At 49.8% G+C, this 54324-nt stretch overlaps 1 protein-coding gene and 1 long non-coding RNA gene across 2 annotated transcripts; both read left to right on the top strand.

Moving 5' to 3' along the window:
• The first annotated feature begins 17463 nt into the window (after positions 1 to 17463).
• Positions 17464 to 18809, top strand: LOC140458799 (uncharacterized). The gene is made up of 3 exons (XR_011953701.1): positions 17464 to 17566; positions 18421 to 18564; positions 18758 to 18809. It is a non-coding gene; the product is annotated as an uncharacterized lncRNA (long non-coding RNA).
• Positions 18810 to 21162: 2353 nt separating this feature from the next.
• Positions 21163 to 51985, top strand: LOC140458720 (uncharacterized). The gene is made up of 17 exons (XM_072553383.1): positions 21163 to 21262; positions 24307 to 24504; positions 26605 to 27213; positions 27325 to 27807; positions 31120 to 31512; positions 31552 to 31877; positions 31989 to 32421; positions 32533 to 32733; positions 32773 to 32946; positions 33415 to 34644; positions 39511 to 39591; positions 39826 to 39951; positions 40210 to 40599; positions 40687 to 41127; positions 41479 to 42153; positions 45346 to 48351; positions 51120 to 51985. The coding sequence occupies exons 1-17, from the start codon at positions 21163 to 21165 to the stop codon at positions 51296 to 51298; spliced, it is 9045 nt and encodes a 3014-aa protein (XP_072409484.1). The 3' UTR covers positions 51299 to 51985.
• The last annotated feature ends 2339 nt before the right edge of the window (positions 51986 to 54324 follow it).

The raw sequence follows: 54324 nt of genomic DNA, 5'->3' as shown, positions 1-54324 counted from the left end.
AAGCCAGGAAGGTGAGTGGCTTGAAGGGAACTTGTAATTTTTCACCACATCTACTGTAATTGAGTTAATATATTAATCTGAGGTAATTGTTGTGAGTTAGCAGACATGCACGGTGGCTCAGTGGTTAGCACTGCTGCCTCACAATGTCAGAGATCCGGCTTCAATTACACCCTCAGGTGACTGTCTGTAAGGAAGTTGCACATTCTAGCCATGTATGTGTGAATGGTGAATTGGGCGTGCAAAATTGCCCATAGTGTCCAGGGATGTGTAAATGAGCTGCATTATTCGGGGGAAATGCAACAGGGTAGGTGCCTGCTTCGACACTGTACAGTTTCTATGTTAAGCGAACGTCATTACTATGACTCCGATAACGAAAAAGGTCTCCCTTTCTTTATTTTTCATCCAGTTAACTCCGTGGCAATTGTGATCCTGATTCGAGGCAATTGTGGGCTCTCCAAATGCGTCACTCGCTATTTGTTGGCAATGACTTTTGCAGATCTGCTTCTTGTCATCCTTAATATCTTACTGGACCGAGTTAATGTTCTGCATTTCCCCGTTACTTTCTTATCCATCACTCCTGTCTGTGCGTTGAGAACCGTTCTGTTTCTTGCAGCTCTGGACGGTTCAGTTTGGTTCACAGTTGCTTTCACATTTGATCGGTTTGTACTGATCTGTTGCCAGAAACTAAGCGCAAGATATTGTCACGAGAGAACTGCTTTTGTCGTTATCGCAACGGTGAGTGCGGTGGGTTGTTTGCGGTCAATTACTTGGTATTTTGTATTTGTTCCTGCAATTATTATTGACAATGTGCCGTGGTTTTGCATGACAGTACCAGACTACTATACATCGTTATTTTGGAAAGTGTATGTATGGATAGACACCACATTTATACCTTTGCTCCCAATTGCATTGATTTTGATATTTAATGCTCTGACTGTTAGGCACGTTATAGCAGCCAATCGCGTCCGCTCACGGCTCCAGATCCATGCAAATGGAGGGAATAATACTGATCCAGAGGTGGTAAACCGGAGAAAATCCATCATCTTGCTCTTTGCGTTGTCCGCTAATTTCATATTGTTCTGGATGACACATGTCATACGCCGTTTCAGCTTTCAAGAGGTAAATTATAATTATGAAGACAAGACTTTAAATACTCCAACGTTTGTCTTCCAAGAAATTGGATTCATGTTACGGCTTCTAAATTCATGCACCAACACGTGCATTTACGCTCTAACACAGACTAAATTCAGAGAGGACTTAATCAATGGAATCAAATATCCATTTACTCGACTTGTTAAGGTCTGCAATCAGAATACACATTTGACCACTCTTTGAAAATGTATTTTCAGCCACAAAACAGGATGTCCACTTTGGAACAGCTTGTGGAACTTCCCCTGGTGGCATCAACTGAGAGGAATTCTATGTCGTAGTAGAGTCATAGAGTCATAGAGGTGTACAGCACGGAAACAGACCCTTCGGTCCAACCCGTCCATGCCGGCTAGATATCCCAACCCAATCTAGTCCCACCTGCCAGCACTCGGCCCGTATCCCTCCAAACCCTTCCTATTCATATACCCATCCAAATGCCTCTTAAATGTTGCAATTGTACCAGCCTCCACAACTTCCTCATTCCACACCCTCTGTGTAAAAACGTTGCCCCTTAGGTCTCTTTTATATCTCTCCCCTCTCACCCTAAATCTATGCCCCCTAGTTCTGGACTCCCCCACCCCAGGGAAAAGACCCTGTCTATTTACCCAATCCATGCCCCTCATGATTTTATAAACCTCTATAAGGTCACCCCTCAGCCTCCGATGCTCCAGGCAAAACAGCCCCAGCCTGTTCAGCCTCTCCTTGTAGCTCAAACCCTCCAACCCTGGCAACATCCTTGTAAATCTTTTCTGAACCCTTTCGAGTTTCACAACACCTTTCCGATAGGAAGGAGACCAGAATTGCACGCAATATTCCAACAGTGGCCTAACCAATGTCCTGTACAGCCGCAACATGACCTCCCAACTCCTGTTTATAACATTTCTCTCCATATCAGGAATTAGCCAAGAAAAACAATCTCTGAATTACCTCCAAAGAAATCACAACTTTCCTGAAATAAGGGGACCGAAACTGCCCATAGTGCTCCAGACGGGATCTCAGCAGCACCTTTCACAGTTACAGGATGATTTCCATGTTCTTATACTCCAAGCTTCTGAAAGTAAGGGCCAATATTCTGTTCACCTTCCTGCACGCTGTGTGCTAGCTTTCTGTCTGCCTCCTGTCCTTGAGGCTGCTTCGCTATTTCCGCACTGGAACAGAATGAACACAGGAAAATTGTTGCTGTAGGATTGTGTGTTGTAAAAAGCCTCGATACAATTCTTTTCTGTTGAGATTCTCCAACAGCAACAGGTTTCAACTCATTTAGAGAACAAGAGACAAGTCTTCGAGTATTCACAGTGATTGTGACCAGGCTGGTGCTTTCATTGGAGATTAATCCTTTTGCCCAGACAATGCAGCTTTCCCTCACACTGAGATTGGACAGAGGGAAGTAATTCATGGAAGGAAGAGAAAAGAACTGAAGACGCTGGACCAAGAGAAGCAAGTCGTGCAAACCAGTGGGGAGGGAATTGGAGATTAAATTTCACTTTGAACAGGGATCACATTTGATGAGGAACATGAACTCAGCTTCTCCCTGCACAGCTCCTGCCTGAGAACCTCTGTGCTGCCAGCATTTTCCAGTTCTACACTCAATCTTGAGCATTCCCAATATTTTCGTGTTAATTGAACAGTCAGCATTTGTGTGAATGTAAACTACATAATGGAATTCGAATTTTCTCCCTATCAGTCTGATGGCCGCACTCTCTGCAATGTGGTTTTCAGTCGTTTGGAAAGGACACTGAAACCAGCAAGATTAGCTTTGTCAGTCCAATGTTCACTTTGTTTAATGCCCGGTGCATTAATAACCAACTCCACCAATCAGTGATCAGGGACAGACACATCCAGCTTGGACAGTCTGGGTGAGACCAGCAGTGGTGGTCCATACCTCTGAGCTAGGAGACTCGAGGACAAGTTCTCCAAAGGTGTATAATAATGTTGGGAAGAAAATATCTACAAAAACTAATGGACAGTCTTTGAACCATTGTAGTAGGGACCAACTGACACCATCCCAATAAACCCTGAACAAACAGAACAGCTGAACTGTAACCTCCAGCTGATCCAACAATTCACGAGTTCCACAATTCAAAGCAACACATCCTTTGGTCAGTCAATGCTTACACTCAGTGAGTAACAGCTAGTGTACCTCACCTGAGAGCTGAGACTGCCCCCTGCTCTGTACGTTCCTAGCTCTGAGCTGTGCAGAATGGGTTTTTTTTTCTTACATTGATTAAAGTAAATTTGGATTTCACTTTAAACATTTTATGAACTCATTTGTTAAACTTGTCAGTATTCTGTATGTCTGTGTGCTTCATCAACACTTAGCAGCAGAGGGAGGTCAGGGTGTGTGTGAGAGAGACTGTGTGTGTGTGCCTGTGTGTGAGTGTATGTGTGTCTGTGTGCATGTATGTGTTTGTGTGTGCCTCTGTGTGAATGTATGTGTGTGAGTATATGTGTGTGTCTGTGTGTGAGTGTATGTGTGTCTGTGTGTATTTGTGTGTGTACGTATGTGTGTGTGTTTCTGTGTCTGTGCATCTGTGTGTGTATCTGCGCGTGTCTGTTTGTGTATCTGTGTGTGTATCTCTGTATGTGTGTGTGTATCTGTGTGTGCGTCTGTGTGTGTATCTGTGTGTGTGTATCTGTGTGTGTGTGTCTGTGCGTGTATCCGTGTATTGCATCTGTGTGTGTGTGTCTGTGCGTGTATCCGTGTGTTGCATCTGTGTGTGTGTCTGTTGGTGTGTCGATGTGTGTGTGCGTGTCTGTCTGTGTAAGTGTGTATCTGTGTGTGTGTCTGCATGTGTGTATCTGTGTTTGTGCCTCTGTGTGTATCTGTATGTGTGTGTATCTGTGTGTATGTGCGTGTGTGTATGTATCTGTGTGTGTTGTATCTGTGTGTGTGTCTGTGTGCGTATCTGTGTATGTGTGTATAACTGTGTGCGTGAGTGCATGTGTCTGTGTGTGTATCTGTGTGTGTGTGTCTGTGTATAGCTGTGTGTGTGTCTGTGTGTAGCTGTGTGTGGGTGTGTGTATCTGTGTATGTGGGTATGAGTGTTTATATTTGTGTGTGTGGGTGTAAATCTGCGTGTGTGTGTCTATCTGTGTGTGTGTATCTCTCTGTTTATGTGCGTGTGTGACTCTGTGCGTGTGTATGTGTGTATCTGTGTGTAAATGTGTGACTGTCTGTGTGTGTGTGTAGCTGTGAGTTTGGGTCGGTGTGTCTGTATCTGTGTTTGTGTGTAGCTGTGTGTGTGGGTGTGTATATCCGTGTGTGTATCTGTGTGACTGTGTGTGTGTACCTCTGTGTTTGTGTATCTGTGTGTGTGTTGTATCTGTGTGTGTGTAACTGTGTGCGTGAGTATGTGTGTATATCTGTGTGTTTGTGTGTAGCTGTGTGTGTATCTGTGTGTGTGAATGTGTATCTGTGTGTGTGGGTGTGTGTGTCTGTGGGTGTGTGTGTATGTAAATCTGTGTGTGGATCTGTGTGTGTGTCTGTGTGTGTGTATCTGTGTTTGTGTGTGGGTGTGTGTGTGTGTATGTATCTGTGGATATGTGTGAGTGTGTGTGTGTGGGTGTGTCAGTGTGTGCGTGCGTGTGTGTGTATCTGTGTGTGTGTGCGTGTCCGTGTGTGTGTCAATGTGTGCGTATCTGTGTGTGCGTCTGTGTGTGTGTATCTGAGTGTGTGCGTGTGTGTATCTGTGCGTGTGTGTGCATCTGTGTGTGTGTATCTGTGTGCGTCTGTGTGTGTGCGTGTGTGTGTGAGATATTTAGAATCCCAAGTGAAGGTGGATCATTCTGTGACTGCGTGAGTGACTGATATTTACAGAGTCCAGCAGAAGGATATTGCTGGCATTTTAACTTCAAAAATATCCTTTATTCAATAAAAACATTGTGTATGTACACCGTCACAAACACAGCTCGATTCTGTACGGCATCACCTCAAAGGAACAAACAAGCATTGGAGTTTGTCTCCCTCCAAACAAATCAAAGCCATCTCTTACTTGAATAAGACAATATTTCCATCTTTTGAAACCTGGGGAAGATTCAATGACTGAACGGACCCTCATTTAACCGAGGGAGAAGGAGCTCAGGCACTGGTCAATCCTCACTTTGCTTTTGCAGCAGCTGTCCCTGGGCTTTAATGGGTCCTGCAGCACATAGTCATGGCCCTTGGGATGTGACCGTCCACAACACTCAGTTGGGGTCAGCTGCTTTTTTCTGGACGACCAACAGGTTTGAAGCAGACTAAAGAGCATCTCCCAGCGAGTTGATGGCCCTCCAGGAGCAGGCACCAGGCATTGTTGGTCTCGGTTCGCATCCCGCACAGAGCACAGATTCCCACGTCACCGAGCTGCTCGCGACGAACATCAACACAAACCACAAACCACTGCATCTTCCTCCAGATTCCCTTCACAAAGGCACAGTCCAGCAGGAGTTGTGTGGCAGTCTGTACCCGTGCCCCCCCCCCAGTCCCTACAGCCATTTCAAGGACAGCGTGCAATTGTACAGTCCAACTGGACGTGCATTAAGGCTCTCACAGGTAGGGCCCTTCTCACCAACAGCCAGCTGATGTTATGGTGTTGGTGAGAACGTTCTGCTGGTGGGACATTCTGCTAAATGATTTTGACCGTCTGCTCAGTGAACCACCCGACATGATCCACCCTGTCCCTTCCCTGCAGGGTCTCGAGGACGTTGTGTGCTGATCAGGTTGTGATGGACTGGTGGGTAAAGGGGTTTCTCTTTGCAAATTTCTCCAGGAGGGACAGGTGATGAGGAACAGTCCAACCTCTTTGAGCGTTCCTCCACAATGTGTCCAGTCCCATCCTTCACAACCCCAGGGGACAGGTCAAACCTCAGTACACAGCGACACTTGGTGTTTCTGTACCAAAAATCGAGGTACAGCTTGATGCATTTACAGACAAAGATGGCCGTCAGGATGAGAGTAACATCCTGGGTGGTCTCCTTGCCTTATCCAGAACTTTGGACATAGTGGACCAGCAGACAGGGTACATCTTTGACCTCCAGATGAAGAAGCAGAGATTTCCAGTGACTGAAACAGCACAGATCCTGGGATGGGTCAGACCCACGCCATGTCCAACAGAGAGAGACAGTGCCTCACACCCGATCCCTAACTCTTTACCCACAGCGGAAAGGGAGCAGTGCTCTCAAAGCTCAGTTCCTGCCTCACCTTGGCAATACGCCCCTGTTCATGGCTTCGCTTTGGCCTTGATTTGCCTTTCCTCCCAAGGTCAGTTTGACCCCGATGCAGATACCCATGAGTCTGTGCAGTCACAGCACTTCCAAGCAGAAAACAGAAAATCCATCCATGTGCAGGAAGGCTTTGACCTGGTGGCTCCCACTGTCCGGAATAGTTACACTCCCTGAGGCTCCCATCCTTCCCAATGGAGCAGCAAAAGGTTCCGTACCAATTCCAAACGAGGCTAGAGAGAGAGTGGGCAGCACTGTCTGACTCCAGAGCTGATCGGGAAACTTCCTGATTCCCACCCATTGATTGAGACTGAGCGAACGATGCTGGGGTAGAGCAGTCGGATCCAATTGCCCGATTCCCGCCCCGAAGCTGATTTTGGAGAGCACGTCCCTGGTGTGGATCTGCGAGACCTTATCAAAAGCCTTCTGCTGGTACAGGCTGATGAGGCAGGCACAGAGCCTCCCTTGTCCTACAGGTCGGCGATTCTATCCCTGAAGTGAACAAGGCTCTCTGAGATTGTCCTGCCCAGTACAGCATGTACCTGGTCGGGGTGATTCACCAGTCTCTGACAGACCTGACCCAGTCGGTGATGACTAGGGGCAGGATTTTGCAGTCTGCATTCAGCAGTGAAGTTGGTCACAGGACAGTCCGCTTCACCACAAACTGCTGTTCAATCACCTCTGGGGGTTTAGAGACTCACACACACACCACCTGTTGGAAGGTGCCTTTTACTCAATAAGGTTTAAGAAGTAGCAATTGACACATCCCACGTCAGATGGAAGATGAGCCAGAACAGTCAAGGATGTTGTGTGCTGTCAGAGGGGAATCAGGGATCTCGATCTTGTGGAGGAATCATCCTGCTCCCTCGTCTTTCTGAAATAAACATTCAACAAGTTCGACACTGACCTGTCGGCCAGTACTAAACATCAAATGGTCATCAATGCACAGGTATTCCAATGACCCAGGTAAAGTTCTGAACACTGGAGATCAGACCCACCAGAGCTGTCCAGGGTGGTCACAATCTAAGGAATTGCAAAGGGAATATGGAGACAAACATGGAGGACATTGTCAAAGATTGGGATCAATGATTGAATTTCCTTCCTGGGGAATATCAAAATGACCTGGAAGAGTTATTGTGATCACATGGGGAGAGCTGTGGAACTAAGCTGGGAAGTATGACCTGAATTATGCCTGATCTGGGAATAGGAGATGCTGTTCTGATTAAGCAACATCCATCGAGGCCTAACCCTCTAACGTTGGCCCAGGTTCAAAAGGAGAGTGAACACATGTGCCAATACGATATACCTGAAGAGAGTTACAGTGACGAGAGCTCACCAATAGTAATGGGGCCAAAGTCGGACAGGACCCAATAATTATGTGTGAACCATCACAAAGTTAATTCAGTTACAAAGACTGTTGCACTTCCGATTCTGCATTTGAGAGATTGACCCCCTGTTAGTGCGGCATTCCCTTGATCCTGACGCTCAATCATTGAGGCACTCCCTCAGCACTGACTTTCCCACAGTGTGGCTCTCCCTCAGTACTGACCCTCTGACAGTGCGGCACTCCCTCTGCACTGACCCTCTGACAGTGTGGCACTCCCTCAGCACTGACCCTCTGACAGTGCGGCACTCTCTCAGCACTGACTGTCCCACAGAGCAGCACTCCCTCAGCACTGACCGTCCCACAGTGCAGCACTCCCTCAGTACTGACCCTCCGACAGTGCGGCACTCCCTCAGTACTGACCCTCCGACAGTGCGGCACTCCCTCAGTACTGACCCTCCGACAGTGTGGCACTCCCTCTGCACTGACCCTTGGATAGAGCCTCAGATTTGGGATGTTTCTTTAACAGCTGTGAAGTCCCTTTTGTAACAGATTCAAATTCATTTCAGTGAAATTTCCAATTCTGCATCTTCCTCGCCAGGAGATGTCAGTGTAACCATTCCCTGTGACCCTGATAGATACAGCCATCCCCAGAACCCTCTCCAATGTAAACAGGAACTACATGACCTTTCCAACAAACATCGCTCTCAATGATGTGACTGGGACATGTCTGGTGTGGGATTTGGCTGCTCCGGGATGGTTGATTGTCCAAGGAGAGGTGGTTACATTGCCTCTTGCTGGAGTGATTTCGCTGCTCGTTGGATGCTGCCTGAACTGCTGTGCTCTTCCAGCACCACTAATCCAGTATTTGGTTTTCAGCATCTGCAGTCATTGTTTTTACCTTTTTATCTTGCCGGAGTGTTGTCAGGGCCCATAGTCTTCCCAGTGTCCAGTACCTCCACCCGTTTCTAGATTTTTAGTCACAGAGTCATCGAGATGGACAGCACCCTTTGGTCCAACTCGTCCATGCCGACCAGGTAACCCAACCTCATCTCGTCCCATCTGCCAGCACTTGGCCCATAGCCCTCTGAACCCTTCTTATTCAGGAAGCCATCCAGATGTTTTTTAAATGGTCATTGTAGCAGCCTCCCCCACTTCCTCTGGCAGCTCATTCCATACACACACCACTTTTTCCCTGGAGAACAGGAGGCTGCGGGGTGACCTTCTGCAGGTTTGGAAGGGCAGAGAGAAAGTGAACAGGCAAGGTCTTTATTTCCCAGGGTGTAGGGTTTTCAAAAACAAGTGGGCATATTTTTAATGTGACAGGGGAAAGATTTAAAAGGGACCTGAGGAACAATATTCTTCACTGCAAGATGTCTTTGTTGTGAGCTCTGTTCGGAGCCCTCTCCCATTGTTCCTGTAGCTGTCTAACCTCCCTTTCCAGCTGACCCCAGACAGCTCTGCCTTCATTCCTTTCCTCAATCACTGGGTCAGGGGGTCGCTGCCCATTTATTGCCTGTCCCTAATTGCCCAGGGGGCAGTTGAGCGTTAACAGCATCTCTGTGCGTCTGGAGTCATGTGTAGGCCCAGACCAGGTAAGGAGGGCAATTTCCGTCCTGACAGGACCTTACTGAACCAGATGGGTTTCCCTGACGATCGATTCATGGTCATCGTAGACTCTTATTCCTGATTTTTATTGAATTCAAATTCCACCATCGGCCATGATGGGATTTGAACCCGGGTCCCCGGATAATGATCTCTGTTACAGTCCAACAATAATACCACAAGGCTGCTGCCCCTCCTCCCCAACTCCTCTGTCCTCCCAAACTAAATGCCAAATTCTACCACGTTATGATCACTATTTCCGACAGCTTCTTTTAGCATCATAGAATCCTGACAGTGTGGAAACAGGCCCTTCGGCCCAATGTCATCTGATAAACCTTCCCCATTATTGCCTGGTCCCTGGGCTGGATCCACAACACATTCAGAGAATCCATACAGTGTGGGAGCAGGCCATTCGGTCCATCAAGTCCACATCGACCCTCTGCACAGAATCTTGCCCAGACCCACCCCACCCTCTCCTATCCCTGTAACCCTGCCTTTCCCATGGCCAATCCACCCTAAACTGCACAGCTGTGGGAGGAAACCAGAGCTCCCGGAGGAAACCCACGCAGACACGGGGAGAATGTGCAAACTCCACACAGACAGTCACCCCAAGGGTGGAATCGAACCCGGGTTCCTGGTGCTGGGAGGCAGCTGTGCTCACCACTGAGCCACACATAATTGGTGTGGATTGATAATTATTCGAGACATTTTGTTCCAGATACAATTGATCCAGAGGGAAAGCTGGAATTTTCTTACTGCCCCCCGACCCTAAGAAAAGTCCATGGAAGGCGGTGGCCAGTGTGAGGTTGATGGGATGACAGAATGTGAGCTTTGAGCTAACCCTTTCTCAGCACTGGGCCATTCAACAATTGGGTTTTATTTCTTCCCTGATCTGTGCCTATCTTTGTCAGAGGAGTCAAAAGTCCAATGTTTGTGAGTGAGAGAATAAGATTCCATTTGTGGGTTGGGTTGGCTGGATTCGGATCAATTTATTTGTTCCGTCTCTCAGAAAATCCCTCAGGAAAGGCTCGAGGGCGTTTTACCTGGGACTGAAATGTGACTTGACCGTTTTGGTGAGAGGGCGGTTGGTGTTGCGTGGTTGTGGTTGTGTTTATTTTGTTCAGAACAGGTCTCCTTCACACACCCCCCGTCCCCACCCAGGACTCCGTCACTCACGGAGGGTTGAGGTCCTTGAGGATAAGAGGATGGAAGTCTTACTGCAGCAGGAGAAGGTGCTGGGGAGACCACATCGAGTCAGAGAGATGTACAGCACCGAAACAGGCGCTTCGGCCCATCCATGCTGGCCAGTTAGCAGAACCTAATCTAGTCCCATTTGCCAGCACTTGGCCCATATCCCACTAAACCCGTCCCATTCATACACCCATCCAGATGCCTTTTAAATGCTGTCATTGTACCAGCCTCCACCACTCCCTCTGACAGCTCATTCCATACACACACCACCCTGGGCGTGAAAAAGTTGCCCTTTTGACCTAATTCAGCTCATGTATCTCACGGTGTGAGAGACATGGCAGTGTCAGACAGGGAGATTGGTTGATTGTGCAGGAATGGGGGCTGGCCATTGGACAGACACAGTAAGATGGGGGAATGTACTCCCCACAAGAGGTATGCCCTATCGAACAGCAACACTCTCATCGAAATGGAAAACACTGTCTCGGTTTGCAACTGACCCAAACCCTAACCCTAAACCTAACTCTAACACTAACACTAACCCTAACCCTAAACCTAACTCTAACACTAACCCTAAACGTAACCCTAACACTAACCCCAACCCTAAACCTAACACTAACCCTATCCCTAACACTAAACCTAACCCTAACACTAACAGTAACCCTAACCCTATACCTATCCCTAACCCTAACTGTAACACTAACCCTAAAACTAACCCTATCACTAACACTCACCCTAAACCTAACCCTAACACTAACAGTAACCCTAACCCTATACCTATCCTAACCCTAACACTAACCCTAACCTGAACCTTAACTCTCACCTTAACTCTAGCCCAAACCCAAACCCTAAGTTTAACCCAAACCATGCCCCTATCCTGAACCCTAACCCGAACACCGAACTCTAACCCTAACCTGAACTCTCACCCTAAAACAAACCCTGACATTAACCCAAACTGTAACCTAAACCTGAACCCTAACAATTGGCCAAACCCTAACCTAAACCCAAACTTTAATCCTAATTTAAACCTGAAACCTATCCCTCACCCTAACAATAACTCTATCCCGAACCCAAAATCTAAAATTAACACAAACCGTAATCCGAAATCTAACCACAAATTCTAACACTAACTCGAACACTAACACTAAGGCTATCCCAAATCCTAACTCTGAGCCTAATCCTGTCCCTAAACAGAACCCTAACCCTAAATCCTAACCATAACCCAAACCCTATCCCTAAACAGAACCCTAACCCTAAATCCTAATCCTAACCCAAACCCTATCCCTAAACAGAACCCTAATCCTGAACCCAAACCTTAACCCTATCCCAAAACAGAACCCTAACCCTAAACAGAACTCTAACTCTAACACTGAACCCTAACCCAAACCCTAACCCTAACCCTAACCCTAACCTAAACCCTATCCCTAAACAGAACTCTAACTCTAACGCTGAACCCTAACCCAAACCCTAAACAGAACGCTAACCGTAACGCTGAACCCTAACCCTAACCCAAACCCTATCACTGAACAGAACCCTAATCCAAACCCTAAACAGAATGCTAAACCTAACCCAATCCCTAAACAGAACGCTAACCCAAACCCAATCCCTAAACAGAACCCTAACCCAAACCCTAAACAGAACGCCAACCCTAAACCAAACCCAATCCCTAAACAGAACCCTAACCCAAACCCGGAAAGAACGCTAACCCTAACGCTGAACCCTAACCCTAAACAGAACTCAAACCCTAACGCTGAACCCTAACCCTGAACCCTAAACCTAAACAGAACTCTAACCCTAATGCTGAACCCTAACCCTAACACTGAACCCTAACCCTAAACAGAACTCTAACCCTAAACAGAACACTAACCCTAACGCTGAACCCTAACCCAAACCCTATCCCTAAACAGAACCCTAACCCAAACCCTAAACAGACTGCTAACCCTTACCCTGAACCCTAACACTGAACCCTAACCCTAAACAGAAATCTAACGCTGAACCCTGACCCTAACACTGAACCCTAACCCTAAACAGAAATCTAACGCTGAACCCTAACCCAAAACAGAACCCTAACCCTGACCCAAACCCTATCACTGAACTGAACACTTACCCTAATCTTGACCCTAACCCTAACGCTGAACTCTAATCCTAACCCAAACCCTAAACAGAATGCTAACCCTAACGCTGAACCCTAACCCAAACCCTATCCCTAAACAGAACTCTAACCCTAACCCTAAACTCTAATCCAAACTCAAACCCTAATCTTATCCCTAACCGTAACTCGAACCTGAACCCTAACCCTAACGTGAACCCTAACATTAACTCTAACCCTAAATCTAACACTAATTTTAACCCCAAACTTAACCATAAATCTATCCCTAAGCTTAAATGTAATCCTAACCCAAACCCTAAAACTAACCTTATCCCTAATGCTGAGCCTAACCCCAACACTAACCCTAAACTTAACCCTATTCCTTACCTTAACCCAAAATGTAATCCGTTCCCTCTCCCTCACCCAAAACCTAACCCTATTCCAAACCCTAACCCGAAACCTGAACTGAAACCTAACCCTAATGTTTACCCTAAACCGAACCCTAAACCTGAGGAACAACATTTTCACACAGAGGATGGTACGTGTATGGAATGAACTGCCAGAGGAAGTGGGTGGAAGCTGGTACAATTACAGCATTTAATAGGCATCTGGATGGGTATATGAATAGGCACATGGGCCAGGTGCTGGCAGGTGGGACTGGGTCAGTTTCGGATATCTGGGCAGGATGGATGTGTTGGACCCAAGGATCTGTTTACCTGCTGTATGATTCTGTGGTGTCATGACAATAAATATTAATGATATAAGGTCATAAATATAAAGTGTGAAACAAAGGGTGTGGTCTGTGCCATAACCTTCAGTTAATAAACTTGTATTAATAAACAAAGACGTGCTGTTGAGCAGAGACTGAAAACAATTAGCCAGCTCTTGGACTGGAGGGAGTCGAGGTCACACTTTCAAAACTGCTTGGACACCTGCTTGAGAAAGTGGATGCTTTATCACCACAGAAGACAAGGGTTGCCCTGCTGAAGAATTGAAGGAGTTAATCGCAGGAAAACTGTGTGTTCCAACTGCCAGGTAAGGCCAAAGGTAACAAGGAATAGAGCCGTTCCTGTTGAAGAGGAAGCCAGCTGCAGTCTCAAGGGCTGAGGAGCGGTGGATGGAGTTTCATTCAGATCAAAGTGAGGGGCTGCATTTTGGAAAGGCAAATCAGGGCAGGGCTTCGAGACTTAACGGGGGGACCCTGGGAGTGCTCCTGAGCAAGGGCACCTTGGAGTTCAGGTTCATAACTCCTTGAAAGTGGAGTCACAGGTAGAGAGGATAGCGAAGAAGGCACTTGGTATGCTGTCCTTTATTGGTCAGTGTGTTGAGTACAGGAGTTGGGAGGTCAGGTTGTGGCTGTACAGGACATTGGTTAGGCCACTTTTAAAACATTGTGTGCAATTCTGGTCTCCCTGCTGGAGGAAGGATATTGTTAAACTCGAATGGGTTCAGTAAACATTTAAGGGACGCTACCGGGACTGGAGGGTTTGCGCGACAGGGAGAGGCTGAATAAGCTGGGGTATACTGTACCCTGGAGTTTCAGAGGCTGAGGGGGTGACCTGACAGAGGTTTGTAATATCATAAAAAAGACAGACGTTGCTGGAAAATCTCAGTTCTGAGGAAGGCTCCCTTAATCCAAAATGTTCATTCGGATTTCTCTCCACAGGCACTGTCAGACCTGCTGAGCTTTTCCAGCAATTTCTGTTTTCATTTCTGATCTCCTGTACCTGCGGTTCTTTCAGTTTATCAAGTCGTGAGGGGCATGGATAGAGTGAATAGACAAGGTCTTTTTCCTTGGAGTGGGGGAGTCCAGAGTTCGAGGGCATTGGTTTGAGGAGGGAAGGGGAAAGATTTAAAAGTGACTAAAGGGGCACCTTACTCACACAGAGGGTAGTCCGTGTATGGAATGAGCTGCCAGAGGAAGTGGTGGAGGCTGGTACAATTACAGCATTTAAAAGGCATCTGGATAGGTATATGAACAGGAAGGATTTAGGGGGATATGGGCCAAATGCTGGCAAAAGGGAGTAGATTGGGATATCTGGTCATCATGGACGGGTTAGACCGAAGGGTCAGTTTCCATGCTGTATGACTTCATGACGCCAGGAGGATGATCAACATTTTGGATGAAAGGGACTTTAAGGATCATCAACATATAACCTCAAAGGCCCGAAGGATGTTATCTTGTGCGAGAATCGAACACCTTTAGCAGGACTCCGGAGATCAGCTTGGCATCAGGATGGAACGCTGGAGCCTTCCAAAGACGGATCACCATTGGTGGGATTGTTGCCTCGTTCCACCCTTAATCAGGCCATAGTCAGGTCGGGTTGTGAGGTTTAACTCACTTTGTTGACGGGCTGATTTGGGTTGCTGCATGCAAGAAGGATAAAATCATTCTTTCAGCCTTTGATTGTCCCTGAGGTTTCTCAGTAAGGAATTGAATGAATGTGGAGGGATTTCCCCAAGACAGGTGAGGCCTTGTTAACTCAGTGAGTGTTTCAACATCGAATCAGAAAGCACAAAAGAGCTCTCTTGGCCCATTGGCCGGTTAGGATCCGGAAAGTTCCAGCTGGAAATATGGGAGAGGCGGGTACGATGGAAGAGGGCCATTGGATCGTTAGGGGGGGAATGAACATAACACAACGTTCAAAGCTGTGGGGAGAAAGCAGGAGGTTGGCACGAGGTAGTGGCACTAGGTGTAACGGGCTGGTACAGGCAGGGAAGGCCGAATGGCCTCCTTCTGTGGTGAACCATGTCCCTGGTGCTGTGTGAGTGGGTCAGCCCTGTGCCCTGTACAGGGTGCTCTCCCCCAGCCCCTGAGGTATTTGTAAGGCACGTTCCCACCCTGTTCCTGGGAAAGCTGCAGCAGGGTCACAGGGAATCCATGAGCTGTCGATCCTTTCCCTTGTGGTCAGGCAGGAATGGTCACAGAGTTTCTAAAGCATAAGGTACACTGTCTGTCCCTGACCCGACACGGCACAGACTGTGGGAGGGGAATGGGGTGGGGTAAAGCCTGTACTGTGTGGCTGCTGGCAGAGGGCTCGGTCCAACATCTCTGATGGTGTTTTCTGATTTCAGAACAGAAAGAGAGCAGTTTGTGAACACAGACACAGCTCACCATCATCCCAGACACACCGACTCTGCAGGGGAAAACATGAAGGTGTTCTTCAGCATTGTCCTGGTCTGTGCTGGGATCACAGCAGGTAAGGAATGATCTGTTTGTGTCACTGATCGGGTTGGGTGATCCTGACGCTATCATTGATGTCCCACTCTCTGGGATTGCCCCTCAAGGTGCTGAGTTACAGTCAGACAGCACAGGAACAGACCCAACCCGTCCAATCCGAACATATTCCCAAATCGAGCTCATCCCACTTGCCTACGTTTGACCCTATCCCTCCAAACATTTCTTATTCACTGACTTGTCCAAATGTCTTTAAAACAGAGTAACTGTGTCCACACTCACTACTTCCTCTGGAAGGTCATGGCACACACAAACCACACTCTGTGGATAAAACTTACCCCTCATTCTTTTTAAATCTTTCTCCTCTCACATTAAAAATATCCATTGTAGTCTTGAAATCCCCCACACGAGGGAAAAAAACCACCTGCCTTTCACCTTATCTGAACCCCTCATGACTTTATAAACGTCGATAAGGTCACCCATCAACCTCCTACGCTCCAGTGAATAAACTCCCAGCCCATCCAGCCTCTCCTTATAACTCAAACCCACTATTCCAAGGAACATCCTGGGAAATCTCTTCAGGACCCTCTCAGTTTAATTATATTCTTCCGATAACAGGGAGAACAGAACAGGCCACAGTATTCCAGACGAAGTCTCACGAATGTCCTTTAATATCCCACTCTCCACCTCACTCTCCACATCCTTTAATATCCCACCAAGTCTAATCCCACACTCCCCATACCCTTTAATACCCCACCCAGTCTAATCCCACTCTCCCCCTCACTCCCCACACCCTTTAATATCCCACCCAGTCTCATCCCACTCACCCCCTCATTCCCCACTCCCTTTAATATCCCACCCAGTCTAATCCCACTCTCCCCCTCACTCCCCATTCCCTTTAATATCCCACCCAGTCGAATCCCACTCTCCCCCTCACTCCCCACAGAGTTTAATATCACACTCAGTATTATCCCACTCTCCCTCTCACTCCCCACACCCTTTAATACCCCACCCAGTCTAATCCCACTCTCCCTCTCACTCCCCACACCGTTTAATATCACACTCAGTCTTATCCCACTCTCCCCCTCACTCCTCACACCCATTAATATCCCACCCAGTTGAATCCCACTCTCCCCCTCATTCCCCACACCATTTAATATCCCACCCAGTTTAATCCAACTCTCCCTCCTCACTCCCCACACCCATTAATATCCCACCCAGTCTAATCCCACTCTCCCTCCTCACTCCCCACACCGTTTAATATCACACTCAGTCTAATCCAACTCTCCCCCTCACTCCCCACACCATTTAATATCCCACCCAGTCTAATCCCACTCTCCCCCTCATTCCCCACACCCTTTAATATCCCACCCAGTCTAATCCCACTCTCCCTCCTCACTCCCCACACCGTTTAATATCCCACCCAGTCTAATCCCACTCTCCCCCTCATTCCCCACACCATTTAATATCCCACCCAGTCTAATCCAACTCTCCCCTCACTCCCCACACCCATTAATATTCCACCCAGTCTAATCTCACTCTCCCTCTTCACTCCCCACACCCATTAATATCCCTCGCAGTGTGAGTGAAATGTTTGAGGTTGTGATCGGAATGAGGGGGTGTAATTTGAAAGCACAGTCATGGTCCCTGAGTGAAAATTCTCCTCAAACTGAAACTCCGAGTCTCACTGAATTCTCTGCAATCTCTCCCTTCGCAGGACGATCTCTTCAATGTTTCACGTGTTCAGCCTCCTCCGGTTCCTGCTCACTGAGAGAGAACACTTGCCTGATTGGCATCACCAACTGCCAGACTGTGTCATCCCACACCATCATCGGTAATCCTGCCTTTCTGTTGAAAGCCGACTCTTCCCAGATTGGAGGGAATGGGGCCAGACAGTGTGACGGGAAGTTTCTTTCCCTGTTGGCTGATTGCAGACGTGTCGGCTGGAGACTAGGTTCTGGCTCCTGGTTTCAGTTCCTCCCAGCGCAAACCCACATGGAGCAGGGGTACTGCTGTGAGACAGGTGGAGTGTCCCGACCTCTGAGGCAGGAGGGCCGGAGTTGACAATCATCCCAGCCCCTGAAGAGGCGTAGGGTGATATTCTCCAGAACAGTGAGGTTCTGAAAATATCTCATTGTGATACTGGGTTTATTATTGTCACATGCACTGAGATACAGTGAAAAGTATTGTTCTGTATGATATCCAGACAAATCACACCTTACAGAAGTACATCAGGGTAATGGAACAGAATGCAGAATATAGTGTTCCAGCCACAGGGAAGATGCAGAGAGACATCAACTCTAACATAGGTACGGTTGGGTCATTAGTCTGATAACAGCGGGGAAGAAGCTGTGCTCGAATCTGTTGGTACATGTTTTCAAACCTTTGTATCTCCTGCCCGATGGAAGAGGGTGGGAGAAAGTATTCCCGGGCTGGGAAGGCGCTTTAATGATGTTCGTTACTTGCCCGAGGCAGTGGGAAGTGTAGATGGAGATAACGGGGGGAAGGCTGCTTTGTGTGATGGACTGCGCTGTGTTCACATCTCTCTGTAATTTGTTGTGCTCCATACCAAGCTGGGATGCATCCAGATAGGATGCTTTCTGTGGGGCATCGACAGAAATTGTTGCAGACGGAGTGAAGCTAAACAAATGATGTGGTGAAGTTCTAACTCCAGCCTGTTTACCGTAGACAGTGGGACTGAGACACTCAGACACATTGAACAACGCTGTGAGAGTCCCTCCGAAGATGTTTCGTTGAGCACTGGAAGGGTGTTTATCTCCCGGAGCAGCCGTCTCTGTGGCTCAGACCGATGTAATGACCAGACAGTAGCAGGTGAGGATCACAGTGAGGTCTGTCAGGATTCAGACCCACATGAAAACCCTGGGGGGGGGGGGGGGGGGGAGGTGATGAACGTCAGGTTTGGGGAGTTGTGTTAGGGGGAGGGGATGTGACGATTTGAGGGGAGGATGGTTTTGCCCTTGAATCAAAGAGAAGGCATCTTCTCTTCTTCCCTTTGTGATTTCAGAGCCTGCCAACACCACCCTGAACGGACTGCAATGTTTCGGATGCTACAGTCCATCCATGGCCTCCTGCCTGGCCAATCTACAGAAGGTGGAGTGTGCGGGTCGGGAGAATCGCTGTGTGAATGGAAAAGGCCAACAGAGATTGTGTACGTAGATACACTGCATCGTCCACTGCTCTCTCCCAACCTCAGTCACTGAGCTTCAGGGTCAATGTCGAACTCACTCCCAGGTTTGGGATGTTGAAGGGAGCCATTGTTCAGGAGAATGGAATGATGGGATAGCACAGCACAGGATGAGGCCATTCAGCCCATTCTTGTCCACCAGGATGCAGTACTGACTGGGTTCCCTCTTTGACCCAGTTGTCAGTCCACAGTCTGTATGCAGAGGGAGAGGTGGGTCACTGGCTGGTGCTGAATGGGAACATCCTTCAGCCCCAATCTCACCTGGGCCTGGGCCTGGGTTGATACTCTCCGTGGGCCTCAGCACTTGGCTCGGGACCATCCCCTGACAGGGAGTCGCTGACAGGGAATGTGCCTGATTCTGGGCCCCTTCCCCAATCCAGCTCTCACCCCCTGAGCAGGTTTCACCCCCCCACACCCTCCAGGAGGGTAGGTGTCTGGGGGAGGGAGTTTTTGGGCCCCTGGTCTGGCTCTCAGCCTCACAGCCCTCACCCAGACATTGCTCAGAATGTAACATCCTACAGGTATCCCCTGCTTTTGGAAAGTTCACTTTCCCCCACCTGCCTTTTCACAAAGACCTACATTAGTATCTGTTTTCACTCACTGAAAGAAATCCAAAGAGGATTTTCACTTTTCCCAGAAAAGGAACTGATTCTTCACTTTGTGCCATTTCGGCTTCTGAAAGGTTTCATGGGAACGCCGCTACTTTCCGGATCGCGGAGGAAAGCTGTACCTCTCCCCAGGAACCCACCAACCCCAGCCCAGCTCAGTGATCCTCCAATCACAGGCTCCCGCTATCACTGATCCTCCAATCACAGCCCAGTACACCGATCCTCCAATCGAAGCCTCCCTCTCTCACCGCGCATCCAATCACAGCCTCACGCTCTCACGGACTCACCAATCATAGCCTCCTGCTCTTACTAAGCCTCCAATCACTGCCTCCCGTTCTCACTATCCTCCAGTCACATCCTCCCGCTCTCACTGACCCTCCAAACGTAGCCCAGCAAACTGATCCTCCAATCAAAACTTCTCTCCATCACAAATCGTCCAATCACAGGCTCCTTCTAACACTGACCCTCCAATCACAGCCTCCCTCTATTGCCAAGTCTCCAATCATACCATCCTTCCATCCCAGACTCTCCAATCATCGGCTTCCTCTCACTCCCTGACCCTCCAATCGCAGTCTCCTCTATCGATGAGCCTCCCATCATCGTCGAGGTCAGTGACCATCCAATCATAGCCCAGGTCACTGATCCTCCAATCACAGCCTCCTGCTCTCACTAACTCTCCAATCATACTGTCCCTCTATTACTGATCTTCCAATCACTGCCTCCCTCTCTCACTATCCTCCAATCACAGCCTCCCTTCCCACTGATCCTCCAATCACAGCCTCCCTCTCTCACTATCCTCCAATCACAGCTGCCTGCTCTCAGTGATCCTTCAATCACAGGCTCCCTCTCCCACTGATCCTCCATTCACAGGCTCCCTCTCCCACTGATCCTCCAATCACAAGCTCCCTCTCCCACTGACCCTACAATCACAGCCGCCCGCTCTCACTGACCCTCCAATCACAGCTTCCCTCTATCGCCGAGTCTCCAATCATTCCATCCTTCTGTCCCAGACTCTCCAATCACAGGCTTCCTCTCACTCTCTGACCCTCCAATCGCAGTCTCCTCTATCGATGAGCTTCCCATCACAGTCGAGCTCACTGACCGTCTAATCATAGCCCAGGTCATTGATCCTCCAATCACAGCCTCCTGCTCTCACTAACTCTCCAATCATACTGTCCCTCTATCTCTGATCCTCCAATTACAGCCTCCCGCTCTCATTGACTCGCTAATCACAGCCTCCCTCTCCCACTGATCCTCCAATCACAGCCTCCCTCTCCCACTGAATCTCCAATCACAAACTCCCTCTCCCACTGATCCTCCAATCACAGTTGCCCGCTCTCACTGATCCTCCAATCACAGCCTCCCTCTCCCACTGAATCTCCAATCACAAACTCCCTCTCCCACTGATCCTCCAATCACAGCTGCCCGCTCTCACTGATCCTCCAATCCCAGCCTCCCTCTGTCACTGATCCTCCAATCAGGACAGTGACCCTGTTTCCTGTCTGGGATCCACTCTGTTGCGATGTGATCTGTTCTCTGATCTCCCCCACAGTGTCAGATGTTGGCCGAGATGTCGTTTTTAAAGGATGTGCTTCGGCGAATCAGTGCGGAGCGCGGATGGATTTGCGAGCGTTGGGTTTGTTGCTAAGCGACGTGTCCTGCTGTGAAGGCTCTTTGTGTAATGGAGACCCAGGGATCACCACCACAGTGGATCCAGGTAAAGGTGACACAGACTCGGTGGGAGACACCCAGTGACCATCCCCCCTTCAGATCCCCACTGTCCCCAGGCAATAATGGTGTCTAGATCCTGCACCAGATCCCCTCGGATCGTGCTGCTTCAGTTGGATCCCCTCACTTTAAGCTCATTGACTGATCCCTCTGCTCCGTTCCCCCTCAGTCCCTGTTCCCCTTAGATTCATTGAGCTAGCCATCCTAACCACTGCCTGTGGTCAGGAGTTCAACTCCCCACGGAGGGACATTTCTTCCCTGTTCCTCACTGGATGCAGGAGAGACTATCGTGTGTCCCAATCCCCCAGACTCCTTCAGGATGTTTTATTCAGGTACGCAACCTTCCTCAAATCGCCTGGCATTTTGGGGTTAGGTGGGGAAGGGGGTCAGTGTGATGGTTACTGCTGGGGAAGGTGGGAAGGGCTCGCAGTATTTTGGAAAAGTAAGTTCCCTGCTCCTCATTGTGAGTGATGTTTACACAGCTGCTGCTTCAAGCCAATGGGAGGAGATCAAGGTTTTGTGTGTGTGTGTGTGTGTGTGTGTGTGTGAGAGAGAATGTGTGTGTCTGTGTGTGTGAGCGTGCCTGTGTGTCTTTGTGTGTGTGCGGGTGCCTGTGTGACTGTGTGTGTTTCTGTGTGTGTTTGTCCGCGTTGGTGTGTGTGTCTGTGTGTGTGTGTCTGTGTGTGTGTGTGTTTGTCCGCGTTGGTGTGTGTGTCTGTGTGTGTGTGTCTGTGTGTGTGTGTGTGTGTGTGTGTCTGTCTGTGCCTGTGTGTTTGTGTGTGCGTGTCTGCCTGTGCCTGAGTGTGTGTTTGTGTGTGCCTGTGTGTGTGTAGTGGGGAGAGTGGGTGGGTGGTCAGTCCAGGTTGAAACCAGCTCAGTCCCAGCAGACACACCCAGAGCAGGAGCTGATTGGTCTTTGGTTGGTGACAGAACCGAAACCTTCTGTTCCTAGCAATTCCTTCCTGAGGTCAGTAATATTCCTTGCTCAGAAACCTGGTCTGTGCTTCCCATCAACCTCAGTCTAAACGGCCAGTTCATTTGGGAACTTACATTCTCCGATAATATCTTTAGCCGTTGCGGTGACTCTGGGAATAGGAGTCACAATAGTCGGGAAGAATCCTAGGAAAGAATCTGGGAGGAATTTCTCTCCTTAGGGAGTGAGACTCATTCTCCTGGACAGCATTGCAGATGGTCAGATCCCTCAATGTTGATTTGTCAATGAAAAATTCAACTTCTGCATCAGAATGAAGCTGCCGATGAATTCGGTTGCAAAGTGCCCACATGATGGACTGGTCATGATGTTCCTCACCCCCACAGTTTCTAACTCCATCCCATTTCGAAAATACAGCAGACGGGCGGGGGGTGGTTCCTGATTTACAACCATCCGCCTTACAGACAATCCTTACAAAGATGATCCCATCCTGGGCTGTAATTATAACCATCCAATGCTCTAATGGTTCCTGTATTTACAAACAGCTGCTTTACATTGCTGGGGGATGAGATTCCGACTTGAGTCCAGGCCAACTTGCAAATGGAGCCCGTTCACAATCCCCGGGGGACTGCCTGGGAACTGGTTCCCCTTTCTCCATCTGAAGGGATTGATCTCTCCAATTCGCACAATTTCCCCTCATTGAATCTCACTCATCCCAGAATAGCCCATTCCCTCAATCCTTCAGTCTCCGACTCTGCCTGACGAGAGCAGTCTCCTCAACTTGCTTGTAGCTCCCGCTAACCCAGTGTGAGCTGGGGAGAGATCATTCACAGCCTGGAGTGTAGGGGCAGGTCCAGTGGAAATCTCAACACTAACCCCCCCACTCCCTTATCCCCAAATCCCTCACCCTTCCTCCCAAACCTCTTAGGAAGCATCATCTTCCGGATCCTGCCCAGTCCAATCCTTCTCCTGTTCACGGAGAACATCTGGTGATGAAGATTTCCAATTGGTGTTTTGGAATGAACTGAGATCAGTGGGCAGGTCATTGCCCATCTCTGTCAGTGATCTCCTCGCTTTATTAAAGAGGGCATGAATTAATAATTAAACTGACCACATTACACCCATTCCCAGCTCTCTCCTATCGGAGTGTATATATTCCACATCTCTCGATCGATGACATTCAGAGAAATCAGTAAATCCCTGAATGCAGAGGTATATTTAGTAAGTTTGCAGATGACACCAAAATTGGAGGTGTCGTGGACATTGAAGAAGGTTACCTCAGATTACAACAGGATCTTGATCAGATGGGCCAATGGGCTGAGGAATGGCAGATGGAGTTTAATTGAGATAAATTCTGGTCTCCTTCCTATCAGAAAGATGTTGAGAAACTTGAAAGGGTTCAGAAAACATTTACAAGGATGTTGCCAGGGCTGGAGGATCTGAGCTACAGGGAGAGGCTGAACAGGCTGGGGCTGTTTTGCCTGGAGTGTCAGAGGCTGAGGGGTGATCTTATAGAGGTTTATTAAATCATGAGAAACATGGATTGGGTAACTAGACAGGGTCTTTTCCCTGGGGTGGGGGAGTCCAGAACTAGGGGGCATAGATTTAGGGTGAGAGGGGAAAGATATAAAAGAGACCTAAGGGGAAACTTTTTCACGCAGAGGGTGGTACGTGTATGGAATGAGCTGCCAGAGGATGTGGTGGAGGCTGGTACAGTTACAGCATTTAAAAGGCATCTGGATGGGTATATGAACAGGAAGGGTTCAGTGGTATATGGGCCCAGTACTGGCAAATGGGAGTGGATTTGGTTCAGATATCTGATCGATATGGACAAGTTGGACTGAAGGGTTTGTTTCTGTGCTGTATATTTCTGTGACACTATGGCTCTAAAGTGTTAAACTGACAGTTTTATGGATTCCTGAATCCTCAGCACAAACTTGAGAGACCTCAGGAGCTGAATTAGACAGCCATTACAAACCCATCGGAAATTTCCTGCTCAATCTGGCTCATCAATGTCTTGGCTCCTCGATACATGTGGGACTTAAGATTAATTATTTCCCAGCATTCTCTTCACTCAGTGTGTCTGTCTGACCTGCTTTTAGGTTCAAACGTGTCAACCCCAGCAGCAACCAGCACATCGACCCGGGCAGCCACCAGCACATCGAGCGCAGCAACAACCATTACATCGATCCCAGCAACCACCAGCACATCGACCCCAGCAACCACGAGAACATCGACCCCAGCAACCACCAGTACATTGATCCCAGCAACAACTAGCACATCAACCTCAGCAACAACCAGTACATCAACCCCAGCAACAACCAGTAAATCAACCCCAGCAACAACCAGCAAATCAACTCCAGCAGCGACCAGCACATCAACCCCAGCAACAACTAACACATCAACCCCAGCAACAACTAACACATCAACCCCAGCAACAACCAGCACATCAATCGCAGAAGCAACCAGCACATCAACCCCAGCAGCAACCAGCACATCAACCCCAGCAACAACTCACACATCAACCCCAGCAATAACCAGCACATCAATCGCAGAAGCAACCAGCACTTCAATTCCAGCAGCAACCAGCACATCAACCCCAGCAGCAACCAGCACATCGCTGCCAGCAGCAACCAGCACATCGATCCCAGCAACAAACAGCACAACAACCCCAGCAGCAACCAGCACATCAACACCAGCAGCAACCAGTGCATCAACCCCAGCAACAACCAGTACATCAACCCCAGCAACAAGCAGTACATCAACCCCAGAAACAACCAGTACATCACCCCGAGTAACAACCAGTACATCAACCCCAGCAACAACCAGTACATCAAACCCAGCAACAAACAGTACATCACCCCCAGCAACAACCAGTACATCAACCACAGGAACAACCAGTACATCAATCCCAGCAACAAGCAGTACATCAACCCCAGCAACAACCAGTACATCACCCCGAGTAACAACCAGCACATCAACTCCAGCAACAACCAGTACATCAACCCCAGCAACAACCAGTACATCAATCCAAGCAACAAGCAGTACATCAACACCAGCAACAACCAGCACATCAACCCCAGCAACAACCAGTACATCAACCCCAGCAACAAGCAGTACATCAACCCCAGCAACAACCAGTACATCAACCCCAGTAACAACCAGCACATCAACTCCAGCAACAACCAGGATGTCAACACCAGCAACAACCAGCACATCAACCCCAGCAACAACCAGTACATCAACCCCAGCAACAACCAGGACATCACCCCGAGTAACAACCAGTACATCAAACCCAGCAACAAACAGTACATCACCCCCAGCAACAACCAGTACATCAACCACAGGAACAACCAGTACATCGATCCCAGCAGCAACCAGCACATCGCCCCCAGCAACAACGAGTACATCAACACCAGCAACAACCAGTACATCGACCCCAGCAACAACCAGTACATCGACCCCAGCAACAACCAGCACATTGACAGCAGCAACCAGTACATCAACCCCAGCAACAACCAGTACATCAACCGCAGCAACAACCAGCACATCAGCCCCAGCAACAACCAGCACATCAACCCCAGCAACAACCAGCACATCAACCCCAGCAACAATCAGCACATCAAACCCCGCAACAACCAGTACATCAACCCCAGCAACAACCAGTACATCATCCCCAGCAACAACCAGTACATCGCTACCAGCAATAACCAGCACATTACCCCCAGTAACAACCACAACATCGACCCCAGTAGCAACCAGCACATCAACCCCAGCAACAGCCAGTACATCAACACCAGCAACAACGAGTACATCGATCCCAGCAACAACCAGTACATCGACCCCAGCAACAATCAGCACATCGACCCCAGCAGCAACCAGCGCATCGACACCAGCAGCAACCAGTACATCGTCCCCAGCAACAATCAGCACATCGACCCCAGCAACAACCATTACATCGACACCAGCAACAACCAGTACATCACCCCCAGCAACAACCAGTACATCACCCCCAACAACAACCAGTACATCATCCACAGCAACAACCAGTACATCGATCCCAGCAGCAACCAGCACATCGACCCCAGCAACAACCAGTACATCAACCCCAGCAATAACCAGCACATCAACCCCAGCAACAACCAGTACATCAACCCCAGCAACAACCAGTACATCAACCCCAGCAGCAACCAGTACATCGATCCCAGCAACAACAATTACATCAACCCCAGCAACAACCAGCACATCAACCCCAGCAGCAACCAGTACATCAAGCCCAGCAACAACCAGCACATCAACCCCAGCAACAACCAGTACATCGACCCCAGCAACAACAATTACATCAACCCCAGCAACAACCAGCACATCAACCGCAGCATCAACCAGTACATCAACCCCAGCAACAACCAGTACATCGACCCCAGCAACAACCAGTACATCGATCACAGCAACAACCAGTATATCGACACCAGCAATAACCAGCACATCAACCCCAGCAACAACCAGTACATTGATCCCAGCAACAACCAGCAAATCAACACCAGCAACAACAAGCACGTCAACCCCAGCAACAACCAGCACATCAAGCCCAGCAACAACCAGTACATCAACTGCAGCAACAACCAGTACATTGATGCCAGCAACAACGAGCACATCAACCCCAGCAACAACGAGCACATCAACCCCAGCAACAACCAGCACATCGACCCCAGCAACAACCAGCACATCAACCCCAGCAACAACTAGCACATCAACCCCAGCAACAACCAGTACATCAACCCCAGCAACAACCAGCACATCAACCCCAGCAACAACCAGCACATCAACTCCAGCAACAATCAGCACATCAAACACCGCAACAACCAGCACATCAACCCCAGCAACAACCAGCACATCAACCCCAGCAACAACCAGTACATCGAACCCAGCAACAACCAGTACATCAACCCCAGCAACAACAATTACATCAACCCCAGCAACAACCAGCACAACAAACCCAGCAACAACCAGTACATCAATCCCAGCAACAACTACATCAATTACAGCAACAACCAGTAAATCAAATCCAGCAACAACCAGTACATCATCCCCAGCAACAACCAGTACATCAACCCCAGCAGCAACCAGCACATCAACCCCAGCAACAACCAGTACATCAACACCAGCAACAACCAGTACATCGATCCCAGCAGCAACCAGTACATCGACCCCAGCAACAACCAGCATATCAACCCCAGCAACAACAATTACATCAACCCCAGCAACAACCAGCACATCAACCCCAGCAACAATCAGCACATCAAACACCGCAACAACCAGCACATCAACCCCAGCAACAACCAGCACATCAACCCCAGCAACAACCAGTACATCGACCCCAGCAACAACTAGCACATCGATCCCAGCAACAACCAGTGCATCAACCCCAGCAACAACCAGCACATCAACCCCAGCAACAACCAGTACATCGACCCCAGCAACAACCAGTACATCAACCCCAGCAACAACAATTACATCAACCCCAGCAACAACCAGCACAACAAACCCAGCAACAACCAGTACATCAATCCCAGCAACAACTACATCAATTACAGCAACAACCAGTAAATCAAATCCAGCAACAACCAGTACATCATCCCCAGCAACAACCAGTACATCAACCCCAGCAGCAACCAGCACATCAACCCCAGCAACAACCAGTACATCAACACCAGCAACAACGAGTACATTGATCCCAGCAACAACCAGTGCATCAAATCCGGCAACAACCAGTACATCAACCCCAGCAACAACCAGCACATCAACCCCAGCAACAACCAGCACATCAACCCCAGCAACAACCAGTACATCGATCCCAGCAACAACCAGCACATCGATCCCAGCAACAACCAGTGCATCAACCCCAGCAACAACCAGCACATCAACCCCAGCAACAACCAGTACATCGACCCCAGCAACAACCAGTACATCAACCCCAGCAACAACAATTACATCAACCCCAGCAACAACCAGCACAACAAACCCAGCAACAACCAGTACATCAATCCCAGCAACAACTACATCAATTACAGCAACAACCAGTAAATCAAATCCAGCAACAACCAGTACATCATCCCCAGCAACAACCAGTACATCAACCCCAGCAACAACCAGCACATCAACCCCAGCAACAACCAGTACATCAACACCAGCAACAACGAGTACATCGATCCCAGCAACAACCAGTGCATCAAATCCGGCAACAACCAGTACATCAACCCCAGCAACAACCAGCACATCGACCTCAGCAGCAACCAGCATATCGACCCCAGCAACAACCAGTACATCCACACCAGCAACAACCAGTACATCAACCGCAGCAACAATCAGCACTTCAAACCCAGCAACAACCAGTACATCACCCCCAGCAACAACCAGTACATCGATCCCAGCAGCAACCAGCACATCGACCCCAGCAACAACCAGGACATCAACCCCAGCAACAACCAGTACATCAACCCCAGCAACAATCAGTACATCAACCCCAGCAACAACCAGCACAAAGATCCCAGCAACAACCAGCACATCAACCCCAGCAACAACCAGTACATCGACCCCAGCAACAACTAGCACATCGATCCCAGCAACAACCAGTGCATCAACCCCAGCAACAACCAGCACATCAACCCCAGCAACAACCAGTACATCGACCCCAGCAACAACCAGTACATCAACCCCAGCAACAACAATTACATCAACCCCAGCAACAACCAGCACAACAAACCCAGCAACAACCAGTACATCAATCCCAGCAACAACTACATCAATTACAGCAACAACCAGTAAATCAAATCCAGCAACAACCAGTACATCATCCCCAGCAACAACCAGTACATCAACCCCAGCAGCAACCAGCACATCAACCCCAGCAACAACCAGTACATCAACACCAGCAACAACGAGTACATTGATCCCAGCAACAACCAGTGCATCAAATCCGGCAACAACCAGTACATCAACCCCAGCAACAACCAGCACATCAACCCCAGCAACAACCAGCACATCAACCCCAGCAACAACCAGTACATCGACCCCAGCAACAACCAGCACATCGATCCCAGCAACAACCAGTGCATCAACCCCAGCAACAACCAGCACATCAACCCCAGCAACAACCAGTACATCGACCCCAGCAACAACCAGTACATCAACCCCAGCAACAACAATTACATCAACCCCAGCAACAACCAGCACAACAAACCCAGCAACAACCAGTACATCAATCCCAGCAACAACTACATCAATTACAGCAACAACCAGTAAATCAAATCCAGCAACAACCAGTACATCATCCCCAGCAACAACCAGTACATCAACCCCAGCAACAACCAGCACATCAACCCCAGCAACAACCAGTACATCAACACCAGCAACAACGAGTACATCGATCCCAGCAACAACCAGTGCATCAAATCCGGCAACAACCAGTACATCAACCCCAGCAAAAACCAGCACATCGACCTCAGCAGCAACCAGCATATCGACCCCAGCAACAACCAGTACATCCACACCAGCAACAACCAGTACATCAACCGCAGCAACAATCAGCACTTCAAAACTAGCAACAACCAGTACATCACCCCCAGCAACAACCAGTACATCGATCCCAGCAGCAACCAGCACATCGACCCCAGCAACAACCAGGACATCAACCCCAGCAACAACCAGTACATCAACCCCAGCAACAATCAGTACATCAACCCCAGCAACAACCAGCACAAAGATCCCAGCAACAACCAGTACATCTACCCCAGCAACAACAATTACATCGATCCAAACAACAACCAGTACATCAAATCCAGCAACAACCAGTACATCATCCCCAGCAACAACCAGTACATCGACCCCCGCAGCAACCAGCACATCAACCCCAGCAACAACCAGTACATCAACACCAGCAACAACCAGTGCATCAAATCCAGCAACAACCAGTACATCAACACCAGCAACAACCAGTACATCAACACCAGCAACAACCAGGACATCAACCCCAGCAACAACCAGTACATCAACACCAGCAACAACCAGGACATCAACCCCAGCAACAACCAGTACATCGACCCCAGCAACAATCAGCACATCGACCCCAGCAGCAACCAGCTCATCGACCCCAGCAATAACCAGTACATTGACACCAGCAACAACCAGGACATCAACCCCAGCAACAATCAGCACATCAAACCCAGCAACAACTAGTACATCACCCCCAGCAACAACCAGTACATCACCCCCAACAACAACCAGTACATCATCCACAGCAACAACCAGTACATCGATCCCAGCAGCAACCAGCACATCGACCCCAGCAACAACCAGCACATCAACCCCAGCAACAACCAGCACATCAACCCCAGCAACAACCAGTACATCAATCCCAGCAACAACCAGTACATCGACCCCAGCAACAACCAGTACATCATCCACATCAACAACCAGTACATCGATCCCAGCAACAACCAGTATATCGTCCCCAGCAACAACCAGCACATCAACCCCAGCAACAATTACATCAACCCCAGCAACAACCAGCACATCAACCCCAGCAACAACCAGCACATCAACCCCAGCAACAATCAGCACATCAAACACCGCAACAACCAGCACATCAACCCCAGCAACAACCAGCACATCAACCCCAGCAACAACCAGTACATCGACCCCAGCAACAACCAGCACATCGATCCCAGCAACAACCAGTGCATCAACCCCAGCAACAACCAGCACATCAACCCCAGCAACAACCAGTACATCGACCCCAGCAACAACCAGTACATCAACCCCAGCAACAACAATTACATCAACCCCAGCAACAACCAGCACAACAAACCCAGCAACAACCAGTACATCAATCCCAGCAACAACTACATCAATTACAGCAACAACCAGTAAATCAAATCCAGCAACAACCAGTACATCAACCCCAGCAACAAGCAGTACATCAACCCCAGCAACAACCAGTACATCAACCCCAGTAACAACCAGCACATCAACTCCAGCAACAACCAGGATGTCAACACCAGCAACAACCAGCACATCAACCCCAGCAACAACCAGTACATCAACCCCAGCAACAACCAGGACATCACCCCGAGTAACAACCAGTACATCAAACCCAGCAACAAACAGTACATCACCCCCAGCAACAACCAGTACATCAACCACAGGAACAACCAGTACATCGATCCCAGCAGCAACCAGCACATCGCCCCCAGCAACAACGAGTACATCAACCCCAGCAACAACCAGTACATCGACCCCAGCAACAACCAGTACATCGACCCCAGCAACAACCAGCACATTGACAGCAGCAACCAGTACATCAACCCCAGCAACAACCAGTACATCAACCGCAGCAACAACCAGCACATCAGCCCCAGCAACAACCAGCACATCAACCCCAGCAACAACCAGCACATCAACCCCAGCAACAATCAGCACATCAAACCCCGCAACAACCAGTACATCAACCCCAGCAACAACCAGTACATCATCCCCAGCAACAACCAGTACATCGCTACCAGCAATAACCAGCACATTACCCCCAGTAACAACCACAACATCGACCCCAGTAGCAACCAGCACATCAACCCCAGCAACAGCCAGTACATCAACACCAGCAACAACGAGTACATCGATCCCAGCAACAACCAGTGCATCAAATCCAGCAACAACCAGTACATCGACCGCAGCAACAACCAGTACATCAACCCCAGCAACAACCAGCATATCAACCCCAGCAACAACCAGTACATCGATCCCAGCAACAACCAGTACATCACCCCCAGGTACAACCAGTACATCACCCCCAGCAACAACCAGTACATCATCCACAGCAACAACCAGCACATCCATCCCAGCAACAACAATTACATCGATCCAAACAACAACCAGTACATCAAATCCAGCTTCAACCAGTACATCATCCCCAGCAACAACCAGTACATCGACCCCTGCAGCAATCAGCACATCAACCCCAACAGCAACCAGCACATCGACCCCAGCAACAACCAGTACATCGACACCAGCAACAACTAGTACATCAACCCCAGCAACAACCAGCACATCGACACCAGCAACAACCAGTACATCAACACCAGCAACAACCAGTGCATCAAATCAATCAACAACCAGTACATCGACCCCAGCAACAATCAGCACATCGACCCCAGCAGCAACCAGCGCATCGACACCAGCAGCAACCAGTACATCGTCCCCAGCAACAATCAGCACATCGACCCCAGCAACAACCATTACATCGACACCAGCAACAACCAGTACATCACCCCCAGCCACAACCAGTACATCACCCCCAACAACAACCAGTACATCATCCACAGCAACAACCAGTACATCGATCCCAGCAGCAACCAGCACATCGACCCCAGCAACAACCAGTACATCAACCCCAGCAATAACCAGCACATCAACCCCAGCAACAACCAGTACATCAACCCCAGCAACAACCAGTACATCAACCCCAGCAGCAACCAGTACATCGATCCCAGCAACAACAATTACATCAACCCCAGCAACAACCAGCACATCAACCCCAGCAACAACCAGTACATCGACCCCAGCAACAACCAGTACATCAACCCCAGCAACAACAATTACATCAACCCCAGCAACAACCAGCACAACAAACCCAGCAACAACCAGTACATCAATCCCAGCAACAACTACATCAATTACAGCAACAACCAGTAAATCAAATCCAGCAACAACCAGTACATCATCCCCAGCAACAACCAGTACATCAACCCCAGCAGCAACCAGCACATCAACCCCAGCAACAACCAGTACATCAACACCAGCAACAACGAGTACATTGATCCCAGCAACAACCAGTGCATCAAATCCGGCAACAACCAGTACATCAACCCCAGCAACAACCAGCACATCAACCCCAGCAACAACCAGCACATCAACCCCAGCAACAACCAGTACATCGATCCCAGCAACAACCAGCACATCGATCCCAGCAACAACCAGTGCATCAACCCCAGCAACAACCAGCACATCAACCCCAGCAACAACCAGTACATCGACCCCAGCAACAACCAGTACATCAACCCCAGCAACAACAATTACATCAACCCCAGCAACAACCAGCACAACAAACCCAGCAACAACCAGTACATCAATCCCAGCAACAACTACATCAATTACAGCAACAACCAGTAAATCAAATCCAGCAACAACCAGTACATCATCCCCAGCAACAACCAGTACATCAACCCCAGCAACAACCAGCACATCAACCCCAGCAACAACCAGTACATCAACACCAGCAACAACGAGTACATCGATCCCAGCAACAACCAGTGCATCAAATCCGGCAACAACCAGTACATCAACCCCAGCAACAACCAGCACATCGACCTCAGCAGCAACCAGCATATCGACCCCAGCAACAACCAGTACATCCACACCAGCAACAACCAGTACATCAACCGCAGCAACAATCAGCACTTCAAACCCAGCAACAACCAGTACATCACCCCCAGCAACAACCAGTACATCGATCCCAGCAGCAACCAGCACATCGACCCCAGCAACAACCAGGACATCAACCCCAGCAACAACCAGTACATCAACCCCAGCAACAATCAGTACATCAACCCCAGCAACAACCAGCACAAAGATCCCAGCAACAACCAGCACATCAACCCCAGCAACAACCAGTACATCGACCCCAGCAACAACTAGCACATCGATCCCAGCAACAACCAGTGCATCAACCCCAGCAACAACCAGCACATCAACCCCAGCAACAACCAGTACATCGACCCCAGCAACAACCAGTACATCAACCCCAGCAACAACAATTACATCAACCCCAGCAACAACCAGCACAACAAACCCAGCAACAACCAGTACATCAATCCCAGCAACAACTACATCAATTACAGCAACAACCAGTAAATCAAATCCAGCAACAACCAGTACATCATCCCCAGCAACAACCAGTACATCAACCCCAGCAGCAACCAGCACATCAACCCCAGCAACAACCAGTACATCAACACCAGCAACAACGAGTACATTGATCCCAGCAACAACCAGTGCATCAAATCCGGCAACAACCAGTACATCAACCCCAGCAACAACCAGCACATCAACCCCAGCAACAACCAGCACATCAACCCCAGCAACAACCAGTACATCGACCCCAGCAACAACCAGCACATCGATCCCAGCAACAACCAGTGCATCAACCCCAGCAACAACCAGCACATCAACCCCAGCAACAACCAGTACATCGACCCCAGCAACAACCAGTACATCAACCCCAGCAACAACCAGCACATCCATCCCAGCAACAACAATTACATCGATCCAAACAACAACCAGTACATCAAATCCAGCTTCAACCAGTACATCATCCCCAGCAACAACCAGTACATCGACCCCTGCAGCAATCAGCACATCAACCCCAACAGCAACCAGCACATCGACCCCAGCAACAACCAGTACATCGACACCAGCAACAACTAGTACATCAACCCCAGCAACAACCAGCACATCGACACCAGCAACAACCAGTACATCAACACCAGCAACAACCAGTGCATCAAATCAATCAACAACCAGTACATCGACCCCAGCAACAATCAGCACATCGACCCCAGCAGCAACCAGCGCATCGACACCAGCAGCAACCAGTACATCGTCCCCAGCAACAATCAGGACATCGACCCCAGCAACAACCATTACATCGACACCAGCAACAACCAGTACATCACCCCCAGCCACAACCAGTACATCACCCCCAACAACAACCAGTACATCATCCACAGCAACAACCAGTACATCGATCCCAGCAGCAACCAGCACATCGACCCCAGCAACAACCAGTACATCAACCCCAGCAATAACCAGCACATCAACCCCAGCAACAACCAGTACATCAACCCCAGCAACAACCAGTACATCAACCCCAGCAGCAACCAGTACATCGATCCCAGCAACAACAATTACATCAACCCCAGCAACAACCAGCACATCAACCCCAGCAACAACCAGTACATCGACCCCAGCAACAACCAGTACATCAACCCCAGCAACAACAATTACATCAACCCCAGCAACAACCAGCACAACAAACCCAGCAACAACCAGTACATCAATCCCAGCAACAACTACATCAATTACAGCAACAACCAGTAAATCAAATCCAGCAACAACCAGTACATCATCCCCAGCAACAACCAGTACATCAACCCCAGCAGCAACCAGCACATCAACCCCAGCAACAACCAGTACATCAACACCAGCAACAACGAGTACATTGATCCCAGCAACAACCAGTGCATCAAATCCGGCAACAACCAGTACATCAACCCCAGCAACAACCAGCACATCAACCCCAGCAACAACCAGCACATCAACCCCAGCAACAACCAGTACATCGATCCCAGCAACAACCAGCACATCGATCCCAGCAACAACCAGTGCATCAACCCCAGCAACAACCAGCACATCAACCCCAGCAACAACCAGTACATCGACCCCAGCAACAACCAGTACATCAACCCCAGCAACAACAATTACATCAACCCCAGCAACAACCAGCACAACAAACCCAGCAACAACCAGTACATCAATCCCAGCAACAACTACATCAATTACAGCAACAACCAGTAAATCAAATCCAGCAACAACCAGTACATCATCCCCAGCAACAACCAGTACATCAACCCCAGCAACAACCAGCACATCAACCCCAGCAACAACCAGTACATCAACACCAGCAACAACGAGTACATCGATCCCAGCAACAACCAGTGCATCAAATCCGGCAACAACCAGTACATCAACCCCAGCAACAACCAGCACATCGACCTCAGCAGCAACCAGCATATCGACCCCAGCAACAACCAGTACATCCACACCAGCAACAACCAGTACATCAACCGCAGCAACAATCAGCACTTCAAACCCAGCAACAACCAGTACATCACCCCCAGCAACAACCAGTACATCGATCCCAGCAGCAACCAGCACATCGACCCCAGCAACAACCAGGACATCAACCCCAGCAACAACCAGTACATCAACCCCAGCAACAATCAGTACATCAACCCCAGCAACAACCAGCACAAAGATCCCAGCAACAACCAGCACATCAACCCCAGCAACAACCAGTACATCGACCCCAGCAACAACTAGCACATCGATCCCAGCAACAACCAGTGCATCAACCCCAGCAACAACCAGCACATCAACCCCAGCAACAACCAGTACATCGACCCCAGCAACAACCAGTACATCAACCCCAGCAACAACAATTACATCAACCCCAGCAACAACCAGCACAACAAACCCAGCAACAACCAGTACATCAATCCCAGCAACAACTACATCAATTACAGCAACAACCAGTAAATCAAATCCAGCAACAACCAGTACATCATCCCCAGCAACAACCAGTACATCAACCCCAGCAGCAACCAGCACATCAACCCCAGCAACAACCAGTACATCAACACCAGCAACAACGAGTACATTGATCCCAGCAACAACCAGTGCATCAAATCCGGCAACAACCAGTACATCAACCCCAGCAACAACCAGCACATCAACCCCAGCAACAACCAGCACATCAACCCCAGCAACAACCAGTACATCGACCCCAGCAACAACCAGCACATCGATCCCAGCAACAACCAGTGCATCAACCCCAGCAACAACCAGCACATCAACCCCAGCAACAACCAGTACATCGACCCCAGCAACAACCAGTACATCAACCCCAGCAACAACAATTACATCAACCCCAGCAACAACCAGCACAACAAACCCAGCAACAACCAGTACATCAATCCCAGCAACAACTACATCAATTACAGCAACAACCAGTAAATCAAATCCAGCAACAACCAGTACATCATCCCCAGCAACAACCAGTACATCAACCCCAGCAACAACCAGCACATCAACCCCAGCAACAACCAGTACATCAACACCAGCAACAACGAGTACATCGATCCCAGCAACAACCAGTGCATCAAATCCGGCAACAACCAGTACATCAACCCCAGCAACAACCAGCACATCGACCTCAGCAGCAACCAGCATATCGACCCCAGCAACAACCAGTACATCCACACCAGCAACAACCAGTACATCAACCGCAGCAACAATCAGCACTTCAAAACTAGCAACAACCAGTACATCACCCCCAGCAACAACCAGTACATCGATCCCAGCAGCAACCAGCACATCGACCCCAGCAACAACCAGGACATCAACCCCAGCAACAACCAGTACATCAACCCCAGCAACAATCAGTACATCAACCCCAGCAACAACCAGCACAAAGATCCCAGCAACAACCAGTACATCTACCCCAGCAACAACAATTACATCGATCCAAACAACAACCAGTACATCAACCCCAGCAACAACCAGTACATCATCCCCAGCAACAACCAGTACATCGACCCCCGCAGCAACCAGCACATCAACCCCAGCAACAACCAGTACATCAACACCAGCAACAACCAGTGCATCAAATCCAGCAACAACCAGTACATCAACACCAGCAACAACCAGTACATCAACACCAGCAACAACCAGGACATCAACCCCAGCAACAACCAGTACATCAACACCAGCAACAACCAGGACATCAACCCCAGCAACAACCAGTACATCGACCCCAGCAACAATCAGCACATCGACCCCAGCAGCAACCAGCTCATCGACCCCAGCAATAACCAGTACATTGACACCAGCAACAACCAGGACATCAACCCCAGCAACAATCAGCACATCAAACCCAGCAACAACTAGTACATCACCCCCAGCAACAACCAGTACATCACCCCCAACAACAACCAGTACATCATCCACAGCAACAACCAGTACATCGATCCCAGCAGCAACCAGCACATCGACCCCAGCAACAACCAGCACATCAACCCCAGCAACAACCAGCACATCAACCCCAGCAACAACCAGTACATCAATCCCAGCAACAACCAGTACATCGACCCCAGCAACAACCAGTACATCATCCACATCAACAACCAGTACATCGATCCCAGCAACAACCAGTATATCGTCCCCAGCAACAACCAGCACATCAACCCCAGCAACAATTACATCAACCCCAGCAACAACCAGCACATCAACCCCAGCAACAACCAGCACATCAACCCCAGCAACAATCAGCACATCAAACACCGCAACAACCAGCACATCAACCCCAGCAACAACCAGCACATCAACCCCAGCAACAACCAGTACATCGACCCCAGCAACAACCAGCACATCGATCCCAGCAACAACCAGTGCATCAACCCCAGCAACAACCAGCACATCAACCCCAGCAACAACCAGTACATCGACCCCAGCAACAACCAGTACATCAACCCCAGCAACAACAATTACATCAACCCCAGCAACAACCAGCACAACAAACCCAGCAACAACCAGTACATCAATCCCAGCAACAACTACATCAATTACAGCAACAACCAGTAAATCAAATCCAGCAACAACCAGTACATCAACCCCAGCAACAAGCAGTACATCAACCCCAGCAACAACCAGTACATCAACCCCAGTAACAACCAGCACATCAACTCCAGCAACAACCAGGATGTCAACACCAGCAACAACCAGCACATCAACCCCAGCAACAACCAGTACATCAACCCCAGCAACAACCAGGACATCACCCCGAGTAACAACCAGTACATCAAACCCAGCAACAAACAGTACATCACCCCCAGCAACAACCAGTACATCAACCACAGGAACAACCAGTACATCGATCCCAGCAGCAACCAGCACATCGCCCCCAGCAACAACGAGTACATCAACCCCAGCAACAACCAGTACATCGACCCCAGCAACAACCAGTACATCGACCCCAGCAACAACCAGCACATTGACAGCAGCAACCAGTACATCAACCCCAGCAACAACCAGTACATCAACCGCAGCAACAACCAGCACATCAGCCCCAGCAACAACCAGCACATCAACCCCAGCAACAACCAGCACATCAACCCCAGCAACAATCAGCACATCAAACCCCGCAACAACCAGTACATCAACCCCAGCAACAACCAGTACATCATCCCCAGCAACAACCAGTACATCGCTACCAGCAATAACCAGCACATTACCCCCAGTAACAACCACAACATCGACCCCAGTAGCAACCAGCACATCAACCCCAGCAACAGCCAGTACATCAACACCAGCAACAACGAGTACATCGATCCCAGCAACAACCAGTGCATCAAATCCAGCAACAACCAGTACATCGACCGCAGCAACAACCAGTACATCAACCCCAGCAACAACCAGCATATCAACCCCAGCAACAACCAGTACATCGATCCCAGCAACAACCAGTACATCACCCCCAGGTACAACCAGTACATCACCCCCAGCAACAACCAGTACATCATCCACAGCAACAACCAGCACATCCATCCCAGCAACAACAATTACATCGATCCAAACAACAACCAGTACATCAAATCCAGCTTCAACCAGTACATCATCCCCAGCAACAACCAGTACATCGACCCCTGCAGCAATCAGCACATCAACCCCAACAGCAACCAGCACATCGACCCCAGCAACAACCAGTACATCGACACCAGCAACAACTAGTACATCAACCCCAGCAACAACCAGCACATCGACACCAGCAACAACCAGTACATCAACACCAGCAACAACCAGTGCATCAAATCAATCAACAACCAGTACATCGACCCCAGCAACAATCAGCACATCGACCCCAGCAGCAACCAGCGCATCGACACCAGCAGCAACCAGTACATCGTCCCCAGCAACAATCAGCACATCGACCCCAGCAACAACCATTACATCGACACCAGCAACAACCAGTACATCACCCCCAGCCACAACCAGTACATCACCCCCAACAACAACCAGTACATCATCCACAGCAACAACCAGTACATCGATCCCAGCAGCAACCAGCACATCGACCCCAGCAACAACCAGTACATCAACCCCAGCAATAACCAGCACATCAACCCCAGCAACAACCAGTACATCAACCCCAGCAACAACCAGTACATCAACCCCAGCAGCAACCAGTACATCGATCCCAGCAACAACAATTACATCAACCCCAGCAACAACCAGCACATCAACCCCAGCAGCAACCAGTACATCAAGCCCAGCAACAACCAGCACATCAACCCCAGCAACAACCAGTACATCGACCCCAGCAACAACAATTACATCAACCCCAGCAACAACCAGCACATCAACCGCAGCATCAACCAGTACATCAACCCCAGCAACAACCAGTACATCGACCCCAGCAACAACCAGCACATCGATCACAGCAACAACCAGTATATCGACACCAGCAATAACCAGCACATCAACCCCAGCAACAACCAGTACATTGATCCCAGCAACAACCAGCAAATCAACACCAGCAACAACAAGCACGTCAACCCCAGCAACAACCAGCACATCAAGCCCAGCAACAACCAGTACATCAACTGCAGCAACAACCAGTACATTGATGCCAGCAACAACGAGCACATCAACCCCAGCAACAACGAGCACATCAACCCCAGCAACAACCAGCACATCGACCCCAGCAACAACCAGCACATCAACCCCAGCAACAACTAGCACATCAACCCCAGCAACAACCAGTACATCAACCCCAGCAACAACCAGCACATCAACCCCAGCAACAACCAGCACATCAACTCCAGCAACAATCAGCACATCAAACACCGCAACAACCAGCACATCAACCCCAGCAACAACCAGCACATCAACCCCAGCAACAACCAGTACATCGAACCCAGCAACAACCAGTACATCCACACCAGCAACAACCAGTACATCAACTGCAGCAACAACCAGTACATTGATGCCAGCAACAACGAGCACATCAACCCCAGCAACAACGAGCACATCAACCCCAGCAACAACCAGCACATCGACCCCAGCAACAACCAGCACATCAACCCCAGCAACAACTAGCACATCAACCCCAGCAACAACCAGTACATCAACCCCAGCAACAACCAGCACATCAACCCCAGCAACAACCAGCACATCAACTCCAGCAACAATCAGCACATCAAACACCGCAACAACCAGCACATCAACCCCAGCAACAACCAGCACATCAACCCCAGCAACAACCAGTACATCGAACCCAGCAACAACCAGTACATCAACCCCAGCAACAACAATTACATCAACCCCAGCAACAACCAGCACAACAAACCCAGCAACAACCAGTACATCAATCCCAGCAACAACTACATCAATTACAGCAACAACCAGTAAATCAAATCCAGCAACAACCAGTACATCATCCCCAGCAACAACCAGTACATCAACCCCAGCAGCAACCAGCACATCAACCCCAGCAACAACCAGTACATCAACACCAGCAACAACCAGTACATCGATCCCAGCAGCAACCAGTACATCGACCCCAGCAACAACCAGCACATCAACCCCAGCAACAACAATTACATCAACCCCAGCAACAACCAGCACATCAACCCCAGCAACAATCAGCACATCAAACACCGCAACAACCAGCACATCAACCCCAGCAACAACCAGCACATCAACCCCAGCAACAACCAGTACATCGACCCCAGCAACAACTAGCACATCGATCCCAGCAACAACCAGTGCATCAACCCCTGCAACAACCAGCACATCAACCCCAGCAACAACCAGTACATCGACCCCAGCAACAACCTGTACATCAACCCCAGCAACAACAATTACATCAACCCCAGCAACAACCAGCACAACAAACCCAGCAACAACCAGTACATCAATCCCAGCAACAACTACATCAATTACAGCAACAACCAGTAAATCAAATCCAGCAACAACCAGTACATCATCCCCAGCAACAACCAGTACATCAACCCCAGCAGCAACCAGCACATCAACCCCAGCAACAACCAGTACATCAACACCAGCAACAACGAGTACATTGATCCCAGCAACAACCAGTGCATCAAATCCGGCAACAACCAGTACATCAACCCCAGCAACAACCAGCACATCAACCCCAGCAACAACCAGCACATCAACCCCAGCAACAACCAGTACATCGATCCCAGCAACAACCAGCACATCGATCCCAGCAACAACCAGTGCATCAACCCCAGCAACAACCAGCACATCAACCCCAGCAACAACCAGTACATCGACCCCAGCAACAACCAGTACATCAACCCCAGCAACAACAATTACATCAACCCCAGCAACAACCAGCACAACAAACCCAGCAACAACCAGTACATCAATCCCAGCAACAACTACATCAATTACAGCAACAACCAGTAAATCAAATCCAGCAACAACCAGTACATCATCCCCAGCAACAACCAGTACATCAACCCCAGCAACAACCAGCACATCAACCCCAGCAACAACCAGTACATCAACACCAGCAACAACGAGTACATCGATCCCAGCAACAACCAGTGCATCAAATCCGGCAACAACCAGTACATCAACCCCAGCAACAACCAGCACATCGACCTCAGCAGCAACCAGCATATCGACCCCAGCAACAACCAGTACATCCACACCAGCAACAACCAGTACATCAACCGCAGCAACAATCAGCACTTCAAACCCAGCAACAACCAGTACATCACCCCCAGCAACAACCAGTACATCGATCCCAGCAGCAACCAGCACATCGACCCCAGCAACAACCAGGACATCAACCCCAGCAACAACCAGTACATCAACCCCAGCAACAATCAGTACATCAACCCCAGCAACAACCAGCACAAAGATCCCAGCAACAACCAGCACGTCAACCCCAGCAACAACCAGTACATCGACCCCAGCAACAACTAGCACATCGATCCCAGCAACAACCAGTGCATCAACCCCAGCAACAACCAGCACATCAACCCCAGCAACAACCAGTACATCGACCCCAGCAACAACCAGTACATCAACCCCAGCAACAACAATTACATCAACCCCAGCAACAACCAGCACAACAAACCCAGCAACAACCAGTACATCAATCCCAGCAACAACTACATCAATTACAGCAACAACCAGTAAATCAAATCCAGCAACAACCAGTACATCATCCCCAGCAACAACCAGTACATCAACCCCAGCAGCAACCAGCACATCAACCCCAGCAACAACCAGTACATCAACACCAGCAACAACGAGTACATTGATCCCAGCAACAACCAGTGCATCAAATCCGGCAACAACCAGTACATCAACCCCAGCAACAACCAGCACATCAACCCCAGCAACAACCAGCACATCAACCCCAGCAACAACCAGTACATCGACCCCAGCAACAACCAGCACATCGATCCCAGCAACAACCAGTGCATCAACCCCAGCAACAACCAGCACATCAACCCCAGCAACAACCAGTACATCGACCCCAGCAACAACCAGTACATCAACCCCAGCAACAACAATTACATCAACCCCAGCAACAACCAGCACAACAAACCCAGCAACAACCAGTACATCAATCCCAGCAACAACTACATCAATTACAGCAACAACCAGTAAATCAAATCCAGCAACAACCAGTACATCATCCCCAGCAACAACCAGTACATCAACCCCAGCAACAACCAGCACATCAACCCCAGCAACAACCAGTACATCAACACCAGCAACAACGAGTACATCGATCCCAGCAACAACCAGTGCATCAAATCCGGCAATAACCAGTACATCAACCCCAGCAACAACCAGCACATCGACCTCAGCAGAAACCAGCATATCGACCCCAGCAACAACCAGTACATCCACACCAGCAACAACCAGTACATCAACCGCAGCAACAATCAGCACTTCAAAACCAGCAACAACCAGTACATCACCCCCAGCAACAACCAGTACATCGATCCCAGCAGCAACCAGCACATCGACCCCAGCAACAACCAGGACATCAACCCCAGCAACAACCAGTACATCAACCCCAGCAACAATCAGTACATCAACCCCAGCAACAACCAGCACAAAGATCCCAGCAACAACCAGTACATCTACCCCAGCAACAACAATTACATCGATCCAAACAACAACCAGTACATCAAATCCAGCAACAACCAGTACATCATCCCCAGCAACAACCAGTACATCGACCCCCGCAGCAACCAGCACATCAACCCCAGCAACAACCAGTACATCAACACCAGCAACAACCAGGACATCAACCCCAGCAACAACCAGTACATCAACACCAGCAACAACCAGGACATCAACCCCAGCAACAACCAGTACATCGACCCCAGCAACAATCAGCACATCGACCCCAGCAGCAACCAGCTCATCGACCCCAGCAATAACCAGTACATTGACACCAGCAACAACCAGGACATCAACCCCAGCAACAATCAGCACATCAAACCCAGCAACAACTAGTACATCACCCCCAGCAACAACCAGTACATCACCCCCAAAAACAACCAGTACATCATCCACAGCAACAACCAGTACATCGATCCCAGCAGCAACCAGCACATCGACCCCAGCAACAACCAGCACATCAACCCCAGCAACAACCAGCACATCAACCCCAGCAACAACCAGTACATCAATCCCAGCAACAACCAGTACATCGACCCCAGCAACAACCAGTACATCATCCACATCAACAACCAGTACATCGATCCCAGCAACAACCAGTATATCGTCCCCAGCAACAACCAGCACATCAACCCCAGCAACAATTACATCAACCCCAGCAACAACCAGCACATCAACCCCAGCAACAACCAGCACATCAACCCCAGCAACAATCAGCACATCAAACACCGCAACAACCTGCACATCAACCCCAGCAACAACCAGCACATCAACCCCAGCAACAACCAGTACATCGACCCCAGCAACAACCAGCACATCGATCCCAGCAACAACCAGTGCATCAACCCCAGCAACAACCAGCACATCAACCCCAGCAACAACCAGTACATCGACCCCAGCAACAACCAGTACATCAACCCCAGCAACAACAATTACATCAACCCCAGCAACAACCAGCACAACAAACCCAGCAACAACCAGTACATCAATCCCAGCAACAACTACATCAATTACAGCAACAACCAGTAAATCAAATCCAGCAACAACCAGTACATCATCCCCAGCAACAACCAGTACATCAACCCCAGCAACAACCAGCACATCAACCCCAGCAACAACCAGTACATCAACACCAGCAACAACGAGTACATCGATCCCAGCAACAACCAGTGCATCAAATCCGGCAACAACCAGTACATCAACCCCAGCAACAACCAGCACATCGACCTCAGCAGCAACCAGCATATCGACCCCAGCAACAACCAGTACATCCACACCAGCAACAACCAGTACATCAACCGCAGCAACAATCAGCACTTCAAAACCAGCAACAACCAGTACATCACCCCCAGCAACAACCAGTACATCGATCCCAGCAGCAACCAGCACATCGACCCCAGCAACAACCAGGACATCAACCCCAGCAACAACCAGTACATCAACCCCAGCAACAATCAGTACATCAACCCCAGCAACAACCAGCACAAAGATCCCAGCAACAACCAGTACATCTACCCCAGCAACAACAATTACATCGATCCAAACAACAACCAGTACATCAAATCCAGCAACAACCAGTACATCATCCCCAGCAACAACCAGTACATCGACCCCCGCAGCAACCAGCACATCAACCCCAGCAACAACCAGTACATCAACACCAGCAACAACCAGTGCATCAAATCCAGCAACAACCAGTACATCAACACCAGCAACAACCAGTACATCAACACCAGCAACAACCAGGACATCAACCCCAGCAACAACCAGTACATCAACACCAGCAACAACCAGGACATCAACCCCAGCAACAACCAGTACATCGACCCCAGCAACAATCAGCACATCGACCCCAGCAGCAACCAGCTCATCGACCCCAGCAATAACCAGTGCATCGACACCAGCAACAACCAGGACATCAACCCCAGCAACAATCAGCACATCAAACCCAGCAACAACCAGTACATCAACACCAGCAACAACCAGTACATCAACACCAGCAACAACCAGGACATCAACCCCAGCAACAACCAGTACATCAACACCAGCAACAACCAGGACATCAACCCCAGCAACAACCAGTACATCGACCCCAGCAACAATCAGCCCATCGACCCCAGCAGCAACCAGCTCATCGACCCCAGCAATAACCAGTACATCGACACCAGCAACAACCAGGACATCAACCCCAGCAACAATCAGCACATCAAACCCAACAACAACTAGTACATCACCCCCAGCAACAACCAGTACATCACCCCCAACAACAACCAGTACATCATCCACAGCAACAACCTGTACATCAACCCCAGCAACAACCAGCACATCAACCCCAGCAACAACCAGCACATCAACCCCAGCAGCAACCAGTACATCAACCCCAACAGCAACCAGTACATCGACGCCAGCAACAGCCAGTACATCAATCCCGGCAACAACCAGTACATCATCCACATCAACAACCAGTACATCGATCCCAGCAACAACCAGTATATCGACCCCAGCAACAACCAGCACATCAACCCCAGCAACAACAATTACATCAACCCCAGCAACAACCAGCACATCAACCCCAGCAACAACGAGCACATTAACCCCAGCAGCAACTAGCACATCAACCCCAGCAGCAACCAGTACATCAACCCCAACAGCAACCAGTACATCGACGCCAGCAACAGCCAGTACATCAATCCCGGCAACAACCAGTACATCGACCCCAGCAACAACCAGGACATCAACCACAGCAACAACCAGTACATCAACCCCAGCAACAGCCAGCACATCAACCCCAGCAACAACCAGTACATCAACCCCAGAAACAACCAGCACATCAACCCCAGCAACAACCAGTACATCAACCCCAGCAACAACCAGGACATCAACCCCAGAAACAACCAGCACATTAACCCCAGCAACAACCAGCACATCAACCCCAGCAGCAAACAGCACATCAACCCCAGCAACAACCAGTACATCAACCCCAGCCACAACAAGCACATCAACCCCAGCAGCAACCAGCACATCAATCCCAGCAACAACCCGTACATCGACACCAGCCACAACCAATACATCAATCCCAGTAACAACCAGCACATCAACCCCAGCAACAACCAGTCCATCGACCCCAGCCACAACAAGCACATCAACCCCAGCAACAACCAGCACATCAACCCCAGCAACAACCAGCACATCAACCCCAACAACAACCAGTACATCAACCCCAGCAACAACCAGTACATCGACCCCAGCCACAACAAGGACATCAACCCCAACAACAACCAGTACATCAACCCCAGCAACAACCAGTACATCAACCGCAGCCACAACCAACACATCAACCCCAGCAACAACCAGCACATCAACCCCAGCAACAAACAGTACATCGACCCCACCAACATTCAGCACATCAACCCCAGCAACAACTAGCACATCAACCCCAGCAACAACCAGTACATCGACCCCAGCCACAACCAGCACATCAACCCCAACAACAACCAGTACATCAACTCCAGCAACAATCAGCACATCAACCCCAGCAACAACTAGTACATCAACCCCAGCAACAACCAGCACATCAACCCCAATAACAACCAGTACATCAACCCCAGCAACAACCAGCACATCAACCCCAAAAACAACCAGGACATCATCCGCAGCAACAACCAACACATCAACCCCAGCAACAACCAGTACATCAACCCCAGCATCAACCAGTACATCGATCCCAGCAACAACCAGTACATCAACACCAGCATCAACCAGTACATTGATCCCAACAACAACCAGTACATCGATCCCAACAACAACCAGTACTTCAACCCCAGCAACAACCAGTACACCAACCCCAGCAACAAACAGTGCATCGATCCCAGCAACAACCAGTACATCGATCCCAGCAACAACCAGCACATCGACCCCAGCAACATCCAGTACATCGATCCCAACAACAACCAGTACATCAACCCCAGCAACAACCAGTACACCAACCCCAGCAACAACCAGCACATCGACCCAAGCGAATGGTAATTTCAAACGTGTAGCCTGGTGATTCCCGTCAAAGAAGTCCCCTACCTTATCACTCAGTGACTCGAGGGCTCCTGCCCCCTTCCTCCTGCCCCCTTCCTCCCACCCACTCCGTTCCTCTGCCCATCACCCCCTCCTGTCCCTCCCTCAGGAAAATTTCCCTTTCACTGGGGAATGAAAGCATCAACTGGGGTCAAGCACTCAGCGGGTCAGAGTCCAGTCCCTGCCCCTGGTGGGGGGTGGGGTGGTGGGTCTGGGGAGGGGACAATGCCAACATTCCCCATTGGTGTACAGCGTTGGGTGAGACTGTGTGATGGGACCGGATTTTATAACAAATGCGGAAACAATTCGTGGCTGTGACTCCTCTTTTCTACCGTAACCTCCCACCCCACACCCACACCTCAAACCCCACCACCCTCCCTGATGCCATGAACCCCCACCCACCCCAGGTCCTGCCCCACCTTCCTCCTTGATTCATACCCCCCTCTGTGTTTCATCCTTTAATACCAGCAGCACCTCGGGAAGGGGTTTCCAGCCTCCGAGTGTGAACCCTCCTCCTCCCCGTCCGTGTCCTGAGTGGGAGGGTTGTATCCCGGGGAAACGTACTCCCATTCCCGAGGTTCTCCCCCCAACTCCACGCCTTCAGAATATGATCCGTCTTGATCTCAGTATCGGAGCGGCCGAGCCCACCCCCCCTCTGGGACAGATCCCACACCACTCCACACACTCAGGCCAGGAAGGGGCCATGGGATCTTTCTGTGTACTGCAGGAAACTCCCTCCCCCAGACCCCAGCCCCAGAGTGAACCTCTGCTCCCCCCTTCACTGTCCTGTCACTGACCGAGCCTGTGTGGGTAGGACCCCCTCCCCCTCCCCTCCCCCTCCCCTCCCCCAGACCCCAGCCCCAGAGCAAACTTCCCCTCCCCCCCTTCACCATCCTGTCACTGACCAAGCCTATGTGGGTAGGACCCCCTCCCCACCCCCTTCCCCCCTCTCCCCCTCCCACTCCCCTCCCCCTCCCCTCCCCTCCCTTTACCGTCCTGTCACTGACCGAGCCTGTGTGGGTAGGACCCCCTCCCCCTCCCCCTCCCCTTCCCCCCTCTCCCTCTCCCCCTCCCCTTCCCCCCTCTCCCCCTCCCACCCCCTCCCCCCCCCCTTCCCCCCTCGCCCCCTCCCCTCCCCTCCCTTCACCGTCCTGTCACTGACCGAGCCTGTGTGGGTAGGCCGTGTCCTGAGATTCCTTATATTCCATGGCGTTTTCCCGGAAGCGGCGATTGGATTATTACCTTCGCTCCCCTCCCCTGACCCGGCCACAATTTCAGACAGCACATTCCCACATCATAATCACACGCCCCATTCCGAAAAGTTGCTCTAATTCTCGGTCGCCCACGCCTGCTTCATAGAATCCCACAGCACGGAAACAGACCCTTCGGCCCAATCAGTCCGTGCTGACCACAATCCCAAACTAACCCAGTCCCAGCTGCCTGCTCCTGGCCCATATCCCTCCAAACATTTCCTATTCATGGCCTTATCCAAATGGCTGTTAAATGCTGTAACTGTCCCCACATCCACCACTTCCTCAGGAAGGTCATTCCACACTCAAACCACCTTCTGTGTAAAACATCGGCCCCTCCTCTCCTTTTTAGATCTCCCTCCTCTCACATTAAAAATGTTCCCCTTCGAGTGACAAAATCCCCTGTCCTGGAGAAAAGACCCCGCCCACTAATCCTATCCATCCCCGTCATTATTTTATACACACTCGCTCCAGTGAAGTAAGTCCCAAATTACCCAGCCTTCCTCTCTAACACAAACCTTCCATACCCGGTAACTTCCCGGGAAATCTCTTCAGGACCCGCTCCAGTTTAATAATATCGTTCTGATAATAGGGAGATCAGAACGGGACTCAGTATTCCAGACGAGGTTTCATCAATGTCCTTTAATATCCCACTCAACCTCACTCCCCTCAACCTTTAATATCCCACCCAGTCTAATCCCAATCTCCCCCTCACACCCTTTAATTTCCCACCCAGTCTAAACTCACACTCCCTCTCACTCCCCACACCCTCCAATATCCCACCCAGTCTAATCCCACTCTCCCCCTCACTCCCCTCAACCTTTAATATCCCACCCAGTCTAATCCCACTCTCCCTCTCACTCCCCACACCCTTTAATACCCCACCCAGTCTAATCCCACTCTCCCTCTCACTCCCCACACCCTCCAATATCCCACCCAGTCTAATCCCACTCTCCCTCTCACTCCCCACACACTTTAATATCCCACCCAGTCTAATCCCACTCTCCCTCTCACTCCCCATACCCTTTAATATCCCACCCAGTCTAATCCCACTTGCCCCTCGAACCCACTTTCTCCCTCAGACCCATCACCCTTTAATACCCCACCCAGCACCTTCCTTCCCTATTCCTTGATGCAGTCACTGGGGGCGGCACGGTGGCACAGTGGTTAGCACTACTGTCTCACAGCGCCAGAGACCCAGGTTCAATTCCCGCCTCAGGCGACTCTCTGTGTGGAGTTTGCACGTTCTCCCTGTGTCTGCGTGGGTTTCCTCCGGGTGCTCCGGTTTCCTCCCACAGTCCAAGGATGTGCAGGCCAGGTGAATTGGCCATGCTCAATTGCCCGTAGTGTTAGGTAAGGGGTAAGGGGTAGGGGTGGGTTGCACTTTGGCGGGGCGGTGTGGACTTGTTGGGCCGAAGGGCCTGTTTCCACACTGTAAGTAATCTAATCTTTTTTGGATTATTTCCCCCCCACAGCTCCACTGAGTCGAGAAGTGATCGTTATCATCGCACTGGTGGTGGTCACGGTGGTCCTCATCATCTTGCTCACAGTGCTGATACTGAGACGCAGAGCGATCAGACAGCGGTATGATGGATTGCCATCCAATCCTCTGCTGTCACCAGGGGGGATACGTCTTTCCTCCTTCTCACCGTGAGCAGTGGAGCCAAACCCAGATGTGATGTCAGCACAGGACGTGCGGAAGCTTGCATGCTGGGAAATGATGCTAACTTGACGTCAACGCTCAACCAACTGACTGTGAAAGGAACAGGCCTCTGTGGACCCTGCAAGTGCCTGACAAGCCGAGGGTCGGGGGAGCCAAAGGGGATAGAATAAGGAATCATAGAGCCAGATGTTCTCCACTGCCCTTGGAATCTCTTGGAAAGTTCTGATCCACAGGGTCTGGGCAAGAGAAGGGAATGGGACAACTCCAGAGCCCCCCCTCCCGGTGAAGAGCCCCAGAGTTTGGAATTGGCAGGAGAGGACGAGGTGCAGCCCAGTTCAAGGCACAGCGATGGGATTAGAGCTCACACGATAATGGTCACAGAGTAACAGCAACCCAGAGTTGGGCACTGGATATGAAGCTGTTCCGAATTACCGAGATACATGCACGTTGTCAGCCATTTAAATGCAAATACAGATTAAGATTTCCGGCACTCCAGTTTAAGGGTCTCTCTCTGTCACACCATGCCAACCAGGGCGATGGGGTAAATAAGGGGTTTGTATGCACAGAGAACAATGGGGAGGCAGTGTGGATATTGGCAACACCCAGACTGCTGTCCACTTTAACAGTCATTGTCAAATTCACCTTCCTCTCCTCAACTTTATTGAAAGCAACGTTCAACAGGGATCAATGTGAGGGGATGCACTGGGGTGGGGGATGCAAGGCAAGGGAGTAGGTGGTGGGCAGTAGGGCCCTGGGGGTGCCCGAGGGTCAGAGGGAGCTCGGTGGGTGTGTTCCCCGCTCCCGTAAGGTATTGGGACAGGCGGGTAAAGTGGTTAAGGAGGGACACGGGACACTTACCTTTATTAGCCAGGGAGGGGGGAACAGAGTTGAAGAGCAGGGAGGTGAGGCTGGAACTGTCTCAAACGCTGGTTAGGCCCCAGCTACAGTACTGTGTTCAGTTCGGGAATCCACATTATAGGGAGGGTGGGATAGCACTCGGAGTGGGGGAGATTTACCAGGGGGGGGGTCGCCTGGGCTGGAGAGTTTGGTTCTGAAGAGAGATTGGACCAACTGGGATCCCTTTCCTCAGAGCTGGGGGAAGGGAGGTGGTTGCGGGGGTGGAAATTATGACTTGGATGTATATAATGATGATGAACGTAGGCAGGAGAGACAGGAAGAAACATTCCCCCTTGATGGAGTGACCAGGGCAGGGGGCATTGATGTAAGCAAGTGTGGATCAGATATGGTGGGTCATTGGGATACCTTCTGGGGTAGGTGGGACCTGTACAAGGAGGGTGGGTTGTACGTGAACTGGGGGGGGGGGGCTCAATATGCTGGGTAGGAGAAGCTCTTTGTGGGAGGGTTCAAACCAGTTTGGCAGGGCGGGTGGGAACCGGAGCTATGGATCAGAGGATGGGGTAGCTGGTGAACAGGCAGAATTAGTGTGCAGAGAGTCTGTGAGGATGGAGAGACAGTTGATAGAGCAAAGTTGCAGTCAGTGTGATGGGGTGAAGTGCATCTATCTTAACACAACAATTGTCAGGAATAAGGAATAACTTGGAGCATGGATCAGTCCTTGGAGGTACAATGTTGCGGCCATTACGGAGACTGGGATATCACAGGGGCAGGAATGGCTGTTGGATGTTCCAATGTTTAGATGTTTACAAAGGAATAGGGGAGGGAGGTAAAGGAGGTGGGTGGGGGGGGTGTGGCATTGTTAATCAGGGACAGTACTACAGCTGCAGAAAGGGAAGTCATCGAGGAGGGTTTGTCTGCAGAGTCAGTCTGGGTGGAAGTCAGGAACAAGAAAGGAGCAGTCACTTTATTGGGAGGTTTCTACAAGACCCCCAATAGCAATAGAGACATGATGGAGCAGATTGGGAGGCAGATTTTGGAAAGGTGCAGAAGTAACAAGGTTGTTGTCATGGGTGACTTTAACTTCCCTCATGTTGATTGGAACCTCCTTAGTTAGTTTGGATGGAGTAGTTTTTGTCAGGTGTGTCCAGGAAGGGTTCCTGATGCAACATGTAGATTGGCCGACTAGAGGGGAGGCCATCTTGGATTTGGTGCTTGGCAATGAACTAGGCCAGCTGTCAGATCTCTCGGTGGGAGAGCATTTCGGTGATAGTGATCACAACTCCCTGACCTTTACTACAGTCATGGAGAGAGATAGGAGCAGACAGTATGGGAAAGTATTTAATTGGGGGAATTAGAACGCGATTAGACAGGAAGACTGGGAGCAGATATTCTCAGGGAGGTGCACGACAGAAATGTGGAGGTTGTTGAGAGAGCACTTGCTGAGAGTGCTGGATAGGTTTGTCCCACTGAGGCAAGGAAGGGATGGGAGGGTGAAGGAACCTTGGGTGACAAAGGGATGTGGAACATCTAGTCAACAGGAAGAACAAAGAACAAAGAGAATTTACAGCCCAGGAACAAGCCCTTCGGCCCTCCAAGCCTGTGCCATCCAAATCCACTGTCTAAACCTATCACCCAATTCATAATGATCTGTATCCCTCTGCTCCCCACCTACCCATGCATCTGTCCAGATGCATCTTAAATGAATCTACTGTACCTGCCTCTACCACCTCTGCTGGCAGCGCGCTCCAAACACCCACCACCCTCTGTGTGTGAAGTACTTACTGCACGTATCCCCCTTAAACGTTTCACTTCTCACCTTGAAAGCGTGGCTTCTCGTTATTGAATCCATCACCCTGGAAAAAAGCTTGTCTCTATCCACCCTGTCTATACCCTTCATGATTTTGTAAACCTCAATCAGGTCCCCCCTCAATCTCTTTTTGTCTAATGAAAACAAACCCAACCTACTCAACCTCCCTTCATAGCGAGCACCTTCCATACCAGGCAACATCCCCATAAACCTTCTCTGCACCCTCTCCAAAGCGTCCACATCCTTTTGGTAATGAGGTGACCATAACTGTGCACAGTATTCTAAATGCGACCGAACCAAAGTCTCGTACAATTTTAACACAACCTGCCAGCTCTTATACTCAATACCCCGT

The sequence above is a fragment of the Chiloscyllium punctatum genome, chromosome 34 (assembly GCF_047496795.1).
Source record: "Chiloscyllium punctatum isolate Juve2018m chromosome 34, sChiPun1.3, whole genome shotgun sequence".
Classification (NCBI taxonomy): domain Eukaryota; kingdom Metazoa; phylum Chordata; class Chondrichthyes; order Orectolobiformes; family Hemiscylliidae; genus Chiloscyllium; species Chiloscyllium punctatum.
The sequence above is the reverse complement of the archived record's forward strand: the minus strand, read 5'-3'. Positions and strand labels throughout refer to the sequence as shown.

What these genes read in the sequence shown, in the direction of transcription:
- LOC140458720 (XM_072553383.1), top strand. Translation starts at nt 21,163, where the DNA reads ATGGATTTGCGAGCGTTGGGTTTGTTGCTAAGCGACGTGTCCTGCTGT. An exon ending in ATCAATTACAGCAACAACCA is followed by an intron (nt 32,947 to 33,414) that starts GTAAATCAAATC and finishes CATCAATTACAG; the next exon opens with CAACAACCAGTAAATCAAAT. An exon ending in ATCAACCCCAGCAACAACCA is followed by an intron (nt 39,592 to 39,825) that starts GTACATCGATCC and finishes CAACCCCAACAG; the next exon opens with CAACCAGCACATCGACCCCA.